Below are 72,089 nucleotides of genomic sequence, written 5' to 3' on the forward strand. Positions count from 1 at the left end.
CGAACATGCTGAGGGTGCAATCCATCCCATCATCCAGATCATTAATGAAGATGTTGAACAAAACTGGCACCAGGACTGACCCCTGGGGCACTGTGCTTGATACTGGCTGCCAACTAGATATCGAGCCATTGATCACTACTCATTGAGCCTGACGATCTAGTCAGTTTTCTATCCACCTTATAGTCATTCATCTCATCCATACTTTTTTAACTTGCTGGCAAGAATACTGTGGGAGACTGTTTCAAAAGCTTCGCTAAAGTCAAGATATATCATGTCCACCGCTTTGCCCATATCCACAGAGCCAGTTATCTCATCATAGAAGGCAATCAGGTTGATTGCCCTTGACTTGCCCTTGGTGAACCCATGTTGACTGTTCCTGATCACCTTCCTTTCCTCCAAGTGCTTCAAAATGGACTCCTTGAGGATCTGCTCCATGATTTTTCCAGTGAGGCTAGCTGAGCTGGTCTGGAATTCCCTGGATTCTCGTTCTTCCTTTTTTAAAAGATGGGCACTATATTTGCCTTTTACCAATCGTCCGGGACCTCCCTCGATCGTCACAAATTTTCAAATATAATGGCTCTGCAATCACATCAGCCAACTCCCTTGGACCCCTTGGATGCATTACTTCTGGCTCCATGGACTTGTCCATGTCCAGCTTTTCTAAATAGTCCTTAACCTGTTCTTTCACCACTGAGGGCTGCTCACCTGCTCCCTGTACCGTGCTAGCCAGTGCAGCAGTCTGGGAGTTGACCTTGTCTGTGAAGACCGAGGCAAAAAAAAACATTGAGTACTTCAGCTTTCTCCACACCATAGAATCATAGAATATCAGGGTTGGAAGGGACCTCAGGAGGTCATCTCGTCCAACCCCCTGCTCAAAGCGGGACCAATCCCCAACTAAATCATCCCAGCCAGGGCTTTGTCAAGCCTGACCTTAAAAATAGCTAAGGAAGGAGATTCCACCACCTCCCTAGGTAACGCATTCCAGTGTTTCACCACCTTCCTAATGAAAAAGTTTTTCCTAATATCCAACCTAAACCTCCCCCACTGCAACTTGAGACCATCACTCCTTCTTCTGTCATCAGATACCACTGAGAACAGTCTAGATCCATCCTCTTTGGAACCCCCTTTCAGGTAGTTGAAAGCAGCTATCAGATCCCCCCCATTCTTCTCTTCCGCAGACTAAACAATCCCAGTTCCCTCAGCCTCTCCTCATACGTCAAGTGTTCCAGTCCCCTAATCATTTTTGTTGCCCTCCGCTGGACTCTTTCCAATTTTTCCACATCCTTCTTGTAGTGTGGGGCCCAAAACTGGACACAGTACTCCAGATGAGGCCTCACCAATGTCGAATAGAGAGGAATGATCATGTCCCTCAATCTGCTGGCAATGCCCCTACTTACACAGCCCAAAATGCCATTGGCCTTCTGTTGACTCATATCCAGCTTCTCGTCCACTGTAACCCCTAGGTCCTTTTCTGCAGAACTGCTGCCAAGCCATTCGGCCCCTAGTCTGTAGCGGTGCATGGGATTCTTCCGTCCTAAGTGCAGCACTCTGCACTTGTCCTTGTTGAACCTCATCAGATTTCTTTTGGCCCAATCCTCTAATTTGTCTAGGTCCTTCTGTATCGTATCCCTACCCTCCAGCATATCTACCTCTCCTCCCAGTTTAGTGTCATCTGCAAACTTGCTGAGGGTGCAATCCACACCATCCTCCAGATTATTAATGAAGATGTTGAACAAAATCAGCCCCAGGACTGACCCCTGGGGCACTCCGCTTGATACCGGCTGCCAACTAGACATGGAGCCATTGATCACTACCCGTTGAGCCCGACAATCTAGCCAACTTTCTATCCACCTTATAGTCCATTTATCCAGCCAATACTTCTTTAACTTGCTGGCAAGAATACGGTGGGAGGCAAGAATACTGTCACTAGGTTGCCTCCCCTGTTCAGTAAGGGTCCCACACTTTCCCTGACCTTCTTGTTGCTAACATACCTGTAGAAACCCTTCTTGTTACCCTGCACTTGCCTTGCTAGCTGCAACTCTAATTGTGCTTTGTCCTTCCTGATTATATCCCTGCATGCATGAGCAATATTTGTATACTCCTCCCTAGCCATCTGTCCAAGTTTCCACTTCTTGTCAGCTTCCTTTTTATGTTTAAGCTCACCAAAGATTTCTCTGTTAAGCCAAGCTGGTCGCCTGCCATATTTGCTATTCTTTCTGCACATCAGGATGGTTTGTTTCTGTGTCCGCAATAAGGCTTCTTTAAAATACAGCCAGCTCTCCTGGACTCCTTTCCCCCCCATATTAGCTTTCTAGGGGATCCTGCCAATCAGTTCCCTGAAGGAGTCACAGTCTACTTTTCTGAAGTCCAGGGTCTGTATTCTGCTGCTTATCTTTCTTCCTTTTGTCAGGATCCTGAACTTGACCATCTCATGGTCACTTTGTTAATAAACTTATTTTTAGCTTTACTGTGAACCATCTGTGCTTTTATGTTGAATTAAAATGTGAATCCTCAGCTAAAATACAGGCTGGGGTGTGCTCTGTCTCTTTGGAGGCAGCAAACTTAATTTCTGTGAGTGTCCTGTGAAGGGGAACTGGACACTGCAGAGACATGTGTTTGCAGAATTCAGGTTCATTGAGTGTTACCAGCAAGGCAAGACTGGCAGAGTCTCGAGGAGTTTGCTGGTGAAGCAGACAGACTGAGGTGGCAGGGAGCTGACACACAATCTAATCTCCAGCAAAGCTCACTCTTGCTGAGGCAGTGGGGTAACACAGTGGTTTACAATTCTGGGAGTCCTGAACAGAATGTCACAGAGATGCCATCTGATGTGCAATGACAGTGCACTTCTCAATGCCGGTATCACAACAGCTGCTTGTTGTATTCTGCAGAACACTAGTGGAAGCAAAGGTGGAATATTTAACAGAGTATAGAATACAGAGTAAGGATGCTGCAAGTGGCCAAATGCTGCCAGCACCAGTAGTGCTCACCTATTTACAGTTATTTTGCAAAAGCGGGGGAGTGTCAATGTGGGAGATCCCTGAATGCAGAAGACTGTAATTTTTTTCCATTGGTTGTTGATGCTTATGATTTACATTACTTGCAGATGACAGGTTTGATATTAAGTAGAATCTATGTATGTCTCATATGAAGTAATAATCTGATTATTTGGGGAGAAAGTTTATGAGATAGTGAAGTAGTCAATGACACAGAAGAATTAAATATGACAGAGTTTGGAAGGTTAATAGTATTTTGCCTAATGACATCTTGACAGAGATGAATGGTGCACACCAACTTTATTTAATACACAATGTGCAGGCCAGCTGCAATATATAATCATCTCTGGAGTGACTGAAGCAAGGCACTACAAAAAAAATCACACAGAGACCAAAACATGGCTCATTACCAGGCTATGCAGTGAACTGTGATTGGGTTACTGTTCTCTTCCTCGTTAGGGCATGGGGGGAATGCAGTGGGCTTGACCAGGAAAGAAGAGGCAATAGTGCAGCAGTCCAGTACATATTGTTAGTATCCTGTGCCAGAGCACCATAGGGAGGAGTTGCTATGTGGGGGATTTGAGGGGAAAGGGGCCACTGTTTTTTGTTATAGCAGTGCAGACAAGGAGGAGCAGGGGATTTTGCCCTCATGTGATGCTGCAAATGCCCATCTAACAATAACAGTGCCATTCATGGAAACCTGGCACTTTGTTCCCCCACCTCTAAGTACACAGAGAAAATCAGTAAAAATAATAGTAACATGACCTAAGTAAAAAGCTCCATATCTCCCCAATTCTTCTCCTCCTCAACTCATTCCTCACCATATCTGTGAGAAGAGATCTGGGGACATTTGTCATTATCTCAGATGCATCCTAGTTCTGTATCAGGCACTCAGTGGTAATGCCCTCTGCCTCCTGCTCTCTCTGCTATATGGTACAGATTGCCACCATCAAGACCGGATGCCCGTGAACTGAAAACTGGCTCTCATTAGACATTATAAAAAGATCAGGCCTTCCTCCCTGCACTGAAGTGGCCTAGGCCTTAGGTACAGCACCTTGACACCTCGTATCTTCTCTCAGCACCACTTTCTGGTAATTAGGATGCCTAACTGGGTCAACCGTTCAGACCCCTGGTCATAAACCAAGATGTTCTGCATGCAGTTCAAATTATATTGTATCTCCTTGTCACCACACATCTGGAGAAGCATGCTGAAGTGGGCCTCAGGCTAGCTTATTGCATGATCTACTGGAGAGTTCCTCTGTGGTGTGATTCAAAAGAGACTTTGGAAGCTAGTAATGAAATGCAGAGATTGCACAGGAAGAGTGGATACCAGTGGGAGATTTAAGACTTCTGTAGCCCAATTTTTACAGATGAGGAATTTCCAGATAACTTTACCCTAGGACATTAAGATTAAAAAACAAAAAACAAGCAATCAATCGAAAACTCCACAAAGAAACAACTGACGAGGAAAATTTTCAATAACACCTAAGTGCCAGTGAAAGTCAAGGGCCTTCGGCACTTCTGAAAAAACTTACCCCATAAGCAGCATGTGTGTCAGGTGAATCACAAAATCAATCAATGTCAACCAGTAAAGAGAGGTGCAGAGAGAGAGAGAGAGAGTGACAGACTAACTCACTCCCTGAAAAGTTAAGAATGAGCAAGGGCTTCACCATTCTCAGAAATACATGCAGAACTCTTCTCTCTGACTCAGTTTTCCCTCAGTAAGTTCTCCACACACAGAAATTATAAAAATCAAGTTATTTCTCTTAGAGGCTGGCACAGAAGTTAGAGATTGTTATTCTTGCTCGTATTTTTAAGCAGTCAGGAGTGGCTCTGATATTATGGTGATGAGAGCCAAATAAGTACCTAAACAGATAGAATATGTAATTAGATGGTTCTCTTTCACAGAATGCATTCTCTGCTTCTCTCTCTGGTGATGGTTATTTTTCTTCTTCCTTCCTTTCTACTTAAACACTTGCAACTTTCACATAGACTTTGAGTCTTGGCACCTTACCACAGACAGGTGCCAACACTCAAATTCTGTGTAAAGCAACACGTTAGTGTTTAAGTAGGAAGGAAAGAAGAAGAAAAATAAAATTTAACAGCAGAGTTGGAGAGAAGAGACACGTGCACAGTAAGTTAAATTAGCAACTTGTTGTATGTTAAAATTCTATTATATAGCTATACTATATATTTCTAATTCTGGTGCTCATTACAGATTTGCAAAAGGGGGAACATACCTTGTTACTGAAGAAAGAGCACCCTGCCAGAGACAAAAGCAACTCCAAATTCTTTCTTGGTCTTATATTAGTCACTCTCAGATATTTAATTACATTCAAATAGAAATGATTTATTATATTAAAAATAATACTTTGTAGCAGAGTAGGATGTATGGGCTGCAGCTTTCAAAATCCCTATAGTGAATTAATGGAAACTGAATTACAGTAACTCACAAAAACAGAGAATGCTAAAATAAGACTGGTGACGCACCTTATAGAGGTATGCTAGATCTTTCTGCCTCTGTTATTTATTTACTTGTCTTCGGTATTAAAGGAGCCAACAGCAACTGGCAGTTTAATTGGAATGGTAAAGAAATAATTTAATTGAGCGCCTGACTTTAGTAATCCCCAGAAGTTTATCATACCCTGAAAGTAGGAATAGCAAGTGAATCACTATTTAAATATGTACTGTGTTTTGACAAACAATTCTTGAGGTCATGTTACGTACTAAAACAGCGGGCAAAAGAGAGCAGCGTATTATCATGCCATCATGGCGTTCTTATCTTAGCCAAAGAGGGACCGATTTTAAACTGGTGTAAAGCGCCATAGCCCCTTTGCTGTCAATGGAGCTACAGCAATTTGCATCCACTGAGGATCTAGCCCAGTGTATTTTGTTTTCAGAGAGACATAGCTCAGAGCAGCTTAAATTACTTACAGCATGGAAACTACAGTTCAATAAAATAGGAAGCCAACTATATAGCAGTTTATATAAGAACAATGCCTTCTTCCTTCCGATAAAGTGACATTGTGGTATGGAGATATATTTCTTGTAAAAAAAAAAGTGTTGGCAACCTATTTCATGTAATTAACACTGTAATTCATAGTGCAGTATCGAACTAAGCACTTAATAAAATTCCTATTGTATATAGTGCACCTAGATGTGTTCTAGGTGTTTTTAAATGATAGGTCACTTACCTCAATACAATGGGATCATAAAAGGACAACATACAGAAGAAAAGATTACACTTTTTTTAAAGGGAACTCAGGGATCATTTATGAAGCTGTGTAAAAAACTTGGTCTCAAGAAGGAATTTGAAGACATTTTTGTGGTGTTCAGAATCAGAGTACATTCCTGGTGCAAGGGACAACATGGAAAAAAAGCTTTAGGTGAAGAAGATAACAAAGGAGACAAACATTAAGGTTATGTCTACAGTAGGATGAAAGATGTATTATAAAGACATCTTAGCTTACGTGTTAAAATCCTAGTGGAGAAAACATATTAACTAACAGCAGTTTAAAATATACCTTTTTTCCCTAGCATAGACATAGCATTAGGAACAGATACTGCAACAGTAGGAAAACTAATGAAAACAAGGTTTCTGTGGCCACAGATGTTTTTTCTATTGTATTATCTACACTGATGCCTTCTGTACAATAGTGTTCCTGCTGTTGTTACCCCTGGGGGAGTGGAACAATTGGGAGAAACAGTGGGAAACTTTCTGTAGGCTTGATATTCTGCATTCACATAGGTAGGTTACTCTTTTTCTATAACTCTTGTGCATACATTCTTCCTAATAGAACTTTGACTATGTAGTTACAAAGACTTGGCTTTTGTAGAGAGATCAGATCTGCTTACTTTGCAAACTACACTTAAGCTGTAGTGTCTTAATATGTCTGAGGTCATGAGGCAGAGACCACTAGGAGAAATCACACAACAGAAGACATTAGCAAAGGTGGAACAATCGGTCCAAAATTTGGCCTCGGGATCCATTCTGTATGCACCCCTAGAACTGACAATGGTTTTTCCACAGTACACTTGTCTGACAAGATAATACAATTGTCACAATCTTTCTGTCGCCAAAACGAGGCAGGGGGATTGTTTACAATTAAGTTATGTTGCAATGTATGTTTTATGTTCTGCCCTCAAGGAGAGGCTACTGATCTGACCTTAAAAATCCTGGGTGTATATACTGATTGAAGTGTCGCAGCTACTCCATGGCTCTAATATTTGGATCCACTGCTGGAGAGTCCTGCTGAAGTCAACAGGATTCTGCACATGCACAGGGGTCTCTGCTAGCAGATCTAAATACAGAATCTGGGTCTATCCCCTTTCTCTCCACTCCTAAATAAATAAATTTAAAAAATAAAGAGAAAATTAGTGTGGTCCAACTTTGTCTTTATTTTAATATTTACTTGCAGTAACCTACAAACATGGGAGTCCCTACAGCCTGGTTGCACAGAGGAATAAATATCATTAGAGGCCTGAATCTGTGCCAGAAGTAGTTTCAACAGAGGCCAGGGACTGAGCAGAAACACAGAGTTCCAGTTTCATCTGACATTCATGTTTTCATAGTGGTAGGTCTACTAGTGTCTCCAGTACTTTGTTTCATTTTCAAATGCATTTTAGTAGTTGAATAAAGTACAAAAGCTACTCTGAAACCTACAAAAGTGATGCGGATATTGGGCAGATGTGAGAGGTACTTTGCCTCCAACCTATTTTTTTCAGTATGCACCTTGAGGTGGTGCCTCTATTTCATAATATCTACACATTGTTGTATTCCTTAGATATGGGTGGGGTTGGCATAAACAAAAGTTTGTGCCTTCAAGTAATATTCATCAAGAGATGCATATCACCAGACTCTGCTGGAGGAAATGTGCCATTAATGGCACATTCAAATAACTTAAGGAACAACAGTTTCTGGATCATATTTTCCAGACCTCATTATGTCAAGGTCTAGGAAATTATCTCCATTTTGAATTAATCAAAGGGCTCTGATCTCCTCTCTATATAAGTATGCAGCTCCCATTAACATTCACAGGAACTGAGTGCATAGACTGAAGGAAGAATAATTTTTATGGTCTATCCTTTTCACTGAGTTGAATAACAATTTTTTTTCAATGTCTGGCTCTAGCTCCTATATCATTTGCTGGAGGCAGGGGCTGCTGGCGCTCCCCTGATTCCCTAGGGACAGCATAAGGGAACAGACAGGTAAAGTCCCAACTGCTCTACTAAGATGTTGCTTGCAGAGAAAAAAATAAATATTTGTCTTTCCACTGTCTGTGTAAGGAGCCAGCTTTGAGGAGCATCGATAGAGCCTTACTGCTTCTGGGAAGACTTAAATACACAAGGTATGTGGAAATGAGAGGGCATAAGGTTAAGCTGAGTGGAGACAGGAAACGAGTGTAGCTGATCACATGTACTTCAGAAGAGCTATAATAGGAGGAAACTGGGGAGAATGAGCCTTCATCTCAGCAGCTCATGGCTACCTGTAAAAGTTGCCTTCTTCCCTCTCTGGAATAGGTCTCTTCAAGCCCTGCTCACCTTCCATCTTGTTCCATGGGAACAACACACAAGTTAAAGTATTAACCGTTCCTTCTAAGCCTGTTTGAATTACATGGAAAGTCAATGTTTCACCTGTATTCTTTCCATTCAGAAGATTCCAGATATGGTACACCTGGTAATTCTAAATCATGTGGCCTCATCTAGAATAGCATGTGCAGTATTGATTACCGAGTCACCCTATGTCAAAAAGGATATTGCAGAAGGGTTCAGAGATGGGTGACAACAATGAAAAACTTACATATGAAAAAAGATTGAAAAAATTGGGGTTGTTTATCTTTAGAAAGGAGACAAATAAGAGAATGTGATGAAAGTATATAAAATAATGAATGGTCTAGAGAAGGTAGATCAGGCATGTCTATTCTACCTGTTTTAAGACAAGAACAATGGGACATTAAGTGAAACTAAAAAGTGGAAAATTTAAAATACATTTTCACACAATGCATAATTAGACAGTGGAACACATTGGCACTGGATGTCATTGAGGCCAATTTAGTAAGATTCAGAAAGGGATTGGACATTTATATGCATAACAAGAATATCCAGTTATAATTAATGCTAACATAAATTCTGTAACAGATATTAAACCTCATGCTTCAAAATTTAAACTCATCGCTATCCAGGATTATGAGAAGACCTAGTGTGAAGGCTGGTTATTCCACATCTGCCTAACGCGAGGTTACTTTCACCTTCTCTGAAGATTGCACTTCCTCTGATACTGTCCTCTCTTAGAATTAGAATACTCGATCTGATGTAGTATGGCAACTCCTACATTTTTCCAGTAGTAAACTAGATTCATTTTCTCCTATCAATTAGACAACCAAGAAATCAGTCCTAAATCAAATAATCAAATGCTTAAAATGCTATCTTACCATAAAACATCATTCATTGGGGATATCATAAATACTTTTTTACGGTGTAGTGCACTGAAATTGCTGTTAAACAATTATTTTGTCAGTTGAGAAGTTTCTTTGAATGACCAGTGGTTAATAATGGCTATGAAAAAACATCCCATTAAGCAAAATATTTGCTTTGATATGCAACATGAATAATTTGGTATGTATGCGCTGTAAGTATTTTTGCTAAGCACTCCGTAGCTCTGTTTTGGATCATAGTGCTTATTTGTAATTGATTCATCTCATCTTCTAGGCCTTGGTGTCTAGAGCAAAGAAAGCTTTTAAACATTCTTTAAATTAACTTGATAAGACTGTTAATAGTTGAAAGAGACATCTTCTGCTGTTTAGGCATCTTTCCCTTGATGAAAACAGGTAATTTACAATATTTCTTCTTCAAAATTCAGCTTTCTGGGCTTTTTGTTGTTGTTGTTAAGGAAGGATTAATCCTTTTGATCATTTGATGTAAAACCATATATGGGCATTATTTTCATGTATTATGTGTATTTGATGTACTTCAAGAGCCATTTAATAGACTGTAGCCAAACTCTGTTAGCAGATAAGCTCCTCTCTCTGCTTTCATCAGTTAAACAAGGTGGGTCTGATAAGTATTTGGCTAATGGACACGAAACGGGGTTACGGATGGGGAATCGGACAGCTTATGGAGTGGGTGATGATTTTGATTCCTTAGAAGGTACTCTTCCCACTGAATCAGTATTAAGTTATGTACTAGCATATTGGTGATGGGCACTGTGCTGCGGGAGATGCATTATTCTGCTGAGACTTAAAACTAAGCTCCTGAGTACTTGAATTAATATTATAAGAGTCTGTTGCCTGGCCAAATTCTAATTTGATAAACTACAAGGAAAATATAAGGGGCAGAATATAATTTCATTTGGAGAAAGTATTCACTCCCTCTCTCAAACTATTGTATAATGTTGCTGTGTATCATTAAGCTGGTGCAAGTTCCACCCCAAAAGTGGCATCATTTTAGTGATGGTGAAGATACTTCCCAATTCAAGGTACTATTTAGGTGACAAATCTGAGGAACTGTCCCAGACTGAGGAGCACTCAAGGACGATAAAGCCATTGTGGAGAAAGTAAACAAATTCTTTGCATTGCTCTTCAGGGTTGAGGATGTGAGGGAGATTCCCAAACCTGAGCCATTCTTTTTCGGAGACAAATCTGAGGAACTGTCTCAGATTGAAGTGTCATTAGAGGAGGTTTTGGAACATATTGATAAACTAAATGGTAGCAAGTCACCAGGACCAGATGGTATTCACCCAAGAGTTCTGAAGGAACTCATATGTAAAAATGCAGAACTACTAACTGTAGTCTGTAACCTATCATTTAAATCAGCTTCTGTACCAAACGACTGGAAGATAGCTGACACCATTTTTTAAAAAGGGCTCCAGAGGGGATCCCGGCAATTACAGTCCAGAAAGCCTGACTTCAGTACCAGGCAAACTGGTTGAAACTATAGTAAAGACACATAGATGAACATAATTTGTTGGGGAAGAGTCAACATGTTTTTTGTAAAGGAAAATCATGCCTCACCAATTAACTGGAATTCTTTGAGGTGGTCAATAAGCATGTGGACAAGAGGGATTCAGTGGATATATTATGTACTTAGATTTTCAGAAAGCCTTTGACAAGGTCCCTCACCAAAGGCTCTTAAGCAAAGTAAGTTATCATGGGATAAGAGAGAAGGTTCTCTCATGGATTGGTAACTGGTTAAAAGATAGGGAAAAAAGGGTAGAAATAAATGGTCAGTTTTCAGAATGGAGAGAGGTAAATTGTGGTGTTCCCCAGAGGTCTGTACTGGGACCCGTCCTATTCAACATATTAATAAATAATCCGGAAAAAAGGGTTAAACAGTGCGGTGACAAAATTTGCAGATGATACAAAACTACTCAAAATAGTTAAGTCCCAAGCAGACTGCAAAGAGCTACAAAATGATCGCACAACACTGAGTGACTGGGCAACAAAATGGCAGAAGAAATTTAATGTTGATAAATGCAAAATAACGCACATTGGAAAACATAATCCCGACTATACATATGAAATGATGGGGGTCTAAATTAGCTGTTACCACTCAAGAAAGAGCTCTTGGAGCCATTGTGAATAGTTCTCTGAAAACATCCACTCAACGTGCAGCAACAGTCAACAAAGCAAGCAGAATGTTGGGAATCATTAAGAAAGGGATAGATAAGAAGACTGAAAATATCTTATTGCCTCTATATAAAGCCATGGTATGCCCACATCTTGAATACTGCAGGTAGATGTGGTTGCCTCATCTCAAAAAAGATATATTGGAATTGGAAAAGGTTCAGAAAAGGGCAACAAAAATTATTAGGAGTATGGAACAGCTGCCATATGAGGAGAGATTAATGAGACTGGGACTTTTCAGCTTGGAAAAAAGACGACTAAGGGGGACATGATAGAGGTCTATAAAATCATGACTGGTGTGAAGAAAGTAAATAAGGAAGTGTTATTTACTATTTGTCATAACACAAGAACTAGAAGGTACCAAATGAAATTAATAAGCAGCAGGTTTAAAACAAACAAAAGGAAGTATTTTTTCCACACAACGCACAGTCAACCTGTGGAACTCTTTGCCAGAGGATGTTGTGAAGGCCAAGACTGTAACAGGGTTCAAAAAAGAACTAAATAAGTTCATGGAGGTTAGGTCCATCAATGACAATTAGCCAGGATGGGCAGGGATGGTGTCCCTAGCTGCTGTTTGCCAGAAGCTGGGCCTGGGTGACAGGGGATGGAGCACTTGATGATTACCTGTTCTGTTCATTCCTTCTGGGGCACCTGGCATTGACCACTGTCAGAAAACAGGATACTGAGCTAGATGGACCTTTGGTCTGACCCAGTATGGCTGTTCTTATTTGAATGTAATCTTTATATATTGATATGTATCATATTTATTTATCTTGATATAATTATTTTTGTATGTATTTTGGCAAAAAGACCTTCATATTGTTCTTTAGCTCTACCTAGTCCCCAGGGAGAGAGGTATGGTTCAGTACAGTACAAGGGTTCAGTCCTGCAAGTGATGAGTGGGATTACTGGTGTATGGCAGTGCAGATTACAGGACAGGCTTTTAATATTGTATAATATCTGGGGAAGCAGGCAGAGATAAAGGACGATATCCTTTGTGGCAAAGATGTAATACCTCTAAATTGTAACTTTCACGAAGAAATATGGGTTATTTAGCTGTGTTTAAATAAAAAGGTCTTATATTTGTAAACAGTCCTCCCATATCTGAATAATTAACATAAAAACTAAATACGGCACTTAAATACTGTGACATGTTGCACAAGAGAATTTTAATTTAGTCAGAAGAAGTCCAATCTTGCATTGCTTGTGCATCCCAAATTCTCTGCAACATCCAGGAGAGTTTCTGATGTCCAAGCAAAGGAGCAGCTAGCCCTCTGCAGGCAAGATTGGCAGGCTTCTTAACATATGTTTAATTTTAGATAACCTTTTTCAGTAAGTGCAGAAAGAAAATGTGGCTGGATGAAGGTGCGATCTAGCCTAGCAGACCCTGCATTTCAACTATCAAAGCCTGAGAGAGGATTTAATTCATCTAGTTCAGCTCCTTTTGGGACTTATTTTAAATATCTCCCATGTTTGCAGTTAGGCCTGTGAGAGTTAGATGCTAGTGAGAGGTTTTAGAGCTGCAAAACACATGTCCAGATGTCCAACATCCTCCCTCATAAAAGTCTGAGTGCTTTTCATAGTTGGATTCCACCCATCCCCAGGGACAGGCCCCAAGCATGAAATCTGAATCTGGCTTTTGACCCCTCTCCCCTTCCACTTCCTACAACACCTGGGATTCAAGAGATCCTCTCTCTTTTCAACAGGTATGGAGACAAAAGGAAAGGAGTTTTCCATAAGATGCTAACCCTGAAAGAGGCCAATCCCTGCCAATTCACTTTCTGGAGGCAAGAAACTTATACCTAGCAGAGTCATCTGAAACTGGGAAAGATTAGAGAGATAATATATTTTATTGGACGAATAAAAGATATTGCCTCACCCATGTTGTCTTTTAGTATCCTGGGACCTACCTGGCTACAACTACACTGCATACAATCCAAGGAGGAAGTCAGTTTCTTTGCAGGTCCAGAAAAGAGCTCCCTGCTGCCGCTTTTGCTAGACAGCAAGGGGAAAAACAGCTTTTGGCTCCTATTGCGTTGAGTCATTGCTCGCTCGCTCGCTCTCTCTCTCTCTCTCTCTCTGCACCAGTTTCTGGCACAGATCTGCACTCTGACAACCTTCCTGCCCTTCCACTGCAAACCCTCCCCGTGCCCGTTAGCAGCCTAACGTGCCGGCTGCACTCCCAAGCTATTTTCCGCAGCTCGGGGACAGCCTCTCCCCATCTGCAGGGCGAGCCCTGCTGCACCGCACCGCACCCGCTCGCCTCCCGTGACCTAGGGCGTGGCATGCCCTAGCAGGCTCGCACTGTCTCTTCTCCCTGCCAGCTGTGGGGGGGGGGGGGGGGGAAGCGGGTTGGCTGCCCCTTCGTCTCATTGGCTGTCTGGGGCCAGCTCTCCCTTCGGATTGGCTGCCTGCCCCTGGGAGGTAGGAGTCTTGGAGAGAGCGGGCAACCCCATGCCTTTTTTGGCTGCGGGGCTCGCGCTGGAATTGCTGTTTGCGCAGCAGGCTCCTGTGCGCGGGGAGGGCGGCGGCTGCCTGCGGCGCACCCGTGACCCGCTCCTGCCTTCTTGGAAAGAAAGTTTTGAGAGAGAGAGAAGGTGGGTGCGTGGGAGGGAAACCTGCGGGGAAAGTTTGCACCTTAGTCCCCGGAGCGGCAGCAGCGGATCATGCAGCGGGGGAGACTCACCCTCCTAGTGTCTCTGGCTTTTCTCCTGCTCCACGTGAGAGGTAAGAAGGTGGAGCAGACGCTGGGGCGAGAGGGTGGGTGGCTGCCTGCCGTGCAACTGGCCCTTCTTTCCCTTTGCCCCGCCGGGGATCCGTGGCGGGGGGGTTTTCCTGTGGGGCTCTGTTCCCCCACCCAGCGCTCCCTTTTGTTACGCCGCCAGCATAGGCGGAAGAAAGGAGGGGCTGTATTGGGAGCGGGCAGGAGGCTGGTGGGGCGCCCAGGCGGGAGATCTGCGTGGCTCTGAGGGCGGGGCAGTGCCCGGGGCTCCCCTGAGGCCATACAGCGGGGCGCGCCCCGGGACCCCTCGCGCTGGCCCCGGCTGGGCGAGAGCGGGCGAAGAGCGGGAGGCGGGCGCGCCAAGCGGCGGGAGGTGTCGCTGGGGTCGGGAGCTCCGGGCACGGGGGCGCGCCCTGGGTCCACAAATGGCTGGTCCCCCACCGCAGCGCTGCCTCCCTAGGTGGGGTGGGCCTGGTGGTCTGCCTCGGCTCCCCCAGCGACAGCCACCGAGAAGTCCTCGGATAGAGGCAGCCGGATGGGGGGGGGGGGGGGAAAGCCTTCCTTTTTTGCGAGCAGGAGGGGCGTGCCACGTTTTAGTTGGCGGCGACTCTTTTTGCGGTTGAATTTAATCCCTGGGGAAACTGATCTGCAGTGATTGTGAGGAAATCGCCTTAACTGTGGACACTGAACATGGCGCTATTGGAAATGAGGCAGAGGGCGGTGGGGTTTACCACAGGGCTGAGACAGGGAAATAAACCAGGTATATTATGTGGGACCGGTTGTCCTGCTTACTGTCTGGTTTGGGAGAGCTGAAAGGATCTGGGAGTTGTCTCTTTATGTATTGCTAGCCTGGGGAGGAGAAATGTTACATACATGCTGGGAATTCTTAGCTGCCTTCCTGCCCCACCCTAACAGCTGGTGTGTCCAGCTGCTATCTTTCAGAGGAGGTGGGATGCCTGAAGTGCACATCATTCCTCCACTAGATCTGCACAGAGTGGTCCTCCCCACATTTGCCAGTTGAGCCATAGATACATAAGGGGTAATGTGGTCACTTACAGAGGAGGTGATGATATCCTTTAAAATAAACACCACAATTGCTAAGCTTCATGATCTTACTTGTACCGTATGAAATTGTTTACTTTTTTCACCTCTCACTTTATATATTGTATGTACCAAATCAGTTGCTCTATTTTGCTGTGTTTTTATTAGTTTGTTTGTAGGAGGAGGGGGATTTTCTTGAATGCCACTGAGAGTTTTCACAAAAAGAAAAGGAGTACTTGTGGCACCTTAGAGACTAACCAATTTATTTGAGCATAAGCTTTCGTGAGCTACAGCTCACTTCATCGGATGCATAAAAGTGGAAAATGCAGTGAGGATATTTTTTATCCACACAGACCATGAAAAAATGGGTGTTTTTCTCTCCCCCCACCCCACTCTCCTACTGGTAATAGCTTATCTAAAGTGATTACTCTCCTTACAATGTGTATGATGGAAATGGCCCACCTTGATTATCATACACATTGTAAGGAGAGTAATCACTTTAGATAAGCTATTACCAGTAGGAGAGTGGGGTGGGGGGAGAGAAAAACACCCATTTTTTCATGGTCTGTGTGGATAAAAAATATCCTCACTGCATTTTCCACTTTTATGCATCCGATGAAGTGAGCTGTAGCTCACGAAAGCTTATGCTCAAATAAATTGGTTAGTCTCTAAGGTGCCACAAGTACTCCTTTTCTTTTTGCGAATACAGACTAACATGGCTGTTACTCTGAAAACTGAGAGTTTTGGCACTGTCAGAGTTCTAAAACAGCTTCCATTTTAGGAAAGAAAGAGGAGGTACTTTAAGTCAGAGCAACAGTTAAGTCAATGCTAACTTTCTAGTGGGTATCAGCACAATTACTATGCTATGGGAAATGCCAAGGTAAACAAACAAACTTTGCTGACAATTTCCCTTTGGTTTTAGTATTCTTATTAGCAGACTTTAAGCCTTGAAACTTTTGCCCAATTTTTTGCACAGAATATTTAAAAACAATAGGTTGAATGCTAGGATTCTGATGCATTATTTGGAGAAATGCAGCGACAGGCTAAAACTACTTTATCCAATAAGAAGTTATGTAAACTCTATTGGCTAAGATCTAATGTGATATAAGGATATATGATACAAATAGTAACTTACTTTGCACAATTTGTTATTTAATTACTTCTTGCAAGGATGGTATTTTTGCCACACTCCAAAGAAGGCTAGGTTTCAGAGTAGCAGCTGTGTTAGCCTGTATTCGCAAAAAGAAAAGGAGTACTTGTGGCACCTTAGACTAACAAATTTATTAGAGCATAAGCTTTCGTGAGCTACAGCTCACTTCATCGGATGCATACAGTGGAAAATACAGTGGGGAGATTGTTTCATGTTCTCTGTGTATATAAAATCTGTGTTACCATACAGACTGTAACAAGAGTGACCAGGAAAGGTGAGCTATTACCAGCAGGTGGGGGACCTTTTTGTAGTGATAATCAAGGTGGGCCATTTCCAGCACTTTACAAGAACAGTAGGAGGGGAAATAAACAAGGAGAAATAGTTTTACTTTGTGTAATGACACATCCACTCCAGTCTTTATTCAAGCCTAAGTTAATTGTATCCAGTTTGCAAATTAATTCCAATTCAGCAGTCTCTCCTTGGAGTCTGTTTTTGAAGTTCTTTTGTTGAAGAATTGCCACTTTTAGGCTAGTTGATGCTATGTAGTCATATTTTTTGTGTCAAATATTTAGCAAAACTGTTAGTGTAAAATCACTTGTTGCTGCAGAGCTCCAGAGGACATGCCATAAGGAAAGGAGGATGTTAAGTGTTTGACAAATCTTTGCAAGAAGGTAAATTGTTCTGACACGATCAGTAACCTTAACTTAGCTTGTTGTGCCTGGGGTTACAGTTCATAATGTGAATGCATTATCCCAACCAAATGCGTAAAAGACAAATAGGATCTTTTTTTTTTTTTAAACAATACTTGATGCATTCATGCATGGTATGAAGAAAGCTTCAGTTTTAACCAGCATGAAGCTACTTTAAATAAAGCAATTTACATCAATTATCTAAATCACTTGATTTTAAAATATCAGTCTAAATCAGGTGGAGGCTTTGCAAAACTAATTTGAAAACTTGTGCTCTTACAACATTAAGCTAAAAATATATCCTAAATTTTTAAATGGGTCTTCAAAATCCCAATGTCTGTAGGGTATCTTATTTGAATTTTCACTACTTTGCAGTAGCAGTTCTGTAAATGTCAGACTCTGATCCTGCAAACACTTAAGCAGTTGCGTAACTATACTCACATGAATAGTCCTATTAACTTCAGTGGGGACTACTCCTGTTGCTAAAGTTAAGCATGAGGGTTTGCAGCATCAGGGGCTAGCACTGTATTTTTTTAATTAAACGTCTCTCTAAATGGCATAATCTTTCTCATTCCAAAACAAAATTGCTTCAGTGTTAACTAACGATGTTATAAACACAAGCTAAATTTCTTTTAAAATAAGAGCCTAAAGTTAAGTTTGCATTTAGACACATGCAGGTGAGATTTTCATGGTGTGGAACTTCATAGCAGAGAAAAATCTCTATGTAGCTGCTGAAATTTTACTAACAATTAGAAAATTTAAAAAATAAATACAAAACAACCACCTTATCATGTTAAGACTATAGAATAGAAAGAATGTGAAGAACTAGAAATTTATAAATAAAAATTGTGATTTTTAACCGCCCTGGCCTCATTTCTACACTTCTTTAGTTGGTTTAAATTCAGACTTTGAAAAAAAAGGTCAAAATACAGTTAAATTATGCATTTTAATGTTGATAACAGGTGGATCAAATTCCCCCAGGCATCATTCTAAAAATGTAAATTCCATTGTATCCTATTGCTATTCCCCAATTTCTGGTGGGGGTATCATTTTATTGAGCCACACATACTCTACTATGAAGCTGAAAATGTGCAGCAGACTATTCTTTACCTCTGTCACTGAAAAGAGTTCAGATCTGTGACTCAGACTCTGAAGACTTTTACTTTTTACACTGATAACTTATATAAAAGGACAACTGTGCATGCTAAATCAAAATGACTTCATTGCAGCAGTTCTTTGAAGTCATGACAGTGTAGCTTAGCAACTATTGAACACTCCTCAGCTTTACACTGCACAGCCAGAAACAATTTCTATATATTAATGTTTGCTGTTACTACTTTGGCATGTCACGTGGGGTGGCAGCTATACTTAAAATGTTTGTCCTTGTCTGACACTGGTTAGTGTGATCCACATACTGGGGAAGGCCCTATTTGAGTGGAGGATACAGTTTAGTAAGAAGCTACTGTAATTGACATGTCCTTTATTCCTTTAGTATTGCAAGAAGATGAAAGAGCACCCAGAAATCTACTAGCCAGAGACCAATAGGACAAGAGTGTGTAAAGGGTATGAGGGGAGGGAGGAGGAAGGCAAGTCACCAGGGAGTTCCAGGGGTCAGGGTTCATCTTCAGCTGGTAGAAAAGGGGAGGGTACATGGGTTTGTACCTGGTTGCATTTCCTTTTTCCTTAGAATGTGGGAGGGGGGAACAACACTTCATCCTCCATATGAATCTTTGACTAGTGTTTGATAAATTTGAAATCCCAGGGCTACTTGTTGGGAAAGGAGTAAGTAGTAGCAGCAGCATTGAAGTCTTCTGTCTGCAGACTCAGACAGCACCACAACAGTTAACATTTGGAAGGTTCTTTGCAATCGTAAGGAGACTGCTAATGAAAGCAGAAATTATGTAGAAGCTGGTGACTGTGTGTGTGATACCTATACGCACACGTTTGCTAGAGTTTCTTACTTGCCATGGAAATACATTTTTCAAGGTTGGGTATTGCATTAGTGCAGTGTACGGGAACGAGTTAAACAGCTTCTATTAAACAAGTTGCTATTTCTCTACACACAACACTGAAAACACAGCCCATAAAAAAGGATTTCTAAGGTTTCATACAAAGCTTGTCACCAAGTCATGAAGCAGATTCCCTGTAATAGTCTCTTACTTGGTAGTTTAATTGCTTCTGGCTTAAGTAGTTTATTCAGTAGTTTGACAAATGAACAGTATGTCATGCCAATAAAATTTGTTTGCATTTGAGATGTGAGCTAAATAAAGAACTCCACCAAATATTTTGGGACAAGACAGCTTAAAGTGCATCAAATGAAATAAAAATCCAACTTTTTATTATGAGAGAAAGGAAACACAAATGCAACTTTAAGCCACAGTCTCAACAGAAAACATGAAGGATTTAGAAGTGTGACAAATCATATGTACATTAGCACTCCTCAAATATCCAGTCTTAATTCCCTTCCCCAAGTAGGTTTCTATCATCAATGTACAAAATGTCAAATGGACACTTTTTATAAAGAAACGTCTTTAACTGTACTTATTAAAAGGCAAGTCATTAGTAACTAAACTGGTAATTCACTCTACATGTTACTGGTCTCTATTCTTCTCACATTTTGAGTGACTTAATAGTCTGTCTTCTTGGATCTCTGCCAGCAGTTTTATAGATATTCCCCACCCGACCTCAAATGTATACTTATTGTGTACAGTAGAACCTCAGTTACGAACACCAGAGTTATGAACTGATCAGTCAACTACATACCTCATTTTGAACTGGAAGTACGCAATCAGGCAGCAGCAGAGACTAAATTTAAAAAAAAGAAAAAGGCAAATTCAATACAGTACTGTTAAATGTAAACTACTAAAAAAAAAAAATAAAGGGAAACCAGCATTTTTCTTCTGCATAGTAAAGTTTCAAAGCTGAATTAAGTCAATGTTCAGTTGTAAACTTTTGAAAGAATCACTATAACATTTTGTTCAGAGCTACAAACATTTCAGAGTTACAAACATCTCGGGAATGGAGGTTGTTGGTAACCCTGAGGTTCTACTGTATAACTTTCAGCTTTGTGCAGGATGGAGGGTGAGAATACTTCATCCGCAAGATCTGTTCACAAGAAATCTTTTAATCCCAGGTCTTTTCTTTTGAGTAACAGAATTTTGGTCTAGGTAAAAATAAGTTTGGGGGGGTGGTTGTTTTTTTTGCTTTTGTCCCTTCACACATGATATCCATTGCCTTTTTTGTTGTCTGCCAAATCTTAGTTGTTTGAGTCTGAATAAAAGGTTCCAAGTTGGTATTTTTATTAAACAAAAGCAGTTTGTAAACTCCGGAGCTTATGTTGTCTGGATCTGATCTGTTGACATTTTAGTTATGTTCTCTTCTCACTCACACTGGTCCTTTTTTATTTTAATTTTAAACTAGACCACAGACATTCATTTCACATTTTTCTTTATTTAATTTTTGCTCAAAACTAGTGAATTGTTTCACAAATAGAAATTAAACTGTGGGGATACAAAAGTTATTAAATACAAAATTCTCTACCTAATGCTGGGTCTGCAGTTTTAAAACAGAGTATATCTAATAGGCTTGGTGTTAATGATACAGTTGTCAGTAGAGTTTAATCTTAAAGATGCTCACTCCAAAGAATTACTCTTTCAATCTCAATGTCAAGAATTATAACATTCATAAACCAGTCGGAGAACACTTCAATCTCTCTGGTCACTCGATTTCAGACCTAAAGGTCACAATATTAGAACAAAAAGACTTCAAAAACAGATTCCAAGGAGAGACTGCTGAATGGGAATTAATTTGCAAACTGGATACAATTAACTTTCTCTTGAATAGAGACTGGGAGTGGATGTGTCCTTACACAAAGTAAAACTATTTCCCCCCCCTCCCCCCGCGCCCCAACTGCTCCTCACTGTTAACTGCTGGAAATGGCCCACCTTGATTATCGCTACAAAAGGTTCTCTCTCTTCTCCCCCCCCCCCCCTTTGCTGGTAATAGCTCATCTTGAGTGATCACTCTCCTTACTGTGTGTTTGATAACACCCAGTTTTTCATGTTGTGTGTGTATATAAATCTCCTCAAATTTTCCACGGTATGCATCCGATGAAGTGAGCTGTAGCTCACGAAAGCTTATGCTCAAATAAATTGGTTAGTCTCTAAGGTGCCACTAGTACTCCTTTTCTTCTTTCAATCTGTGGTGCCTCGTGCATAAAACAAGTAGAAGGAATGGAAGTGCCAGATAACCCTTATTTTGTCTTCCTAATCCCTGCCCCACATTTGGGGCAACCTACATTTGGGGGCAGGAGGGATAGCATGCTTAAGAGGTGAGTAGCAGAGTAGGGCTTTGGTAAAGGGTTCTGGGAATCTTGTGCAAAAGGCTCTTGGAAGCTGGTGGAGCAGAGTCTTTCTTCAGATCCCCCTTCTCAGTTTTCTTGGTTTCGTTTTTTCCTTTATCAGATACTTGTTTTTCTTTTGTTCATTCCTCTTTTCCATTACACTCCTTCAGTATTATATATCCTTTCCTCCTAACACCACTCATCTGCATTCTCCCTCTTTCACCAACCCCCACAGCTATGCACTCTCACTGCCCAACTCAACACTGTCACCCACATCTCCAAATCCTGTGCAACAATCCTGCATCCCAGTCACTCTTCCAGCATCCTCTCTGGTAACTCCCTCACATACATAGCAATCACCGGTTGAAGCAAACCACTCCATGATTCCCTCCCCACAGCAATTCTGCACCATGGTTTCCCTTCCCACATATACAGCAGCCCACTATCCCTCTCCCCTGCAGCAGCCTTCTCCCCACTGCAACCATCCTTCATTCCATCTATCTCCCTGCCTTTCCCACAAGGCACCTGGGAATCCCCACTGCATCCTACAACCACTTTCTGCAGCAAATCCCTGGCTTCCTCTTGCTACCATCTCCGTCTTCCACTTCCCTTCCACTCATGTGGCTGTGACCAGGCACGTAAGGGACTGCACCAAGCCCTTTTGAATGTCCCATGTCTGCAGCCAACAGTGGTGAAATTTGTGGTGGGAGTTGAGGCTTGAAATCTCATCATGTTGCCTTGATCAACATGTATTCCATATTTTACAGGGGGGCTAGGGCATTTTCAGGGCCACAATGAATCCCCCGGTGGCCGCAGGCTGTTTTGCACTGTATAGTGTAACTGCTACACTTGCAACCAAATCATGCAAATTGATCTTTGAACGTAGAAGTTGAGTGACTCCATACAGGTGTAAGCATCATTGGGTTTCTGGGTACATGTAAGCATCTGTCCACACTGAACCTATTGGAGTCAGAGGAAGAGACTGTGGGATGGATTATGTGACGGGTTTGGTCACAGAGATCCCCTTGGGATTGTTACCTGATGTGCTGGAATTACCTCTGAGCCCGTTTGTCCTGCCAGCTTGGGACTCCAGAACCCTGCCTTGTTGAACCAGACACGCTAGCATGCTGCAACACAAACGCGTGTCTGGTCCACGCCCCTAAAGCTGCAGACTTTAACCAAAAACTGCTCACCAGGTCACCTATCTCCAGCAGCCAGACACCCAGTTCCCAATGGGATCCAAACCCTTAAATCTGTTTTACTCTGTTTAAAGCTTATACAGGGTAAACTCGTAAATTGTCCACCCTCTATAACACTTGTAGAGAGAGATGCACAGCTGTTTCCTCCCCCAGGTATTAATCACTTATTCTGGGTTTACTAATTAACAAAAGTGATTCTATTAGTATAAAAGGAAAGATTTAAGTGGTTTCAAGTAATAGACAGACAGAACAAAGTAAGTCACCAAGCAAAATAAAGCAAAAAACATGCAAGTCTAAGCCTAATAAGTTAAGAAAATGTTTACAAGTAAAATCTCACCCTCAGATGTTTCAATAAGCCTCTTCCACAGACTAGACTCCTTCCTAGTGTGGGCCCAATCCTTTCCCCGGTACAGTCCTTGCTGGTTCCAGCTCAGGTGGTAACTAGGGGATTTCTCATGACTGGCAGCCCCCTTTTATAGGTTTGGCCCAAGGCGGGAATCTTTTGTCTCTCTGGGTCCCCACCCCTCCTTCAGAATGGAAAAGTACCAGATTTAAGATGGATTTCAGCATAATGTGACATGGTCACATGTCCTGTGAGATCCCCAGCCTCCATTCTTCCTGGGCTGGCTTACAGGAACATGGGAAGGCTTGCATGTAAACAGCCATTTACAACCAATTGTGCTAGTAAATGGGAGCCATCAAGATTCTAAACCACCATCAGCTGCCCACACTTCACATAATTACAATAGGACCCCAGAGTTATACTTTATATTTCTAAAAAAAGGAGGACTTGTGGCACCTTAGACTAACAAATTTATTTGAGCATAAGCTTTCGTGAGCTACAGCTCACTTCATTTGTTAGTCTCTAAGGTGCCACAAGTCCTCCTTTTCTTTTGCAGATACAGACTAACACGGCTGCTACTCTGAAACCCTGTCTATATTTCTAGCTTCACATACAAGAATGATACATACATTCAGATAGGAGGAATATATTCAGTAGGTTTATAACCTTTGTTACGATACCTTACAAGAGACCTTTTGCATAAACCATATTCCAGTTACATCATATTTACACTCCTAAGCATATTTCCATAAAACATATGGAGTGCAACATCAGATTGTCAACTTATTAATTGTGGTATAATGGAGTGGGAATGAGTTAGGATTGTATTAGTGACATGCTGTATATTTTAGTAGTTCATTGTAACTTTTGATTGTTTTAGTGGAATAGTATTCAGAGTGTGGGATGGGTGCTCCTGGAGAAATCAGAAGTGGCTTTCAGCGATAAGGATGGAAGATTTAAACACATAATTGCTATAATTTCTGGGCAAGAGCCAGCACTCAAGGTGCAGTTCCCTAGTAACTGTTAAAATGCTGCAGTCACTTTATTTGGGGTGGGATGTGTGTTTACTAATCCACTAACCTGCCACCTAAGACCTTCACCTTCATAGCTACACAGATAAAACCTTTATGAATATTGAAATTAAACTATCAGGATCTGAGAGCTGTCCTTTGTCATAAACCATGATTTACATTAAGTCATGACTTATGACTTTTTACCACCTGGTCTTTAAAACATATGATATTCTGTTCCCTCTCTCTAGCAAACATGGGAAAGACACTGAAGCGTACAGGAGTATAAAATATTCTTTAGTGGAATGATAGACCATGCCAGTAGTTAGCTCTCTAGTGAAGAAAAACTGTCATAAACCACTCAGTGTGAGTTTTATTTTCCTATCTGAAACAGGTTTTGATAGTCTCATTCTGTTAACTGCCTGCTTGGGCCAAACCTTCTTTTAATGAACCTGAATTTCTAGTTGATTTTGAAACTGTTTATCTGTTAATTTCCTTTAATTGTCACAATTTGCCAAGCTGTAGAATTCTTACGAGTAGCTTTAACATTTTAGTCTTTTACCACAGTTATGTGAGAACTGCTGAGGCCTGATATGCATAGGGCCAGGTATGCATGAAGTACTTGTGAGAACACTGAAACTTGCCACTAAACTTCTCTGACCTGGTTTGAGACACATGCTCTGTTTCCATGAAAATCTCATGGGAATAATGTTGTCTGCTTGTGATCCCCACATGAGGAATACAGTACATTAACATTCCTTGAGGAATGTGCAATGGTCCTGGAAGCTCTGTAGTTCCAGATATTTGTGTAATTTTCCTAAACAGAAATGGAAAAGAGTATTGCTATAACTGACAACGTTCTTGTTGCCTTTAAACCTGGAAATCGTCAATGAGTAGCATAATAAAGGAGGCTACGGATAATTTAGCTTTGGAAAGCAGAATGAACAATGAATTGACATTGACAGTTTCTTCTTTGGTGGTGGAATGTGTGGAGGAATGAGAACTTTCAGGTAAGTGTTTCACCGGTTAAGGAAAGCTGATTGTAGCAAGTCCTGTTCACTGTTGATCACAAGTCTTTGTTAGGTTTGTGAAAGTTTAAAATACCAGCCCTTGGACAAGTTAAACTTGGAAGCTGTGTGCTGTAGATGATATAAATACTATGAAGGTTTGTTTGTATGTCTTTTGGTCATGGAAAATGAACGAGGCTTATTATAAACTTTCAGGTTTCAGAGTAACAGCCGTGTTAGTCTGTATTCGCAAAAAGAAAAGGAGTACTTGTGGCACCTTAGAGACTAACCAATTTATTAGAGCATAAGCTTATGCTCTAATAAATTGGTTAGTCTCTAAGGTGCCACAAGTACTCCTTTTCTTTTTATAAACTTTCAATAGCTGGATTTTCAAATGCCAGGGGTGGAATTTTCAAAGGATACTAAGGGAATTAGATGCCCAATTCCCATTTAATTTCATTGGAATTTGGGTGCTGAATACCCTGAGGTTTTTGAATGTGTTTATAAATGATACAAAACCAATATAAAAGGATTTCCAAAGAGCTCTAGATTTGAAAGTCTGTTGCTTTGAGGAAAAGACTTCCAAATTCTGTGACTTGGATGCATTATAAAATTACTTGGTTTTGAGGACTTATCATTGTTGCTAGTATTTTCCTTCTTATTGGTAACATGTGGTAACTTCTTGGATGTCCTAAATTGTATTAGCACAAAGTAAGTCTTACAATTTTTTCACTGAGAAAATGTTTACCGAAAAAAATCTTTCCACGATATTTAACTCTTCCCTGCATAAATTGGGGATCATTCCCTGTACATCAGCTGTAGCCAGTACCTGAATGTGAACCACTTTCCAAATGTAAAGCTAACTTTTTCTTGGGGGAGGAGAGGTGAATGACAACATTCAGCTTTTTAAAGGAAAGCTGAATGTTACATTTGTTGTGGAGGTGAAAGTATTTGTTTTTGTTCTATAATAGTAAGATGACTTAACCTTCGATTAAATTTAGGCCTTTTCTACACTGCAGAGTTTTGTCGCTAAAAGGCAGCTTTTGGGGACAAAATGTGGAGGTGTACACACTGCAATAACGCTTTTGGCGACCAAACTCTTCAGTTTCAACAACACAATAAAACCACCTCGACAAGAGTCCTAAAGCTTTCTGCGGCAAAATTAAAGTGACAGTCTCAGTGTAGATACTGCTGTTTGTTATATCTGTTCGCTATATCACTGTTTTCAACTCTGCGGGCATGTGCCCCTCCCCTTTCAAAGCTTTGTTGTCCAGGGCAGAGTTGCACACTCAGCTGTCAGAGCAAACAGCAAATCACGAACGTGTAATGCTGCTCTGTCCCACACTCGGAACGCAGGCAGGCAGGCGGGGGGGAGGGGAAGGGAGGTGTGAGTGAGAGACTGACTGCTGTGAAGAGCCATGGCGGGAGGTGGGGGCTGATGCCAGGGGTGTCTCCCTCCCACTGCCTCAGGACTGACTGCTTCCGCTGCTGTCTGAATTTAGGAGACAGCATGCTGACACACTCACTCCCCAATACATACCGTCTCTCCTCCCTCACCCCACCCCCATACACACCAGACATGCCAAACCCATGAAAAAAAAAACAGAAATTGTACTTGTTATTGGCTTGTGAGTTGCTTTTTGGTTAGTTTTTGGCTTGTAGCTTGTTGCTGCTTCTATTTTTTTTTTTTTTTTTTTTGGTCGGCTCCCAGCAAGGGGGGGCAAGCAGGGGATGGGGTGGGGGGGGGAGAGAGAACTCTCAAGTGTGGTAAGCTCACCTCTGGGGGGAATAACTTTCCCAGAAACAAACATGGCAAACATTTAGCCCTATGCTATCTGACTGTGTGCTCCGAGACCATACTGAGGCTCCTAGGGGAAAATAGTCACCTCATTTCTGAACCTATGTCCTTACTGACCCTAACCTGTGGAACTAAATTCTGGTATAGAATTAGTTCTGGCATGTGGATAGTGATTTGAAGGTTGGACACTGGATCTTGGGCCTTAATCTACCCAACCCAACTGAATGGCTTCAGATTTGTTGTTGCTATGCAGCTGGACTGGTTTTGGTTTCTGGATAACAGCTGTCATTAGCCTTACTAAACGCTGAGCTCCTTGTGCCAGATTCTGTAACCTCCTGTTTACCCTACTCTTGTGTACTCTAGTCAGATGTTCATCTGGTGATTCAAAGTACGCTACCCCTAACTCTTTCTTCCTAAACTAAATGATCCTGTCAAGCCATCCACATTATCAGCACCAGAGTTTGTTTTGTTTGTGATGCAAGCTCTCAGTGAATAGGTTTCTCTTGTTACAAAATGTGCCACAATTCCTAATTTCTCTATCCAGTCTTGAATGGATATTAACGCAGATCAACATAATTTGTGCTACATCCCCTGAGTTCCAGCATGCTCCACAGACACATGTGGAAACATAAAATTCAAACTAAGGTATGTGTGGGAGAAAGGTGGCCTCTTGAATGGATGTTCACTTCTGTCAAAGGATCCTGTGTACATTTTCACTTCTGTTCAGTGGAAGGAATGGTCTGTTCTGAACTTCAGCTTCAGGAACTGAAAAGTGATAATGGACAACTGCTTATTTGCTCCTTGTTTAGGTACCCCATCACTTTAAAAATGTCATTGCTACCTTGGAAGGGGTGTCTAGAAACCATTCTTTTTGCATAAAGGCCTGTTGGGAGACTTTTGTATGTGAACAAATAACCTTGGTAAGTCAAATACATCTTGAGCAATAGGAAAGAAATGTAGGTTTCTCTTTTTATTGGTCCTAGAGGAAGCTTAACTGTCATGGTTACCAATGTTTTCTGACTGTGAACATGCTAAATCCAGCAGGACTGAATATGCAGCAAATAGGTGCTTTTTTTGTATTTAGAAAATCTTCACTTCATAGTCTATCTGTATCCTTGTCTCCTACTTAGAATTTAAGCTCTTTGAAGTAGGGTCAGTCTTCTTTTTGTATATTACCTAGCACAGTAGGTTCCTGGTCCATGACTGGAGCTCCTAGCTACTACCACAGTGCAAATAATTAATAGAAAATAAACTTAAAGATTTTCATATATGAGCAAAGCTTTGATAGGTGAAGTCTTGTAAGAGGGTTGCAGACTGAAAACTACGGTACAGGATTTCAATTCTGAAGATTTCATGGTATGCTGCTGCAGAGCTAATTATAAGCTGCTGCTTGGCAATGTCTGTAAACATCTTGTCACAGTTTTTGCCTGATCAGGACTGGTGCCCACAACTCTACCTAGAATGAGATGACTAATGCAGCTGCAAGTTCTATTTCTCCCGCAGTGAGTCATCATCACATTCAAGTTTCTCTGCTTAAAACTTTAAAAAAAGCAGTTTTTGCAGAGTTATAAGGGGAACATAGATTAAGAGAAATAGAAAAGTTTTCACTTTCTCCTGCACTGCTTGTTAGTAAATTGGTTTTTCTTTTTTGGTTCTAGCTGTTTGTGACATTAACTATTTTTTGGGGAAAAAAAGACTGTCAGAATGTGGGCTATGCAGTAGATGTTTTTAGTCTTGGATCACTGTACGTTGACAGGAGGCAAATAACGGAATTGGAAACAAATGCCAGTGAGCTCAAAACAGCAGTTCCTTTTTTGAAGGTTTAAACTTCAAAAAAATAAAATTGTGCAAAATACGTTAAAGTGTTACTTTTACTAATTGCTTATGTGCAGACCTATCTACCATAGTCCCTCATGGCTGGGTAGCAGATATTCCCATCCTTCATTGTGCCAGCAATGCCCCTCTGCCATTTACATTGGTCAAACTGGACAGTCTCTACGTAAAAGAATAAATGGACACAAATCAGATGTCAAGAATTATAACATTCATAAACTAGTCGGAGAACTCTTCAATCTCTCTGGTCACGCAATCACAGACATGAAGGTCGCTATCTTAAAACAAAAAAACTTCAAATCCAGACTCCAGCGAGAAACTGCTGAATTGGAATTCATTTGCAAATTGGATACTATCAATTTAGGCTTAAATAGAGACTGGGAGTGGCTATTTCCCCTTGTTTTTTCCTACCCCCCCCCTCCAGATGTTCTGGTTTAACTTGGATTTAAACTTGGAGAGTGGTCAGTTTGGATGAGCTATTACCAGCAGGAGAGTGAGTTTGTGTGTGTGGTTTTGGGAGGGGGGTGAGAGAACCTGGATTTGTGCTGGAAATGGCCCACCTTGATTATCATGCACACTGTAGGGAGAGTGGTCACTTTGGATGAGCTATTACCAGCAGGATAGTGAGTTTGTGTGTGTGGTTTTGGGAGGGGGGTGAGAGAACCTGGATTTGTGCAGGAAATGGCCCAACTTGATGATCATGCACATTGTGTAAAGAGTTCCCACTTTGGATGGGCTATCACCAGCAGGAGAGTGAATTTGTGTGTAGGGGGGTGGAGGGTGAGAAAACCTGGATTTGTGCTGGAAATGGCCCAACCTGATGATCACTTTAGATAAGCTATTACCAGCAGGACAGTGGGGTGGGAGGAGGTATTGTTTCATATTCTCTGTGTGTATATAAAGTCTGCTGCAGTTTCCACGGTATGCATCCGATGAAGTGAGCTGTAGCTCACAAAAGCTCATGCTCAAATAAATTGATTAGTCTCTAAGGTGCCACAAGTACTCCTTTTCTTTTTGCATCCTTCTTATAGGTCCACTGAAGGAGGGGGGAAAAATGGAATTATTGGTGGGGTATAGCACTTAGCTAGTTAGTTCATTTTATCATTGTGGTGTTTGGCATTATGGTCAATTCATATGCTATTTCATAGATTTAAATTGTAGGATAATAGAAGTGTAAGACTGACAATTATTTAGGAGTGATGAGTGTGTGTTAGGTATATAAGTAAAGCATGGCTGGAATACAAGGCCTATAGTGGGGTGGCCAACCTGAGCCTCAGAAGGAGCCAGAATTTACCAATGTACAATGCCGAAGAGCCACAGTAATATGTCAGCAGCACCTCCTCCTCCCTCCCATGCCTCCTGCCTGGCTGATCAGCTGTTTTGCATGTGCAGGAGGCTCTGAGGAGTAGGGGGGAGGAAGGAGGGTACAGCACGTTTGGGGGAAGGGGCGGGGGCAGAGCAGCGGGTTGAGCAGTGAGTACTCCCTGGCACACTGGAAAGTTGGTGTCTGTAGCTCCAGCTTCACAGTCGGCACATATGCAAGGAGCCGCACATTAACCCCTGAAGAGCCAAATGTGGCTCTGGAGCTAGAAGTTGGCCACCCCTGTCATATAGGCTGAGACCTGTAAAATTTTAGCTTAGTAATAGTCGGCCAGGCTTAAGAATGCTTGGCATGAATAGGTGATCTAGGAATAACCTTATGCCAGAAAGGTCACAGGATCACTATAAAAGATGTGCCCGATGTTACAGAAAACTAGATTGCAATAAACTGCAGGGTATTGTTCGAGATCATGGGACACCTGGTTGTAAGATCATGGAATGTCCTGTCGTGACTGCAGCATACATGTTGTGCATAGATGCTGCTAATAACTGAAAGTAAGAAACAGCCTATGAAAAATGGGGCACTCCAATATTCATGGGGTGTGGAAGTACAGATAAGGGAAACCCTCCTATATCTGCATTAGGTGTGATCAGAACAACAATATAAAAGAGGTCCCTGGTTATGTAAAAGTGGGAAGACCGTCCCCCCAGGAAACCCCAGCAGGAACCATCCCTCCATCAATAATCATCTGCTGAGAGGTCCATCAAGACCCTAGGATATCTTTGAGGATGTGTGTATGACTGCAGCCTTAGTCATTGCATGGGTTTTTGTAGGATTTATATATGTATGGGTAATTGTAACTTTATACAGATAAGACTTTGTACTTGTGATTGTGTTTGTGGTCACTATCCTTGGACTTTGTGTGGTCCTGGAGTCTCCAAATTTGAGAAAAACACCAGCGGTGATTTTCACGCAGTTGAGCTTGAAACTGTAGCAACAGCAGCAGAACCCATGGTAGCTTAATACAAAATTACAAAAATATCCAATTAATACAAAATTGGATATTAGGAAAAACTTTTTCACTAAGAGGGTGGTGAAACACTGGAATGCGTTACCTAGGGAGGTGGTAGAATCTCCTTCCTTAGAGGTTTTTAAGGTCAGGCTTGACAAAGCCCTGGCTGGGATGATTTAACTGGGAATTGGTCCTGCTTTGAGCAGGGCGTTGGACTAGATGACCTTCTGGGGTCCCTTCCAACCCTGATATTCTATGATTCTACTAAATTCAACTTAAATTAAAAAAAGGCTACAGGAGAATAGGAGTGGTATTAAATATGACTATAGGGAATTGTGCAACCTGCTTGGGACAAGCTGTTTTACCCCCTGTGGAGATGCATGATAATAAATCCTCAGTCTCAGCCTGTACTCTTGCTCATGACCAAGGCCGGAGCTCCTCTAAAACTGTTGCCTCATGCCAGCTTCTGCAGTGGAATGTAGTTACCACTACTGGCTCTAGCTGCCATTTCTTTCCCACCCTGTTCAGTGAAGGAGCTTCCATGAGTCACAGCAACAGAGTTCCATTTGAATGTCTGTTTGGTCCTCTTCAGTGGCTTCAATTAATCAGCCCTTCAAAGCTTTGTTTGCTCAGAAATAGCTTTTGCCTAGTGCTTCAGGTGTCATATTTTTATGTTCATTTTCCCAGCTACCGCCAGCAATTGACATAGCCTATGTCAGCCAGGGCGTCAAGGGTGGCAGCTTCTGCTCTGTTAGAGAGGCTAGGGTCTTGTTTGTTTTTTTTGTTTTGTTTTTGAGAACACTTGCAACTCATGGATTTGTATATTGTGGGTATGGAGAGGAGGCAGCGCAGCAGTTTCAAAAACTGCTCTAATGCTGCACTATGCCTCTCTCCTAGACAGGCATGACTGATGCTGCCTTGATCCCTTGCAGTTTCCAATACTAGTTGCTTCAGAGGAAATTGCATGAAATGCTATCCATGGACAATTATAAAATAACCCTTTATTCCTCCATTTGTCCTGGGAAAGAAGTTTGCCATCTTCTCCTTAGTATCTGGACCTCATCCCAGTCATTCATACCTCTCAGCTCAGAACTGGATTATTGCAGTGCATTCCATGGGCCAGAACTTCAAAAGAGTTCTGCATTCACCACTGGGGCCGGATTTTCATTTTGAAAGAAGTTTGACATCTGGGGATGCTGAACTCTTGAAAATCTGGCCTTAAACAGGACTGTACCAGAAGGCCTCTCAGTAACTTCAGTCAGTACAAGACAAGGCTTCCTGCTTTAAGTGGTTACCCAGAGCATACCATACATGCCCAGCAGTCAAAAAGAAGCTTCAGTCTTATTTGTGGGTGATGTTTACAAGTTACAACAATAAAACCTTAGAACTACAGTACTTTTTTGGATCTTGGCTGTCTTAGACTGCTTCTCCCCCTTCTTGGGCAAACCACCGCAGAGGCAATCAGCTGAGATACTCACCCTTGTGCTAAATGTCAGTTGATCGTGGAGGCAGAGTGCTATCAGTGAATAGTCCTTTTCTCTGCAATTGGTATCTCCCCTCCAAATACACCCTTTACTCCACCAAAGCCTAGATCTAATGCAACTGTTCCCCCTGTGATGCTTTTAATGCCTCACATCAAGTGTTTCAAGTTTTTGCTTGTCTGGGTTAGGTCCCATTTTCTGGCTATTTTGACTTTCTGCATGCCCATTGGAAACAGGCCAGTTTATCTGCAGATCTTATACAGAAGAGATTCTCTTTGCAAGATGGATAAGCTTCAGGCCTTTGTGATCCACTTTTATGCTGAATTCCTAAGATGGTATGGATGCATCTTGCATTCCTTTCAAAGGTGGTGTCAGTTCCAGCTGAATCATTCTGGCAATATGTCTCATGTGCATGCCCACTCCTATGAAGTAGTTTTTCCATGAGCTGGGTGTTTAAAAGATCCCACAGCATTTTTCAGGAGTGGAGTAAAGAAAGGTGGCTTGTGGGAAGATTCTCTCCTCTTTCTGCCCTTCACCCCTGTGGAGACTTGGAGTACCTGCCTTGGCTGTGCGATGGCTCTCTTCAGAGAGCAACTACAATTAAGAGCTTTTTTTTCTTGCATCCCTTCAGATTGCCTACTTTTGTCTTTTTCAGATGCCTTCTGTTCTAAGGCTACGTCTGCACTAGGAGCTAGGGGTGTGATTTCCAGCTTGCATAGACATGCTCGTGCCAGCTCTCATCAAGCTAGCATGCTAAAAATAATAGCATAGCTGCGATAGCACAGGCAGCAGGGAGTAGTGGCACAGGCTAGCCTGTGCCAAGTACGTACTCCCAGGGTCTAGGGCAGCTAGCCTATGCCGCTCCTTGCTGCTATCTGTGGTACCATGGCTACATTACCACAGTAGAACCCCAGAGTTACAAACGCCAGAGTTACAAATTTACCAGTCAACCACACATGTCATTTGGAACTGGAAGTATGCAATTAGGCAGCAGTGAAGACCCAAAAAAAAAAATGCAAATACTGTACCATACTGTGTTAAACATAAACTACTAAAAAGGCGGGGGGGGGGGGGGGGAGATGCATTTTTCTTCTGCAAAGCTGTATTAAGTCAATGTTCAGTTGTAAACTTTTGAAAGAACCACCATCACATTTTGTTGAGTTATGAGCATTTCAGAGTTACAAACAACCACTATTCCCAATGCCCATCCCATTTCAGTAATCTGAGGCCCAGAATGATGGGGAGGAATCAGTGAGGCCAACCTGCATGATTGGTTAGTTTCAGCTAAGACTGTCCTGCATCCATGAAGCAAGTTTGAGTGAAATTTTGGCCGCAGAATGTGAATTTCTTCGGAAGCAAAGAACTATCTCAACTTCTCCCCTCTGGATGGCAGAACTTGTTTGTTGTCTTGGTTGCTTTCAGATAACTTGGCTCCCTGCATCTTGCTATTGGGTTTTCCCATATTTGTGTTTTATGTTGAGGACAATTCAGCTGAGAATCACTATGAAGGGAAATCAGGCTCTTTCCTTTCAGTCCTTACCCCTTCCCAGGAAAAAACCTAATATATTGTGAAAGATGAGCCAAACATAAAACCAGTTCTATTTTCAGAATGACCTCAAGAATTAATGATTCCTCTATTTGGTTGTGCTGGAGTAGCACAATGGTCATTGAGGACCAGTGAATTTCCATTCTTCTGTATCTCAGACTGGCATTTTCTAAGTTGCATAAACCACAGCACTGGTATCAAATACTAAGGTTTATTAAAACCCCTGTTTTCTTAGTTAAATTTTTTTATTCAGTTTTGATACAGAAATAGCACAAATTCAGTCTCCTTTCCTGGCCTTGTTTAAAGGAAGTATGTAGTGAGTAAAGTGCAGAGCTTTCCTTTAAGGACCCCTTGGATGGTTAAACCTGAGAAGACTCAGGTCAGAAAGAAATGTTTTGTGTGCATCTACATTAAGAGTATTAAACACTTTGCTGAACCAAGCTAGCTGTCTGGTTCTGGCGGCCTGATAATTAGTCAGTGTAAAAGCCCAGTGGACTCCTAGGGTCATGAGAAGTATTCCTTTTGCAGTTCAACTTCTTGAGTTGCTGCAGTGGGTTTTGGTTGCTCTTCTTCTTTTTCCTCTACCTTTTGCTTGGTGCAGTGAAGGTATAGATAACTGATATCTGGGCTTAGAGAGCTCTGGGTGCTTCCCACAGCTCTTGTGTTGTACTTGGGGAAGATTTCTGTCAGCATTCAGTCTGTCTGATCAGTTTCACTAACCACTGAAATTTGCCACCACAGCATTCATGATGTGAAATCAGTTTGTATCACAAAAATGTGAATCAACGTGAAGCAAGTGGCCGGAAGCTGTTGAACAGCAGTAGTAGATATAGTGTTTATCATGATGTGATGTAGAAATGTTCTGTTCCGTCTCCCTCAAAATGATATTTATTCCAGCAGGAGGAGGTGTCCGTGGTATTAATACTTGAATTAAAGTGCCAATCAGGAGTTTAAATACAATTTTTAAAGAGAGACCATGCATTGAAAACTTACCACCTTTGGACTGGATATCTTGTGTATGGGAGGAAGAAAGATAGCAGATTACAGTGGAACTGAACCAAAAGATAATTATTTCAGATTATGAAGAAATTTATATTGTAAATTCTTTACATGATCATGCATGTTTCAGCCCCCCTTCATGCCCTAAAACCCCTAGGTAGAGAATCTTTCTCTGCACAGCTGGACCAGTTGTGTTCATTCCTATTGAGCAGAGCAATGCTCCTGCTAAGCTTGTGGCTTTCTGGAGGTCCGCTGAAAAAGCGCTGAAGATCCCGGTTCAACATCAGTGAATCCTTTGGGAATGAAACAGGGTTCACTCACCATTCTGGCACCTCCTGCTGGTTGTCTTAGGAATTTAGCTCTGTACGGTAGTGTATCCTCTTTGGGTGGTGCCTTGCCACCATCACTCCTGCTCTAGGACCCACATCTCTCCAAGGACCACGGCGTTCTCTTCAGCAATACTGCCCTCCAGCCCTGCCACACACTGTGCTTCCCCTTCCAAGGGATCTGCAGTTCACTGTTCAGCCACTTCCCTTAGTGGCTACTGCAGCGAGTTTTCTGGCCACTTCCTCATGGCCCCAGCATCCTCTTTGCCTTGCCTCAGGGCCTCAGCCTTCAAACCCCAGTAGCCAGCCAAGAGCTGTCTCCCACTCCCCCAGTGTCTGTCTGCAGCACTGCTCTGTCCAGGCTGTGGGCAGTTCTCTCAGCCCTCCAGAGACACAGTCCTTCCTCCCTGGGCTCCCAGCAGAGAACTGCCCTCCTCTGCTCTGTAGCTCCCTTTTTAAATGGGCCTGCTTGGCCCTGGTGGGCTGCTCCCTTCAGCTCTTCTCTGGCTGCCTCCGGCACAGCTTCTGTAGGCTGCCTTTAAACCTTTTTCTGCCAGTGATGGGGTGTCTGCCCCTCACAAGGAAGAATGCATTTACTCCATGGAAGACTGTCTGCAGATACGACCCTTATAATCCATATCCCTTCTCTTCTAAAGGAGTGTTTTGCGGGGAAGCTGCTTTTGCTTCCTGCCCACGATACTGAGAAAGTCCCTCTATTCTAGCTGCGTGTGGGACAACATTGACCAGGATCTGAATGGCATATTTCAGAGTGAGAAAGGTGTCTCCTCATTCTGCTGCTAATTTCTGGCTTTTTTTTTTTTTTTTGTGTTGCTAGGTGAAGACGACTTTAACTTAGAAGATGCATTGGACATTGGTAAGTAATATGTTCTTGCAAAAATCCCTTCTTGTGAGATTTTTCTTCATATAGTGTTTAGCATTAATGTTAAAACATAACAAACACTTAGGGCCATATTCTGACATCCATAGAGAATGTGTGTAACACCTTTCTCCATGAGTAGTTGTATTAACTTCTTTGGCACAATTTAAGGTATAAGGTGCTAGTTAGTCTAAGAGTGTACCAAAACCTGGACCACATAGAAGTGGAGCAACCTGTTTAGGGGAAAGTCATACAACTGTAGAAGACTTGAAAAATTATTAGTCTAATACTTTCACTTATTTTAAAAGGAAGTCTATTTAAACTTGTTCTCTAAGTATCATCACAAACATTTCAATTTGTATTAACTTCTATGTCCTTGACATAACAGGACCTACAAAGAAGCCTGATTCAGCTACCAAAAAGCCGGAGTTGGGTGAGTAGTGATTGGCACATAAAGCACCTTACGGTAAATGCTTTATTATGATTTTAGATGTGTAGTTACTGACAAAGAGTCATGGTTACACATTGCTGTATATCTGGGATAAATTATCCCAATGTGTCTATATATATATATTTTTTTTTTTAAAGTACACATCTCAGGCCTCTTTGGGGACAAGTGGAGGATCAAATAATAGAACCAAGCTGTCTTTAATAATACAGTAACTCCTCACTTAACATCGTCCCGGTTAACGTTGTTTTGTTATGTCGCTGATCTATTAGAAAACATGCTCGTTTAAAGTTGCATAGTGCTCCCTCATAATGTTGTTTGGCAGCTGCCTGCTTTGTCCACTGCTTGCACGAAGAGCAGCCCGTTGGAGCTAGCTGGTGGGGGCTTGGAACCAGGGTGGACCGGCAGCCCCCCAATCAGTTCCCCACTCCCCTAAGTTCCCTGTGCAGCAGCCACTTCACAGGCTATCGATTGCCGGGCAGTTCAGCTGTCCCTCCCTCCCACTGCCATGTGCTGCTCCTGCCCTCTGTCTTGGAACTGCTTCCTGGAGCCTCCTGCTTGCCGTGCAGGGGAAGAGGGGTGTTGATGTCAGGGTGTACCCATCCTACTGCTCCTGTACCTCATCTCCACAGAGCGGGGACAACGACCCACCACAGGGCTCAGGACAGAGGGAGCTTGCTGGCAGCAGCTGCTGTCTCGACTTGCTGATCTACTTTAAAATGCAGTGCTCTTAGAGTGGGGTCAGCATACTTAAAGGGGCAATGCACATCTCACGTACGTGTGTGTGTGTGTATATGTCTGTCTCTCTCTCTCTCTCACACTCACATGCACCCCCCAGCACTTTGGAAAGTGGAGGGAGTGATGCGCTCCAGTGGGATAGCATGGGTTCATTATCACGTTCAGTTTCCACAGGCAATGTTTGCAGCCACTGCCGTGCGTCTGTTGTGTCTCCTCCCTCTATTCGTGCTGCCTTGTAGAGTGTGAGGCTACATTAACAACGTGTTAACCCTTGAGGCTCAGCTGAATGCTAGTTCATCATTTAGCAGTAAGGCATTCCCTGGGAAATATCCCACCCTCTGACTTCACCGCCTCAACCAAGCTTCACAATCATCATTGCTCTGGACAATATTAAAATGTTTGTTTAAAATGTGTGTATGTGTGTGTATGTATATATATATATATGTGTGTATGTGTATATATATATATAATATTAAAAAAATATGGGGGGGGGAATTTCCCTGGAACCCAACCCCCCATTTTTACATTAATTCTTATGGGGAAATTGGATTTGCTTAACATCGTTCTGCTTAAAGTAGCAGTTTTCAGGAACATAACTACACATTAAGCAAGGAGTTACTGTAATAATGACTCTTTTAGGCTTTAGTCAGTGTCATGGCAAAACTGAGAGATTGGCTGGCAAATCTTTTGGTGATGTCATATCTACCTCAGTCTCCAGGAAACACATTTTTCTCTGACATCTGCTGAACCACCACATTGAAATTGTATTTTACTATATCTAAGGGTTAAATAGTGGCTTAACTAGCATGGTGGAATAAGAGCATAAGGACACCCTAACACCCTTCTGCTGGCTACATGCATTACAGATAGTAGGGAAAGCAGGCTACATAGAGCTGCTACTTCTCTCCCTCATGCAGGTGAGTGAGAGGGGCAGAATATAGGCTTCCCCCTCTCAACGTGCTTGTTGGCATAGCTGTGCAGGGGATATATGCTGCAACAAATACAGTGCAGTTACTGCCTCCCTGGAGTCGAGGGAGAAACCAGGAGGGACACTGAGACTGAGTCACAATCTCCCTCTTTTGCTTCTTTGGGGGCAGTGCAATGACATATTGTTGTCTCTTGCTCAGATGTTAGTCATGATCTAGTCCATAATTAGGAAAATAATAATTAGTCTTCAGAATATGCATTTAGAATTTAGATTTGTCAGTGAATTTAAAAAAAACTCCATTAAAAGCAGTTGCTTAAAAACAAATGCACATGCAGCCTCATTGGGGTTTTGTACTAGCTAGCAAAATGGGACGAGCAGGATGATCACAGCCCTAAGACTTGCTCACAACCCATGAATTAGACTATAACAGGGATTGACAACCTTCGGCACGCAGCCCATCAGGGTAAGCCCTGTGGCAGGCCAGGCTGGTTTGTTTACCTGCTACGTCCACAGGTTTGGCCGATCGCAGCTCCCAGTGGCCACAGTTCGCTGCTCCACGCCAATGGGAGCTGCGGGAAGCGGCACAGGCTGAGGGGTGTGCTGGCTGCTGCTTCCCACAGCCCCCATTGGCCTGGAACGGTGAACCACGGCCAGTGGGAGTCACGATCGGCCGAACCTGCGGATGCGGCAGGTAAACAAATCGGTCCGGCTCACTAGGGGGCTTACCCTGGCGGGCTGCGTGCCAAAGGTTGCTGATCCCTGAACTATAACAACGCATAATAAATACCTAGCCCTTTATATCACTTGTCGTCAGTAGACCTCAAAAGTGCCTTGCAAAGGACAGCCGTGTCATTATCCCCATTCTACAGATGGAAGGTGAGAGCTTGCTCCTTTGTAAAGCACTTTGAGGTCTACTCATGAAAAATGCTATATAATAGAATAATAATACTTATTATTGAGTTGTTAAAGCCTAGTACATGCGTTGCAGGCAAACCTTGTGGCTGTGACCACACTGCTCATCCCATTTTGCTAAATGGAAGGGGGATCCTCAGAGGTAAGTAGGGAATCTTAGTAAGTAGAACCATGGAATATTAACCTTTGTATACTAAAGCCTTCATAATTAGAGTGTGCTGCAGTGGGCTCTGGGGGCTGCCTGGGCAGAGCTCATTGCAAGATCAGGTCTAAAAGATATCCAAGGAACAACATAATGGCTTTTTAATATAGGAGTGGTGATGGCATTATATTGAGGTGAGTTAGAGCTTGTAGGACTGCTGGAAGAAGTGAATAGCAAGAGGGATTCGATTAAAGGGAGGTCAGTGCCATGCACAGAAATTGATATCGTAGAATTTGGTATTGATGATCCATGAGTTTCTGCTGTTGAGTTAGAGGCCTCGTTTGAGTGCATTAATGGCTTTGGGTTTTTTGTTTTTTTCCAAATGGCTTTTGATTAGTTGGCTTTAGGGATGTGTCATCACCTTATTTTCAGTAGATAGCACTAATTGACTAATATACCATTCCTAGAAGTGGTTGTAATTTGAATATATTACCTTTCTAATCACTCCCTAGAAGGGTGGGGGAGAGGTGCTCTTTATGCCAGGAAGTGGGAGTCTGTTGTCAGAAAGGAAGGCTTTCCCTTTCCTCTGGGATAATCTCTTTGCAAAGCCTTTAATGTATTTTCAGCTAAGTCACTTTAGCAAACTGCAGTATCTTTGCCATGCTCTCACTAGTGAAGTGGAACATAGTTTGGCAGGTAGTGGCTGTTAACTCTTTAAATTGCTGAACAACACCTGAAAAAGCCAGTATCCCACTAGCATTGCTGTGCTTCAGCATTACTGGCAACTGTTTGGAAGGGGGAAGCTAGTCTGTGGGAACTAACAATGGGCACAATTCCAGAACTATAACAATGTTTGTTCCTTCAGTTTATTTAGTCATAGAAGTGCCATGGTGTTATAGGAGGCCATTAATGCCTCTGTTAGAAGGATGTTGGTCAATTAAATGCAAATTTTGCAATCTGTAAAGTTATTGGCTGGTTAGGATTCAGGCTCTTTATGTGAAAAGTTTCTCAGGTTATACGTCATGGATACACTTGTGAAGTTAAATCTTTAATTATGACTACATCAAAATGCTCAACCTTACTGTTCAAATTTCATGACTTTTAGTGCATTGGAGTGGCAAAGTAAATCTCCATATTTATTTCCTTTTTTCTTTTACTGTTTCTTTGTAAATGGGGGGGAAAAGTGTCTTCATTTTTATAGAATTGCCAGTCAGAACAGATGAACTAGTGGCCTTTATTAGTTAACTCATGTTTGTAGAATCAACTGTGTGTATATGTTGTATGCAAAGTACATGCTTCCATATGCATTTATAGCTCTGTGTGTGTGTGTATGTATGTATATATAAATTAAAATGAGGAGATGAGGCTGTCTTGGTCTTGCTAATTTTAAATGTTCATAACTAGAATGAACTCAAAATGAACTGATTTTCTTCTTCACATGGATTGATATATTTTTTTTTTGAGACTTTGAGATCTACAAAGCTGCCAGTCTGAAATAAATTCAGTTCCATAGTCTTAAAGTTGATGCATACTTGATGCTAGCTACTTAGTTTTAAAAATGCCATGTTAGTGCTCAGGCCTGTTCCCCATTCTATTCAATGGGAGTTTTCCTCTTGCCTTCAGTGGGAGCAGGAGCAGACACAAAACTGCAGACACAAAAATCGAAATGAGGTATGATAGTTGGGAATGTAAGGGTTCTCAAGGGATTTCTTATTTACGATCTTGAACACAGTGGATGAAATCAGCTGCCATAATATTAGTAAGCATAAGTCATGGAGGGTTTTTTTGTGGGGGAGAGGGGAGGAAGATAGAGAAACATGGGAAAGGTAGGGATAATTTTATAAGATTAGGTAGGTTATTCAGCTTGTTTCTTCACTTTTACTCATCTGCAATTTTAACTCTCCCCCCCCCCCCAACAATATTTGTCAACAGATGGCCACCCAAACGCTCAGCCCGGAAGCAAGGACAATACTGGTGGTAAGGATTTTGTAAATGTTTTAAATAGCATTTGTCAGCCATCATACTCGGACCATTCTATTGACTTTTCTTTTTAAATGAACCATTCATATTTAAATGATTTGGTACATCAAGGCATTTACTTCTGACTATGCAAATAATGAACTCGATGAACTTAGACACGATGAAAGAGCAGTTGAGAACGAAGAGAAAATGCTTGATTTTGCAAACAAATCATGCAACAGCCTTAAAGTGACAGTAATAGAACAGGAGAGTCAGTTTCCTTTGCTCTCATTTTTAAAAAAGAGAAAAGGTGAGCATGGGTCAATATTTGCATTTGAGTGCCTAGAGCAAGGCACCTAAATAAGTGCTGATTTATCGTCTCCCCACCTTGACAAGCTGCGTTCCTACAGATCTCATTCAAGTCAATGGGAACTGCAATGTTCCAGTGCTATTCTGACCAAACTTGCTAACTGGTTAAAAGGTTGTTTTTAGTATCTCACATGCACATTTTGAAACTATTTTGTGTTAACCTGTAGCATATAGAATATGCTCTATGTCAGAATTTCAAAATCATAAATAAACTCCTAATGTTTTTTTGTGATTTCCAATCTAGCTGAATTTTTAACATACCTTTTGTGAGTGAGAGAGACACTAGTGGAGGAGAGTAGTTGGGGCATTGCACTAAATTTGTTCTTGAAAGTCTACCTTAAACCTTGGACTTTCTCATATATGAAGTAAAACATAGTTTTCAGCACGTCACGGATAAATGTATGACACACGTGTTCCCAATAGTTGGCTCAAGTTTCCTATCAGCTTATAGAAGCTAAAAAGGGGTTAAGAGATCAAGGATGAACATGTCCTAGTAGTTTAAAGGAAGAGTCAAGATCAGGTATAAACACCTTTAGAAAGGAAGGATAACCATTTTATTTACTCTTACAGGGAACTTTAAGGATGAGGACTTACTTGATGGTAAACTTCCACCAGAAAAAAGGGGTAAGATAATGTCCAACACTTCACAGTGAAACCCACTGCTATCTAGTTTTTGCCTTAGACTTGTGTGTCACAAACGGGTTAAAATGAGTTAGGAATGCTAGATTTTTGTCCTGGTCTGTTTGAGGCATGGAAATTGTTATCTTCCAATTTAACCATTATGTACTTTGTTCATTCAGAAAAATTGATGATCCAAGGAGGTGGAATTGATTCAGGAACTCTAAACAATAGGTTTAAAACTACAATGATGTGAAAGTGGTACTTGTTTCAGCATTCACAGTGGGGAAAATTTCCAAATGTACCTCAGCACCATGTCTAGTGACTTAGGAGCTTATGTCCTATTGACTTTCAATGAGATTTAGGTTACTAAAAACCTAAGTCCCTTCTGAAAATAGACTTAAGTGCTTTTGGAAAAAAATTCCCCAGCCATTGTTGAGAAGCTCTAGTGCCTTGCTTTGGGACAGACTTGAAATTTGGCATAGGTATAGCACTGGTGCCAGGAATGTGCATCTTGCTTTTCCCATGGGGGAAAAACCCACTGGTATTTGGCCAAGATATTAGCCTTTGAAAAATCTGTTTGCACACGCTCAGTAGAGACTTTAGTTTGCAGTTAAATTTTCTTGAGAATCTCATCTGCAGAGAACATGCAGCAGCCAAGGTCTTCAGTGGGTGAGCAGGACTTTCCCTGTGATTACTGCTCCCAACTGCTGCATGCTGCTGTGGTTCTCAGTTCTGATACCTGGCACATGGAGACTCTCTCCTATCCTCTCTGTGCTGGCACCAAGCAGCAAGGATGAGGAAGCCACCTGACTTGAATAGAGGGGACAAGAGCTGGAGTCGGGGTGGGGGAAAAATAGGTTGGGACAACAAGCTATGGAGACTAGGAACTTAAGGGTAGGAGGAGAAGTCAGGTGTGGAGAAGGGACAGGTTAGAGAGGGTGGGGCAGAAGGGTCTGTGCCCACTAGAGCACGCACCTGCAGCACCTGAGATTCCTCAGTGTCAGTATTCTCTGCTTACAGAAGATATCTGTGAAACGCACTGGCAAAGAGTGTCTCCTCACCATCTGGTGATTTGTCCAGAGAGAGGATGACAACTTACTACTGCTACCAGTTACTCCATTAGCTCAAATGGTAGAGGTCTGTGTGGTGGATTTAAAGGTTCCAGCCTCTGTGGTGTCACCTGATGGAATTCACATGTCAGCTTGCTTTTCAAATGCTTTGGAAATTATACACACAACCATGTTAAAAGAATATTAAGGTTGCAAAGTCAACCATTCAGAAGTTCAGAAATACCAGAACTAAGGTTGCCTGTGCACTGTGGTAGACTTCAATTGCACGGTCACATAGGATATCTGCATCATTCAGTGCAGAGGACGGGTGGCGCTCTGGGAATGAATCAGAGTTCCTAATGAATAGGGCTGTTACTTGTCGCACCCCTGCCTCACTTGTTACAGAAGTTGGAAGGGGTGTAGTGAATGAGGCAGGGGACTGCAAGAATGGAAAGGAAAGTCTCATCTCCGATGGTTAAGGCAGTTGAATGCTGCAAAGGAGAACTGGATTCTCTTGCTGCCTCTGCCACAGAGTTAAACCAAACTTTTCACAAGTGGCCGCTAATTGTATTCATTTTCTAGGTTCCCAGCTTGAGACCCTGGGGCCTGATTTGAAGAGGTGCTGAGCACTTACCGCTGCAACTGAAGTCAGTGGGAGCTGTGGAGCTTTGAGCACAGAAAGTGCTATATAATGCTAAATACTCTGGCACTCAAAATTAGTTTTAATCTCTGAGCCTCAGTTTCCCATCAGTACAGGAGAGATGCTAATGCTGCCTTACCACACAGAGCTGTTGTGAAATTAAGTTAATGTTTGTGAAACACTTAAATAATTTGGTGATAAGCACCACAGAAAACCCCATGAGGAAATCTAATAACTTTGTGTTTAAAGAAGAGTTTGAATGGTGTGCAGTAAATTAGTCCTGGGGGCTCTACATTGAACCATGAGAATAATATTAAAATATTGAATTAGCTACTCATTCCCTGGGAACCATTCATCCTATGCATTTGATGCAGGGTCCTGTAGAATAAAATGGTCTGTGATTACGCAATTAACGAGAGTATCACAATACATACACCCAAGGAGGTTGAATTAAGTTTGCACAGGCAACCCTAGGTCTGGCATTTCCTACTTTTGAGTGCTTGACTTTGCAACCTGAATAGTCTTTTAACATATCTTGTGTAATTTCTTTATTAGTTGAAGTCTGTTTCTATTGTATTGACTTTGTTAATGTAGCATCCGGAGATAGTGGGTCATTTTGCATGATGCATTGACATAGAGCGCGGATTCTCATTGTGATAAGGCTGTTCTCTAAAAAGATTCTTCTAGCAATGAAATTATTTGTTATCTTACAGGTGAAGGTGATACCAATCCCAAGAGTGGAGGAGAGGCGGAGGGTAAGTGCATGGATTTTCGTATATCTGTTGTATCTGTACATCATCTTTAAAAAGTTAAACATCTAACATTAAGCATTCCTTTTATTGCCTGCAGGTTTAGAATTTTAATAGTGCTGAATAAGCACTGGCGGTGCTTTTCAGCTTCAAAATATTATACAAAATCTCTAGTATTTTTACTTCCAACAGCTTTGTTCCTACCACTTTTTTTTTTTTTTAAATACTTCACTTCTGATGGGTCAAATACTGAGTTCTTAGCCCTGGTCTACACTAGGACTTTAGGTCGAATTTAGCAGCGTTAAATCGATGTAAACCTGCACCCATCCACACGATGAAGCCCTTTATTTCGACTTAAAGGGCTCTTAAAATCGATTTCCTTACTCCACCCCTGACAAGTGGATTAGCGCTTAAATCGGCCTTGCCGGGTCGAATTTGGGGTACTTTGGACACAATTTGACGGTATTGGCCTCCGGAAGCTATCCCAGAGTGCTCCATTGTGACTGCTCTGGACAGCACTCTCAACTCAGATGCACGATTGTCTGCCATTGCCCTGACACAGGGAGGGACGACTGATGACATGGCTTACAGGGTTGGGTTACAGGGAGTTAAAATCAACAAAGGGGGTGGCTTTACATCAAGGAGTATTTTCAGGCAGGATTTCACGGAGGGTTCCAATAAGAAATGGTGCACCTAAGTAATTGTTCTTATTGGAACAAGCAGGTTGGTCTGGCCTCTGATTGATACATGGCTAGATTTACCTCGCTGCACCTTCTCTGTGAGTGACTGCAGTGTGACCTAAAGGAATGAGCCCCCTAGATGTGGGGGAGGTGGGTTGCAAATGAGTACAAAACAAATCTGGTCTACTTCTTGTTTTGGTACATTCCATCTATCTTTTACATCTTTGGCTGGTAGCAGACGGTGCAGAAGGACTGCGTGCTATCCACATCTCATGGCTGCTTGGCAGAAGATGGTACAAGAGGACTGCTAGCAATCCGTATCGCCTGCCTGCTCACGATAAGGTGGTTCTATAGGACTGACTGCAGGACTAAAGAGAATGATGTGGTCAAGTCACTCCAAATTTGGTCCCTGCGCCCATGTCTGCCCAGGCGCTCCTGATCGACCTCACAGAGGCAACCAGGAGCACCTCAGACATGACTATGACGGCTACCAGTCCTACTGTACTGTCTGCTGCCATAAGGCAATGGGTTGCTGTTGCTGTGTAGCAATGCAGTACCACGTCTGCCAGCACCCAGGAGACATACGGTGATGGTGAGCTGAGCGGGCTCCATCCTTGTCATGGTATGGCGTCTGCACGGGTAACCCAGGAAAAAAGGCGCAAAATGATTGTCTGCCCTTTCTTTCACGGAGGGAGGGAGGGAAGGGGGGGCTGACGACATGTACCTAGAACCACCCGCGACAATGTTTTAGCCCTATCAGGCATTGGGATCTCAACCCAGAATTCCAATGGGCAGCAGAGACTGTGGGATAGCTACCCACAGTGCAACACTCCGGAAGTCGACGCTTGCCTCGGTACTGTGGAAGCACTCCGCCGAGTTAATGCACTTAGAGCATTTTCTGGGGGGGGACACACACTCGAATATATAAAACCGATTTCTAAAAAACTGACTTCTATAAATTCGACCTAATTTCGTAGTGTAGACATACCGTTAGAGTAGAAAATGTGAACCTTGCACACAGCATTTCACAAGGTTTAGATCCAGACTTCAGAGTGGTCGCTCGTTTTTGCATGAGTGTACTTCATACCATGTCTAGCGCCATAATGGAATGCACTCATGCTGCTTAACATGAACTACTGAAAAATTAACTCTTCTAAATCTATGCTTGACTCTTCAAAATCCGTGAAAAGAAGGCAGAATCAATGTCTAAGATTACTTCAAATGTTAGTGCTGTTTTGGAAACATTCAGAGTTTGTATATCTTTTGAGAAAGAAGCCAAGTCTGTCCTCATTTATATCTAGAAAAAAAACGTCTTGTTTATAGCTTCTCAAGGAGTGATACCTGGAATTATAAGTGCTGTGGTTGTAGCCGTTGTTGGAGCAGTATCTAGCTTCATTGCTTACCAGAAGAAGAAACTCTGTTTCAAAGCAAGCGGTAAGATTTTAACTAGTTTTTCTCCTTTGTGATCTGTTGTAGCTCTTATCTAGAAAGATAGGGAATTTAGTAATCAATATAAAACATATCAGCCAATCTTAATGGCCCAATGCATTAGCAGTCATCATGAAGGAATAATATATTTTAAGTGAGTCTTAAAACTAAGAAGTTTGAAATGTTTTGGCCAAAAAAAAAAGATTTTTTTTTTTTAAAGTAGGAGGTGTCCGTCTTTCTCCCCCTCCCCCCGGCCCCCCAAGATCCCATAGCTCAGAAAAAGCTGGACTGAGGAATCTCAAAATGTTTCCAAAAATTCTCTACTCGCCAGAGTGAGCATGAGAGAGTTTAAGCAACACTTTTGAGAGGAAAAATAGAAAATTAGAGGAAATGGGGAGCAGAATGTTTACAGTGGAAACTGCCTTTCAACTTTAACAAAAGAGTCATTATCTTGGCTCTGTAATGTCACTAGTAACCCACACTTTGGGAATTATGAAGACTAAGTACACAGCTGTTTCCCACACACTAGGCTTCTAATAACAGCACAGGAGAGTTTATTCCTTTTTGAGATGTTCATCTTCCCACCATTGGTTTCTATCCCTCTCTCCTCCCCCACTGTCTTCCTAAACCAAGGATATGAAGGCCAGGATATGACATGAAAAGTCACACAACACAAAACTTCCCCCAAATATCTTGCAAGGGCAATAACATGGTTACTGGGTGCAACTTAATGCTTCATTTGGTCTTGGTGGCACTCTTCTTTCTTTTAGTTGTCTAGGCTCTTGTAGGAGCTCTGAATTATGCACCCTAAGCTTTCAGTGGCCACCCTCTGGAGAAGCCTCTCCGGAGGATGATCACTTGGCCACCTAGTCAGTGTAAGGAGGCTATACCCATCCATCAGTGGTTTCGCAGGCCTTACCTTTTTAAGTTGCTTTGCTACAGAGCATCTCCAGCCTCTCTCACATTTGCTTTTGTCTCTGCCATTTCCGGTCTTAGGGAAATGCAGGTAACACAAATGCCTGATATCTTACAATGTTTGTTTGTGTTTGTATCTCAGGAGATCAAGAGAATGTTAATATGGAAAATCAGCAAGGAGCACATGCAGAGCCACCTGGTAAGAAAAGGATCTGGAGGGGGAACAGAATTTTTGGCAGGAATCTGTGTGGACTTGAGTCACAGAAATTAATCTCATAAAGAGACTTATCACTTGCACTATACATTCTTGTAGTCAAGTGTTTATAACTGCAAGAGAAATGAATTCTGGACTGAAACAAGTTTCAAATTGAGTTTCATTTATATTAGATGGTAAAAACATAACTAAAGCAAATTAATAACCCTTTGCATTTTTTCTTTATGGTGGTTGGATGAAATACCTGAAATATTAAAATGTGTAAGGAAGTAGTGGGAATGTAAATGGGTATTGTAATCAGAATTGTGAACTGAAAGAACACAAAGCTGCTACTTTAAATCAATTATTTGAAAAATGATATGGAATGGTGGGTGGCTGGCATGTTTTTTAGTGGAATGTGTTGGGAGTCTGACTGTAGCCGTAGCTGTGCTGTCTGACACGAGACCAATAAAGCTGTGCCGGAGTTGGCATTAATAAAAGGGTAACGGTATTTGAACAAAGATGCAATTACATAAAAGCAAGCTGGAGGCAGGGAAAGTTAAACTGACTAGCATACTGTTGTGCACCACAAAGAATCTTTTATAAAAGAGAAGCATAAAACAGCAAACTTAGTTTTTTGGTTTTTTTTTTTTGTCTGATCATGTCTGCTAAGAGTTTTTTCAGCGAGCTCCAACTCTGTAGTGCAATGCAGACATGGCTGTTTAAAATGATTGGCTAGGGAAATTGATGAGGTATTGCCAGAGTAGGAAACCTGGCTCCAGGAAGCCCTAGATAAATTTGGATTAGGGAATTGTTGAAGTGGTATAGCCAGAAAACAAACTTGGCTTCTGTCAGTTTCACCCCTTCTGACTGGCTAATGAAGGGATGAGCGGGAGTACTCAGCAAGGCATTGAAGTTTTGGGGAGGATTCTGCATGTACCATATATTTAAAAAGAAAATGAAGTTGAGCCTCTCACAAGAGTGTAGGTTATGAGTAACTATACATGTCCTCCTATGTGCTTAGTTTAAAACCAGAACTAGGCCTTTTCTGCTTTTTAAAACTGGGCAAAGTTACCTGCCTTATTACTCCAATACAGTCAGTTTGTCCCCACAGACTTGTTAGCTGGTTCAAGATGTCTTGCATAAACTTTTCTGTAATACCTTATCAATTCTTTTATAAAACGGGTACCTTTCTCTCCAACTGTTTTCTGAAGGTGAGAGTGCAGCTAGTTCTGGATATCCACCTCAAACTAGAGTTATTCTGACAAATAGTTTAAATACAGATATTAATTCTAGTCCTTTTAAAATTAATCTGGTTATATTAGCTCAAAAGAGAAGCAGATTTAAAATATCTAGATATTCATTAGATTTTAGTTTAACACTGTATCCTATCCCTTTGGCCGTAGTGAAATATACCTTTATAAGATCCTGGATTAGGTTACCATTGTAATCTAGATAAATATAATACTGTAAGACCCCTGCAAAATTCAGGTTCATGTATGAAGTTAAACAGAGTAGGTTAAAAGTTTAAACTTTGTTCAGGATTCCTGGACTTGGTTATGATATGCCACAATTGTTATAAAATTAGTGATTTTTTTTTAGAGGTTTAATAAAACCGCACAAAACCAAAATCTTTGTATACATTGATATCTGACCATTTTCTCCTAGATGCTTGTGCAAGCATATTACATTCCAGTCTGAGTTTACTATAACTGCATATTGCATAAATAAAGCTAAACTTCCCATGACCCAAAATCACCCTTGTAGACACAATTTGTGCCTGCAAAAGTACCCCTTTTGTTTTGCATCCACAGTGAATTGCAGGGAAAGTTCGTAGAAGTTGTATTTCTGAATACTTGACTGCAGATGTAAATTAGGTAGCCATGTACGTCACTAAAATTTATGTCTTCAAGTTACTCCTGGGTGCAAAAACATGCAACCACCACTTTTTTTGCAAGCAGAATTCTGCTTACAGAGAGATCAGGCCTCAGCCCACCCCACTATATCAAATGCCCATTTATTTACTAAGATTAGAGTGTTCACACTTTTAAAAGAATCGCTGTTCTACAAGTTGGATTCTCATATATTGATAGAGAATTGTACTAAGCTTGATTTGGTTATTTTGTTTTTATATTTGTTTGTTTCTTTCTTTTTTTTCCCCCAGTTCAGCAAACTCTTCTGCAGAAATAATCCAGGGAAACTCAAGCTGAAGAAAAGAACAGCAAAACTGGATAGAAAACCTGCATATCTGCCTGAAAAAACACAATGTAAACAGCAGGGGCTTGAGTTTCAAAATTGCATGGAAAAAAAAATATCCTCAGAAAGGATGGGAGGGATGTTTTCAAATAGCTGAGCGTTTTTCTGTGGTTAGCCCTGTGCAGCACAGTGTTGCCCACTGACAGTTGGCCTTAAAATAGTGACGTTCTGAAACAACTTGTGCCTTTTAATTCTCAACTCTGCTCTTGTGGCAAGAACCATCGCTGGTGTGTATCTGAACTGACTACTATTATGGCTAGCCCCCTTTTCTTACCCCTTCAAAAAAAATCTGTTGATCTGTTAAGGTACCATGACTCTGAAACAGCTCTAACATTGTAGCGTCGTATGGGAACGGCTACACCACCCACCTCAGGGAGCCTCCCACCCTGGCTTGACAGACTTGGGCTAGCGAGACTCACGCTAGTGCTCTTAAAAATAGCAGTGGAGGCAGAGCTCTGAAGTTGCAGCTCGGGCTAGTGCTCTGGCTCTGGAGCTTAGAGAGGTGGGTGGGCTCCAAAGCTGGAGCTCCCACCAAAGCTGTGACGCCCACACAGCTATTTTTAGTGCAGGCAGCGCCAAGTCCCAGGAGCCCAACTCTGTTGACCAGGATTGGGAGGCTCGCTACCGTGTGCTGCGTATCCTTACCCTAAATTGGGTAATTGTGCCAGTGAAGACACCCTTACAGTTCACTTGAAAGTGAAGTTTAAAAAAAAAAAATTCTAGTAAATTTTACATTTTGTGGGCACCTGAACGCAAATTTACATAGGTTAAAAAAGTAGCCATGTCATCTGAAATATTTGACCAAATGAGTGTGTGTGTGTGTGTGTATTTGACAATGGTGTTTTCTGTGCAGCTGCCTGGATCAACTAGCAGGAAGGAGGTACTTGTATCTGTCCTCTAAGGAAAAAAAAAAAATTTTTTTTTTGTTTCATTTTTCTTCATTATGTCTGTCTGGTACAGATCCAGAAAGCCCCAATGTGCTTTAGTGCATCCCTCAGAGTCTCAAAGTTGCTTTTCATACCGATTAACTAAAATTGAATTGATCAAAAAAGGAAAGGCCTGACTTACAAATCAGAACCCTACATTGGCTACTCTTCATTTGGCTGGGAGTGTTTTTCTGGTATTTGTGAGTATTCAAACAGCTGCCAGGAATTAATTTGTATGCAAGTTGGGACTGACAGACATTTCCATAACTGCTCACCTGAAAGCTTGAACAGGTCATTATTTACAGTTTTGCTTTTGAAAGGTTTGTCATCCAGTCGGAAAGTAGAAACAACACAACTAACTTATGTGGTAACTCTGCAATGTGGATAATCAAGAGCACTCTACACAGGGTGACCAGATAGCAACTGTGGAAAAAACGGGACGGGGATGGGGGGTAATAGGCGCCTATATAAGAAAAAGTCCCCAAAAATGGGACTGTCCCTTTAAAAGCGGGACATCTGGTCACCCTACTCTAAACTGAGTTCCTAAAAATTACTCTCCATGCGATTCAGCAGAAAACAGCCTCAGTCCTGCAGCTGATAGCACACAGGGGCTGCTGGACTTGTATGGAGCCCCAGTAAAGTCAGTGGTGCTCCATACAAGCACAGCAGTCTGCTTACATGCTGTCATTGAAGGACTGGGGCTTAGATTTGTAACTAGTATTGGTTACAATGAATAGTTTGACCAGCTGTACCGAGGAGATTTTGTTTGTAATAGAAGTTCAGTTTTTGTGCAATTTTACAAAACACTGTGAGACAATTTTACTTAGAAGTGCATCTGGTAAGTGCATAGGTGAGAATCTGGAGAATTACAGTAATTCATACAGTAAACAAATTAGCCTTTTTACAGAAGGTTATAATTTGGACTAGCACAGACTTTTTTTCCTGCCAAAACCTGCAAATCTCTGTGCATGCAAATATTAATGCATCTAATGAGAACTCATTTTAAAGAACATGTACATGTTATTTTAGGAAGTTGATGACAGAGCTTTAAATGTTTGGGTTTTTTTTGTTTGTTTTTTAAATTATGAAACTCATTGGTAAACCAGTTTTCCCCATTACTCTATTTTTTCCTGGATGAAAATGTTAAAACATGCAAGTGTGTTATTGATGGAAAAGTTACTATATTGTAGGTGAGATTCTTTGACTGTAAATCGTTAAACTAATAAAATGCCTTACTTACCTTCACCAACAAATGTATTTCATATGTATCATTGTCAAGTACATTGAAAGATGCCAATAGCTGTTTTGGGGTTCTTTAAACAAGCTTTCAATTAAGATTGTGGATCCTTCTTTCAATTTCTCAAACCTCTTAAGAATTAGTCATTAAAACCTCAGACTATTAACATTGTGCCTTTTTTTAATAAACATTTGTAAAGTTACTTTGGTTAAGTATCTTAAAATGTACTCCAGTTTATTTCTTTGAGCAGAAAACAATGTTAACTCTACTTCTGTGTTTGGATGGTCTAGAAAAAAAAGTTGGAGGCAAGAGGGGAGTAGTCTACAAACTTGTTAGTTTTACCTTTTCTCCTAAAGAGTTTAGATTTATTTTGAAAACATCTAAACATAAAATTACACACATGTATTGTTGTAAGTAAACCGTGGGGAAAAGTACTTGCCTGTTTTATTGTCTATTGTGCAATAGATTGGAGAACAGACTGCAGGATTTGATTGTGGCAGATTCATATGCACTCAAATTTCTGTAGGTTTGTTTATATTACAGAGCAATTATTAAAACATCCACCATGGAATGACATTGTTTCTGTGCTTCCAGTTAGGCAAACAAAGACAAGTGGACTATATCCGTCTTGCCAGGTTGAAGACATTCTCCAACTTAATGCCATTGCAGCTCCTCCTAGCAGTAATTACTGCAATGATACCTCTACCGCTTTTCATCCCAGCCTCTGAGTGAGGAGCTCATTGAAACACATGAGTGATAACAACATGGGAGGGGTTCCAAGTAATAGTGTTATAACAGTAGTAAACTTACTGAGTACCTCAGCTTTGGAGGATGCAAACTGATATGTGAAATTTGAGCACAGAGGAGACTAATTCCACCACAATTTCAGTTACAGACTTTCCGTTCAAATAGTGCTATATGATGCGACTGTCTTAAAGCAGATTTTAAATTTTGCACTGTGCTCCATCCCTCACACTGCTCTGTGCTTGTTCGGTTTGTGGCTTTACAGACTGGAAGTATGGGACAGGGAAGAAATGTGGCACATTGAGACATTCCCGTAGTATCACAAATATGCAGTGTCACTATTGACAGCCAGAGAGGAAAGGCAAAAAAATAAATCCTTGAAAGCTTGAAAACTCCCTGATGCCATTCTATAATGTGTGAGCAAGGAGCTGATTTCATGATAGAGGTCCCTGTCAGCCACAAGGGTGACTGTGGGAACAAATTTTCCTACATGGCCCCTGTCAAGGTTCCTCCCCCACTCTGAACTCTAGGGTACAGATGTGGGGACCTGCATGAAAACCTCCTAAGCTTACTTTTACCAGCTTAGGTTAAAACTTCCCAAGGTACAAATTAATTTTATCCTTTGTCCTTGGAATAACCACTGCCACCACCAAACTCTAACTGCGTTTACTGGGAAACGCAGTTTGGACACATCTTTCCCCCCAAAATCCTCCCAACCCTTGCACCCCACTTCCTAGGAAAGGTTTGGTAAAAATTCTCACCAATTTGCATAGGTGACCACAGACCCAAACCCTTGGATCTGAGAGAAATGAAAAAGCATTCAGTTTTCTTACAAGAAGACTTTTAATAGAAATAGAAGTAAAGGAATCACCCCTGTAAAATCAGGATGGTAGATACCTTACAGGGTAATTAGATTCAAAACATAGAGAATCCCTCTAGGCAAAACCTGAAGTTACAAAAAAGACACATAGACAGAAATAGTCATTCTATTCAGCACACTTCTTTTCTCAGCCATTTAAAGAAATCATAATCTAATGCATACCTAGCTAGATTACTTACTAAAAGTTCTAAGACTCCATTCCTGGTCTATCCCCAGCAAAAGCAGCATATAGACAGACCCAGACCCTTTGTTTCTCTCCCTCCTCCCAGCTTTTGAAAGTATTTTGTCTCCTCATTGGTCATTTTGGTCAGGTGCCAGCGAGGTTACCTTTAGCTTCTTAACCCTTTACAGGTGAGAGGATTTTTCCTCTAGTCAGGAGGGATTTTAAAGGGGTTTACCCTTCCCTTTACATTTATCACAGCCCCCCATAAAGCTGTTAGGCCAAAATTTTCAAACTTGAGGGGCTGAAGGAAGGCACCTAAATATAGTCACCTGGTTTTGCAAATTTTAGCCATAGTGCTTAAGTTTCCCACTATCAAACTAATTCTGCAGGCAAAGCTTTTAACATTAGCATTAAACACCACTTGCCTGTCCTTCAGAATGTTTTGCACTTGACCATTTGCTTCCCTGCATAATGGCTTGTCTCATTCCCTACTTAAATCCCTACCTAATTTCTGTATTGGGTTTTAATCAGTCTGGTACCTGAGGATGGAGTACCAGTCTTCAGCTCCCTCAAGCGTCTCCTCTCCTAGCCAAAGCAATTGCCAGTTCAACCTTGCAAGAGATCTTCAGTACAGCAACGAAAGAAGTTTAATTATCATTAAACTATCCAGAGATGAAAAACATTTTGGGATACAAGAAACTATATGATCTAGCTCTCTCTCTCTCCCCCAAGTCTTCACCCTCTTACTGTTTCACTCGGGCTTACCTTCTGGGTGCAACATTCTATGTTATGTTAATATGCCCAATCCTTCTCTTACATGAAGATATTATCCCTAAATCCCTCTTGCTTTACTAGCATGAGTTTGTGATCAGTTATCACCAACCTATTGTAATATCAAACAGGAAAGTCCAGTTGGCCCATCTAGTCAAAGAAACACTTCAGGATAATAATTTGACAAGGTTTTCACACTCTGGCATTGATTATTTTATCCCATTAGCATCCATGAGAGCTGAACAGCATGACAATTTGAAGGGCACAGAAACTTTTGGAAAACTGTATCTTTGACCCGTAACTTTTTTTTTTACCCCATAACTCCCACTATTGGCTATTTTAAAAACATGCCTAGTTTAAATGTTTCTGAACATTAACTTTTAATGTAAAACTTTGATATAACATGGGTCAGTACAACCACTTTGAACTGAATTATCTATGAATTACATTTTATTTTTTAAAGTCCGTTTTCAACCCTGCTGTCAAATCCCTTAGGCAACTGCCTGGGTGCTAACTGAACTCTGTATGCCATGGGAAAGACATCAAGATGGAAAAAAAGGAGAACAACAATAGGAAGGAGGTAAGTGTAACCCTTCTGCCCATCAGAGTTGGCAGCAACAGGGGCCGGGTTCAATATCTAGGGGATCCATTCCAATCACACAATGCAAACCGGCTCGAGCCCCCACCCAGTGACCTGGGACAAATATATACCACCCCCACTGGGCGCCTCCAAGAGGCAATACTTCTCCTCTCGCAAGCACCTAGTCTGCGTGTAGCAAAAAGCCTTTTAATAACAGAGAGAAACAATGTGGCATTATGTTGGGGAAACACCACCAACAGGATTCATAACACAACCCATGAGCAAAAACCCCACCCCAAGCAAATTGGGGCATGCCCCTTTCCCTTTGGTTCTTGAGTCCAGCAACCCCAAATCACCCAAAGTCCCAAAAGTCCAATGACCCAAAAGTGTCTGTCCCTGGTCAGGGCAGCCCCAGAGTTCAAAAGTTTATCTGCAGCGCTTTACCTCCCAACCTGGGTGGAGATGGGGGCAGGGGTAAAAGGCACCTTACATGATCTGAAGCTGACCGCTCCATAGGCCTTCGCTCCGCTCCGCTCCACCAGCCGCCCCACAAATTGCTTCGCTCCGCGGCCCACCAGCAGCTCCCACCATCCCATGAACTGCTCCACTCCACATCATATCCCACCAGCAGATCCCGCCGTCCCACGAACTGCTCCACCAGCCTGTCCACAAGGCACTCCAGCCATCCCACAAACTGCTCCACAATATATCTTCAGGCTCCCCCACTACTTAACACAACACTCAGTGATTTCAGCTCTTTGGTGAATTCAGCTTGTAGTAGGGGAGCCTCAGTGCTGGTGCACCGTTAGCCCAAAGTGAGCTCAGCAGCCTGTAACTAGACTTCTAATGAAATCAAAATTACCTCTGATATTCCACAGTGGAGAGAGGAGGAAGTGCAATTAGCATGTAAGGCCCTCACCAAGGGGCCCATGCCACCAAGTATTAATACTTGTCCCCAACCTCTCTCAATTCAGAGTTTTGGAACCCATGACCCTTGCCTAGCGAGTGCTACTTAGTTGATGGTGAGTCCCTCCATCATAACAAAAGGCCACGTACAGTTCCAAGCATAGTTCCCATAATCAGGGTAATAATTTATTCTTCCTGCCCCAATAACAGAGACACTGGGAATCCCACAGCAGTCAAAGTGACCATTTGGGCAGCTATGGCCTCATTCAAGGCGGGGAGGGTGTGCCTATGCAAATGAGATCGGCCCCTTAAGTTCTTTTCCACAACTTGCCACACCTCACCACCAGATGTCAGGGTGGAGCTCATCCTGATACTGCTTACATAAGTAACAGTGTATAAAATTTAGAGGGAAGGAAAAACAGCTGTGGAGGAAGGAAAAAATAATGCTGGTGACAATATTACAGAAGAAAGTTGATGAAAGGACAAATGGGAATAGGAGGAAAAGAGAATTTGAGTTTGAAAATGCATGTCCAGTTCAACCTTTAGCATTTGAAAAAATACTTTAAGATCTACTGATGGAAAATGCTTATAAGAGCTGTGTATTGTTGCACTATTGTAAAAAAGGCTAATAGGGCCAAGCAACGTTACTTATTAACTTTTCCTTCTTTAAGGAGTTGTACTTATTTCTTTTATGCATTGCAGGCAATGTAGAAAGAAAAACTTCAGTTTGGGAGACATGCTGGAGGACTCATGTAGCCCATAGTGAAATATCATTATACTTTGTTTCTTGTTTGTTTGTTTTCTTAGACAATTATTTTTTTTTTTAACACAAAAGGTATTGCACCACGATGATGTAGCTCTGTTACACATCTTTATGATGGAGGAAGATTAGTGGCAGAAATGGAAATTGGTAGGTTGCATGGGGACCAATTATCGTGACCTGATTACATTCAATAAGGGCAAATAGAGCACAGTCCAACCAGTAATTTATATACTTGGTGCTTCAAAAGAGCTAACTTCCCAAAGCTGAGGGATTCAGTTGATTTAAAGAATAGGAATATAATTAATGCCAGTGCACACAGTTTTATGGAACATAGGTCTTGTCATGCAAACTTGACTTCATTCTTCAAGACTACAAGTTTGGTTGATAAAGGTAATTGTGTAGATGTAATATACTTCAACCTTTGTACACAAAGACATTCTGATTTTTAAAAAATAAGAAATTATACATATCAATAGAGCACATCTTAAATGGATTAAGAACTGTTTGACTAATTTTTTAGATTAGTTAATGGGGAAACAACACCGAATGAGGATATTTATAGGGGGATTCCACCAGGGGTGGTACTAGGCCTGATGCTAATAAAAATTTTTATCAATGAACTGGAAGTAAATATAAAATTTGTGGAGGACACAAAGACTGGCAGAGTGGTAAATAATGATGAGAGGGCAGTCATACTGAACCATAAATTGGGCCCATTCAAACAAATTGTGTTTTTAATACAGCCAAATACTTATACATCTAGAAACAAGCAAGGCAGGCCAGGCTTACAGAATGGGGGCACTGTATACCAGAAAGCAGGATGTTGGAAAAACTGGAGAGGATGCAGAAAAGAGCAACAAAAATGACTCGAGGGCTGCAGAAAATGGTTTACAGTGAGATTTAAATAGCTCAATCTGTTTGCCAAGAAGAATATTGAGAGGTGATATGATTAAGGTGTATAAGTATCTTCATGGGGAAAGAACCTAGTGGAGAAAGTCCCTAACAAGAACCAGTGGCTGGAAGTTGAAGCCAAACAAACCTCAAAGCAGAAGTAAGGCACAAGTTTTTAATGGGGAAGGTGGAACAAACTACCAAAGTAAGTAATGGATATTCCATTTATTGTCTTCAAATCAAGACTGGATGCTTTACCCAAAGACAGGCTCAGCCTCAGGGTAACTGGGTGAGAGTTAATGGCCTGCAATATACAGAAGATCAGATTAGATGATCTAATGCCCTCTTTTGGCCTTAAACTCTCTGAAACTATATACAGTCCAGGTATGATAGCTCCTATTATAGTCTGTGTGTGTGTGTACATACATGCATACACCAGGGGGCCAAATTCAGAGATCATTGCAAAATGCTCTCACGCCTTCCAATCCCTTCAACTTGTAAATTAGTACAAAGGCAGGTTAACAGATCCAACGTATACCACTGAATCATCTCTGAAGAGGATTAATCAACCAACCAAGTGGCCACATGAGAGAGAGCAAGAAAAACAGGAGGATGTATCAAGGTATTAGTGAAAATACTTCAGTTTTTGCTCTCCCCAGAATTCTGATAGGGGTCCATTGAGCAATGCAGATAGAGCAATAAAACAGGTATCTGGCTCTAGTGGGGTAAGGCCTAACTTGTCCTCAGGAGGTGAAGATATGACTGTGACAAGGGTGTAACTGCCACTACTCTCCCCACTTCAAGCTTCTCAGATCTAACATGCTTATTTACAAAATACCTGATATGATATGGAGAACACAAAGAGATTTAAATGAAATGTGGGAACCATTTTTAAATTATATCAAGAAAAGAGTGTACATACAAAAAGTGTGGTGGGCCACCGTGTATACCAAACGTACATGCACATCAGTTATTCATAGAATCGAAGGACTGGAAGGGACCCTGATAGGTCATCTAGTCCAGTCCCCTGTACTCATGGCAAGACTGAGTATTATCTTTAGACCATCCCTGACAGGTGTTTGTCTAACTTGCTCTTAAAAATCTCCAATGATGGAGATTCCACTACCTCCCAAGTAATTTTATTCTAGTGTTTAACTACCGTGACAGGAAATTTTTTCTAATGTCCAACCTAAACCTGCCTTGGTGCAATTTAAGCCCATTGCTTCTTGTCCGTCCTATCCTCAGAGGTTAAAGAAAACAAATTTTCTCCTGCTTTCTTGTAACAACTTTTTATGTACTTGAAAACTGTTATCATGTCTCCTTGCAGTCTCTTCTTCTCCAGACTAAACAAACCCAATTTTTTCAATCTTCTCTCAGAGGCCATGTTTTCTATACCTTTAATAATTTATTGTTGCTCTCCTCTGGACTTTTTCCAATCTGTTCACATCTTAATGAGTTAGAAAATAAGGTTTACAGGGAATCTACTTTTATTCTTGCATTTATTCATCGTCTACTCTTGGGCTAAGGTTTGAAAAAGAAAAATGGTTAAATCTTTTTATTTAATTTTTTTAAAAGAAAATGCTTAGATTTTTGTGGTGCTTTATATGTTCAAAGCACTGTACAGCTGTTACTCCCCCTGGTGGGTAGGCACACACTTTTATCACCTATTTACAGAGGAGTAACTGAAGCCAAAAAGACACAGGCCCAGATCCTCAAAGTAATTTAGGTGCCTAACTCCTATTGATTTCAATGGGACTCAGGTGCCTAAAAACTTGTGAGGATCTTGGGGATTTACCCACGGGTGCCCACTGCATTAGTAGCAGAAGTGGAATTAGTACTTGGGACATCCTGACTCCCAACACCGCTCATTGCTTCAGCCTACATTTTGTAAAATGCTTTGCCATACCAAATGACGCATTTGTTAGTGATTTGTGTTCAGCAGAGATGTGGATCTAAAATAGTTTTCTCACATAAGAAATCTTGCCCCAACATGAAGAGAGAGAAGATATGGTACATACAGAAAAGCCACCCACCAAGAAAATAGCTATTGTAAAGTAAAGCCATTAAACCTCAATGAGCGTGCCTAAGATTCCCTATTATTCAACTGCACTAGATTCTCTGTTACCTTCAGGATATCAACAGTTTCATCATTGAAATCAGGCTTAGCGCACACATGCATATGTTAGTTTGAAGAGAGGCCTTCAAAGGTCTTATGATGACTCCCTATTGAGTCATATAGCCTACTCCTTTTGTTGAAATTAGAAATGATTTCCTCAGCCACTTAAACTTAAATGCCAATAACTTTCTCAGCTTCAATGTTTGGGACTGACAAGAATGAATATATTTAGCTGTCTTAGCCAAAACAGTGATGACAACAATTTTCATGTCTTCCATCATAGCAAAAACAGTTTCAATATCAATTTACATTATTTAAACTCAACTTGCTACTTACTATTTGTTACTTGTTCAGTTTCCAAAGCTTTCATTCTTCTTCCCATTCTCAGATCACAGCAATGTACTAAATGTCTTACTATTTACAGATTCCTCTTTTCATTATAATGGGATCTTCATTTACTATTTCAGTTTAACCCTCTCCTGAGTAGAACGTGATCACAGGAACTGTTGTACATAGGCGCCAACTTTCTGGATGCTCTGGGGCTGGAGCACCCACAGGAAAAAATTGGTGGGTGCTCTGCACCCACCAGCAGCCAAGCTCCCCGCCCCACATCTGCTCCGCCTCCTCCCCTGAGCGCAGCATCCCCGCTTCTCCCTCTAGCTCCCAGGGCTTGCTGCCGCAAAACGGCTGTTTCACAGCAGCAAGCGCTGGGAGTGAGGGGGAGGAGTGGGAACGTGGTGTGCTCAGGGAAGAGGCGGGACCGGGGCGGGGATTTGGGGAAGTCCAATAGGGGCAGGGAGGTGATGGAGTTGGGGCGGGGACTTTGGGGAAGGGGTGGAGTCGGGGCGTGGCTGGGGGCACCGGGAGGAGGGGGTCGAGCACCCACTGGCGCTGGGAAAAGTTGGTGCCTATGCTGTTGTAGCCTAATTTTTCAAAGATGCAGGCTTCCTCCGTGCATGTACCCGAGCCACCCCTGGCCCCCTTGATTTCAGTGGGTTGTTGAGTGCTCAAGCAGTTCTGAAATTGAGCCATTTGTGCCCCCACAATAACACCACAGGACACATGAGGACAGGAAGTAAAGATCGAATTGAAACTGGAGCAGGAAGCATTAATGCTCTCTACTTTTGCAAATCATTCCAGGGGATTTTTGATGACTGCTAATGCTGTCCTGCCGCTCATTTTTTTTAAGACCCCTATGCTCCTGTGAGTAACTGAAGTGGCATAATAATAAAAAAGACTTTGACAGACTCATTGAAACTCACTCTAGGGTCCTTCCAGACATAGCTGCAATTCTGGGTGTCCCTTTGAGTATATTAACTATTAAAATCACCAAACTTGGCTGCAAATATTAATAGAACAAATATACAATAATATTGGAAAGGTGTTTGAACAAGAACAAAGGCTAAATGGATCATGTGTCTCCATGAATCTGAAAGTTGAATGTGAATTGAATGGAAATCCCTGTCCAGTGAATTTCTGCTCTTCTAAATGTAATCTCATCCCTCTCTTTCCCTCTTTTTTTTTTTAAAGTTAGAGCAGAGAGGTCTAAAATAATAGAAATTTGTGGTATTGGAGTGCAAGTTCTGACTGATCTGTAGCCCTTTCCATGATCATACATTTTTGGTGACAGTTGTGAAGATTCAGGATTAAATCTTTGGAGTGAAAACCTGGCCCTATTGGAGTCAATGGCAAAAATACTGTTGACTTCAAAGGGGTCAGGATTTCACCTGTGAACTTGTTAGTAATCCCTGTGGTCCTACCTGTTTTCCCCTCTTCCACAGACCTCAATCTTAACAAATCGTTAAGCAAGGTTTGCGTGCACCAAACTGCCTCCTCTTTCAGTATTTCCAGAAGCCTCTGGGTTATGATGTTGCTTCTTTTCTCTCATTTTCCATTTTTCTCTTTCTCCTCCAGCAGTCTCCTGCAGCATTGCCACAGTCCCCTCTGCCTCTGGTTCCTCCAACTGAGGTTTCCAGCACAGTGACTCTGTCCTCCAAATCGGCAACTTATTTCTCCTCAGCCAGAGCTTTGATATATAGATCAGTCCTTAATGCCTAGATTCCAGTCATTCCCAGCCTCGAGACTGTTTTTGGTTTTGGTTTTTAATTCTGACTTAATTTGCAGTTATTTATGGGAGCCATTCCTTCACTAGCAGACATCTTCTCATGCTGCAACCTCCCATCCTCTGCACAAAAATAGCTCTTTAAATGTTGGGATTTACTTGCAAGACTCCACTACTTGCACCTTGCACTCTGCCTAGTCTAGGGATGGAAAATGGGGGGAGTGAAGCAAGTTCAGGGGTTGATAGAGACACCCTCCTGTTATCCCATTCAGGCCTCAGGCAGTCCTCTTATGTCAAGCTCCAAACTGGTCTCTGTGCTCTTGCTTTCCTGTTACTTTTGTTTGCTTACTCACCAGCAGAGTGAATCAGATTTTTTTCAGAATAAATGTTTGTCCTTTTTTTGACTAGCTGCACTCAGTAATTCACAAAATTCATTCATTTGCAATGGCTCTGCCAGGCAGCAGCGTGAATGAACAAGGTTCCACCGCTCTTTTGAAGTGAATTAAAACCTCTGAACCAGAGAGGGTTGCTTATCTTGCAACTGCTCAAGCTCCCAGCAGATGACTCAAAGGCAAGTTGTGACAGCTATTACATTTAGTTTGTGCAATTTGGGTGCTTTGTTTTGCATTTTTTTCTCCTCTATTGAGTGACGGGTTAGAAATCTGACAAGATGTCACTCGTTACTGCTTAGCATCCAAAAAGTGAACATGGAAATCGCAATTATGCCTATGAACAGAATGGTATCGTTTGCTGGGTATGCTGTATGGGAAGTTTCTCTTCTGCGGCGAGTTAGTCCAGCTGCAGCAGCACCCCACCCGACTCTGCAGGTGTCTCATGAAGGGAAGGTTTAAAAACGGTGTCTTGGCTCTGGGGAAGGAGGTGGGTTGGGAGAATGTTGGTTTCTTATGTTCCTATCTCCTCATTGGTCGGTTGCCTTCCCTTCTCATTAGCTGCGGGCCTGAAGTTTCTTGGCGGGGAGGATGTATCATGTAGGTATATGACCTATATGTATAATGAATAATATTATTCATCAGCTCTGCTATTTGGGATTGGAGGCTTTGGAAGTGGGTGAGTTGTTAATGACTTCTCTCTCCACTGAGCCATCCATTTTTGAGTGTAATAGTGCAAAAAGACTTGTCTGATCTGGCCAATTTAAAAAATCTCCAGAGGAAAAAGCTGTTAGTGTTTGGAGAAGCAGCAGGTGAACTGTAAATAAGACCATGATGAGGCTGAGAACGACCCTTTTTTTGGGCCTGGGTTTTCTTCTGGTCCATGTTAGAGGTAAGTTATTTTATACCTGGGACTTAGTTTGAGACAGTGTTAGAAAAGCAATAAAACTTGTGTAATGTTAGCACTGCTTGGTTATTTAGTAACAATACAAAGCGTTGCTGTTTCTCTTTTATTGTACTTGTTCAAAGTATTTGACAGATGGACCCAGAGTGTTCAGATAGGCACCTCTTGTAGTTTTTATATATAACTTTTTGGACACACACTTACAATTGCCAGAAGGGGAAAAAAAGGAGGAGCTGAGAGAGAAGGATGCATGAGTTAAAGTTACAGTTGACAACCTAAACTGGAGATCTTTCTTTTCTTCCCTCAAATTATTTAAAACTTGGGGCTTTGAATTAGAATGTTTTTAAACAGTAGGTTTAAGATGAAAACTTACAGGGAAATGTGTAATTTATAAAGAGAACATTTGCCAGATAAATACATTTGGACACATGGACATTTTTAATAGCATATTTGCTCATTGATATTTTGAGGCTTATTTTTATATTGTAAAAGCAGATGCTGTGTTTGCAAGATGGCTGCGCTTTAATGTTGCTGCTTTATTGACCTCGAGCTCTCTATTCCTAAATGTGTAGGATTCACATTACATATTCATTCCTAACATTAATACACAACTGAAAACGTTTTGCCCATCATGGGGAGGAGGAGTCCGATGGTTATTTCTTCAATATTTGCTACATTCAGAAATAAGTTATAACAGAGCTAACAGCAATATAAAGCAACCCGCATCTGCCAGTGTGCAGCACCTTTGCAAACTTTGATTCTTGTTATGTTTTGATTAACAATAAGTGTTAATAGGTGTGTTTGAAGGGAGAAATCACTGGTTAACCAGCAGTTACGAAAAAAATAGCAAATCTTTCCAAGCCTAGTTCTAATCCCTAGAAAACTTTGCAATGATAGATGGTGACACAGCCTTATCTTTAGTGACTGGAATGATACTCTATTAAAGTGAAGGGATGTATCGGGGGGAGAACTTATCACAGCTGGGGAAGAGGAAATATCAGGGAGTAGTATTACAAAGCTAGGAATATGAACAGCGATGAGCCACAGTCTCTCTAAGATTGGCATGCAGACTTTCTTGTTCTCAAGTATTATCTTATGCTGGGAGTCGGCCGTTTATGTAATACGGGCATGTGCAAGCTAATTTCCACATGCATGAACGCCCTCTGTATTGCATGGTGTATTTTCACTTATGGGGCAGGCACACAGAGCATTGAACTGGTGTGTATAGAGTGTTTTATAAATAAAAACTGGAAGGCATGAAGTTCTGTGGCTGGCTCCCTGCTCTAGGCCCAACTATCCCATTCTACTTAGCAGATCTGTTTCTGAGGAAGAGAAAGAGTCTGGAGAGAAACACCACACTTCCACTAGACATACAATTTAGGAGCTCGAGATCTAACCTTAGTCTCATTTGCACAGTATAGAAACACCAACTTGCTTCACCTGTGCACCAAATTAGTAGCTGTACTTTGCTGTGCTTTTGGTAGCTTGTACCTAATGGTCAGGGTGCTTTCCTTTAAAGGGCACCTTAGAAAACTAAGGCTGGCTATTTTAAGTCTAGGGCAGCATCCACTGAATTTTATTATCAGCATATTTATCTTGCTGTGGTGAAAGTTCCAAGGGGCCACTCCTCAGATCCTGCCAAGCTGTGTTTGGTGAAGGACCTGCAAAGGATGGCCAATGTGCTTTTATGCCCTTAACCCTGAACCTGTGGGTGGCTGCAGGACAGCTCACCCTTGGTACAGCCTCAGGGCTGGTCTGAATTGCACCTGGCTGCTTGGACTCCCAAAGATTGCTGGAGCACAGCTGCCTGATGGCCATGCTCCCTGCCGCATTCCCACACAAGCTGTACAGCAGGCCCGAACAACATGCGACCTCCGTGGTCTCACTGTGTGGCCCGTGGAGGGTGAGTAGGCAAGTGGCAGGGTGGAGCAAGCCAACGGCTGGCTGGCTGGCTGGCCGGCGGGCAGGCGGGGTGGTGAAGAGGCTAGTGGCTGGGGGCAGGTGAGCTGGTGGCAGGGGAGGGAGGCTGAGGAGGCGAGCAGGCAGCGGGGGGTGAGGAAGGGAGCCTGGGGGGGATGGAGGGATGACGAGCCGAGTGGGTAGTAGCAGCAGGAGGGAGGGGGAAGAGCGGAGCCTCAGTACACTTGCTGCTCCGGGGAGGAGGAAGAGAAGAGGAGGGAGCATGGCCTTGGGGAAGGGGCTGGAATCAGGGCATATCTCCTCCAGCCCCCGCTGTAAGTGCCCCCACGACCCCAGCCCTCTGCCTACCTGACCCCTGCACCGACCCCTGCACCCCCTTACACCTCCCCAGCCCCCCGCATCTCCCCTCACACCCCCCCGTGCCCTGACTCCTGCACCCCCTCACACCGAGCGGGGTGGCCCTGGGGAAGGAGGGTTTGTTTCTGCGGGACGGTCAGCGCTGGGGAGGGGTGCGGGGGTGCGTGCGGTTGTTTCGGCCCTCAGCTGTTTTCTTTGCAGTAATATGGCCCTCGCTGCTTTACGAGTTGTGCAGGCCTGCTGTACAGTATGTCATATGGGGATTCCCATGTGTCGTGGGAATCCCTCTTTGGCTGGTTAGCCCAGCTTCATGGGCCTTTTCCACCACCCGCAGTGAGGCACAAGGCAGCCCGATCAGACCTGAGGATCAGGACCCAATATGGTTAAGAACCCAACACACTGGCTGACAATTTACTGATTTTTGTTGTTTGGTTGGTTTTCTTTATAATTTTTAAAAGACACAGTTGATTTTTAAGAGTGCTTTACTCTCCACAGCCAACATTAATGCCGTTCTAAGAAATCACATAGAAAGAAACATCATGCAAAGACAATAGATGGTCAATGAAACATACATTAAGGGAACAGCAGAACTGAAACCTGGGTAAATGAGCCTGATCTAAAAGTGAGCCAAGCTTGTTACCTGGTAAATGAGAGATTTGGAAGACTAAAGTGTGCTCACCCCTCCAGTAAAGGAGGGGGAGCACGTTGAGCCTTGTGATTGGGTGAACCCAAGGGGATGGAAGGCTGACTAAACCAATTGGAGGGGGGCTGAGAGGAGGACAGCTTTGCCTCAGGGAATGGGGAGGATCTCCTGACTGTCTCCCTGCCTGGGGGAGTTGTCTATTTTGCCTTGAAAGGCATAGGTGCCAACTTCTGCTGGCACCGGTGGGTGCTTGACCTGCCTCTGCCCCCGGCCCAGCCACGACTTCAACCTTGCTCCACCCCTGCCCCTCTTGGACTCCTTCCCCAAATCCCTGCCCCTCTTCCAAGGCCAAGACCATAATAGGGTTCAAAAAAGAACTAGATAAATTCATGGAGGATCGGTCCATCAATGTCTGTTAGCCAGGATGGGCAGGCATGGTGTCCCTAGCCTCTGTTTGCCAGAAGCTGGGAAGGAGCGACAGGGGATGGATCACTTGATGATTACCTGTTCTGTTCATTCCCTCTGGGGCACCTGGCACTGGCCACAGTTGGAAGACAAAAAGAAAAGGAGTACTTGTGGCACCTTAGAGACTAACCAATTTATTTGAGCATAAGCTTTCGTGAGCTACAGCTCACTCCGATGAAGTGAGCTGTAGCTCACGAAAGCTTATGCTCAAATAAATTGGTTAGTCTCTAAGGTACCACAAGTCCTCCTTTTCTTTTTGCGAATACAGACTAACACGGCTGTTACTCTGAAACCTTTAGTTGGAAGACAGGATACTGGGCTAGATGGACACTTGGTCTGACCCAGTAGGGCCATTCTTATGTTCTGAAGGAGGTCCCCTACATGGTGGGGACTTTTTCCAGTGTGAGTAATGCCTACTGCTACCTCAGCAAGGTTAGCAGCCTGGGCAAATGGTGCCCTCACCACCTTACCACACTCAAGCAGCTTCAGGCATGCAACACCTCAGCAAGGTAGTTGGTTCCTCCACATTACAGAGCCCACTTATCTGGAATAAACTGAATTTAGGAATCCAGGGAAATCCACCCTGGGAGTAGTGTTACTTGCAGATTCTATGGTGTTACTGATGTACCTAGTCCAAATCCATCTTCCCCTTCCTTTTATATGCTTCCTCTATATTTCCACTTTTAAATAAAGTGTACCTTCATCCATTATGGAGGAGTATACATGTGAGCTATCAGGCTAGTTATAGGGATAAGTACTGGGTCAGTGACTGTAAAAACCACATATGGAGGTAGGGTAGGGTTCCTGGCTATGGTAAGCAGTCAGGTGGAGACACCACCAGTTAGCAGCTAGGAACCTAGATGGTTGAAACCATAGGCACTGACTCCTTGTGTGCTCCAGGGCTGGAGCACCCACAGAAAAAAACAAACGTGGGTGCTGAGCACCCACTGGCAGTCCCCCATCAGTGCCTCCCCCAGCAACTCCTGCTCACCTGCGGCCCCTTCGATCAGTGCCTCCCCCCTCCATTCCAGTCCCTCCCACCCACCATGGATCAGCTGTTCCAGCTGGGGGGAGGGGGTGGAACAGGGCAGGAAGAGGCGGGGGCATGAAGAGGCAGTGTGGAGCCTTGGGGGAATGGGTGGAGTAGGTGTGAGGCCGGTGGGTGCAAGAGCACCCCCAGGCACATTAGAAAGTCAGCACCTATGGTTGAAACCCACTGCGGCCAGAGCAGAAGGACACTGGGTGAGGGCTCCTGTTAATGATTAACTGCCTGCAGGGATGACCCATAAAACCTCATTACATTAAGAAAACATTAAATTCATTCCACGGCATGAATATGCTATTCGGGGTTGGGGAGCATTTATTGTTTGTTTCTCCATCTTGGCTAATTTCAAGGTCAGGAAAGTTTTGTAGTCTCAAAGTCAACAGGATCTTCAGGCATCCGATGGTAATTGCATGAGCAAGTTGATAGTACAATATGACAGACCGCTTTGTAATCTGAGAAAATGTTACATGGTTCCACAAATAAGTAGTTTCACTGGAGTAAAATAACAATAACAAAAAGCAAATTACACTTGTGTTTTATCAAACCCATCGCTGAGGCTCCAATTCTGGGATGGGAGGTCCTCTGTGCTATGCAGAAAACAAGTAGTCATCAGTGGGGATCTACGTAGGTATGAAGGGCCCTTGTGTACTATCTAAATTTCAGTCTACAGGATTGTCTACTGAGCCGCACCAGGAAAAGCTAATACCCATCCATCCTGATGGAAACAAAACTATAACTATTTTCAAGAAAATAATAAAAATTAAAAGCAGTTAACAGACAACTCTTGCCTCTCCATGCCATCTTGTCTCAAGATGGTCAGAGCAGGAGATAATTGAGATACCTTTTGTATGCACAATATTGGACTGAATTCCTTGTCCAACAATTCTTCTAACAGTTTTGGTAAAGTGAGAAGAGGATTGCCTCTCTCTGCTCTCTCGCTTAAGTCTATTACTTGGAAACTGGCAGACCAAGACTTATTTTTCAGGGGCTCCAGCCTGTGACATGATTCCGCACTAGTTTATGACATCTGATCCAAAGCTGAATGCGGTCAGTAGAAGCCTTTCTATTGACATCATTCAGGTTTGGATCAGGTTCTGTAATAGGTAATACTTTGCTATTATTTAATTCCAGGTTAATTTGATCATCTTTGTTAACAATGACATATTAATTCCTAATATCTTTTCTTGGGAAGTCTCAAGTTGACTGAATCTTGGGCGGGGCAGGGTGGGGGACACACTAACTTCTGATCCATATGTGATATCTTTCTCTCCAGGGGCAAAAAAACAAAACAAAACATACCAATGAACCTGTGTTATACCAATAAAATAAAACCCAACAGGATCTTTTAAAAGGGGATGAGGTAAAATGCCATGTTTATTGTGAATACAAAAAGAGGCACAGTAAATAAGTAATCATAAACATTCTATCCCATGTACTCACACAAAATACCAAAAGAGGCAAAGCAAGTAAACAGTCATATTTACTACATCCCATTCACTCCCACACACATACACATACCAGTTCTGCAAAGTAGTTATAGTTACCAGCCTAGAGGTTGCTCATGCTAAGTTACTGGCCAGACATGAGGGTGGAGCCGAGTCTTTGTCAGATGCGCATCCGATGCTCCTGGTTGCAGAACCAGGCTCAAAGTCCTTAGTCTTTAGGGTCTGTTTTTATAGGAGTTTATTCCTATGCTAGTCTACGGAGATTGATTCAGCAACAGCATGATGAAGCCATCAGCAGATGGCACATCCCTGATGGCTCCGTGCTGCCAGATGTTATCTTGTTCTTTGGTTCTCCCATCCTTGAGGCTGTTGGGTGGATTCCACTCTGCCCTCCGGGGGTCATCCAGTTATCTCCACTTAGCGCTTTCTTCGGCCAACTGATACTGAAGCTTATGCTCAAATAAATTGGTTAGTCTCTAAGGTGCCACAAGTACTCGTTTTCTTTTTGATACTGAAGTGGTAACTCTTAGGCTAGCAGTCCTAACCATTCATCTTCTATTTACACACAACATCCATTCACATGCATTCTCTAGCTTTATTTCAACATATATCTCTTCTGACTTTAACAACTTTTAGGGTGTAATGAAACTGGTTAACCCCCTTACCATATAACATACATAACAAGCAAGATAAGGAACGCCAGAAGGGTGGGAGTCTCTGTGTGCTCTTCCGAGGAACAGTTGTTTTTGCAAAGTCTTATCTCTTCTGAGAACAGACTTTCTGTCCCAGGATGTGCTGAGCAGTTTGGCCTTGCAAACCGCTCACAGAGAAAGGAAAAAGGAAAGGCCTTCTAATTAACATTACTTTGGAATCTTTAAACTATATAAAATTAAAAATCATACAGAAATCCTCTGGTATAATAACACCTGCCTGGGTTCGGAGCTATGAAACTCCAGAGAGAAAAATATCCTCAGAGTAACACATTGCCACCAGCTCCTCTGATGTTTGACAGCTGAGTCAATTTATGCAGTCTCTGCTGTCTTGACTTCTCAAACCATGTATGTGTCAGTGGAGGTATAATGCCAAAGAAGGAAAACAGTAAAATGCTTGCAAACAATAAAATAGTCAAAGTGAAGGCTAGGGGGTAGGCACTAGTGACTATGTGCACTCTAAGGGCAGTATTTCTTTATGCGTCACCCTCATGACAGCAGGAAGGGGTGAGGCAGGGCCTGAGTTAATGACTGTTACCATTGTTGTTGAACTTAACATCGTCAGAGCCCAGTGTACTCCAGCTCCACCACCTCAGAGAGCTGCCCTACCTAGACAGCCAGGGATTCCCCCCGGAGGGGAAACCCCAAGGTGTGTGAAGCTGGCAAAGCCGATTCTAAACCTTCTCAGGGTGCCCTTATGTCTGGGTTGGGAAGAAAGAAGTTTAGAATCAGGTCTCTGTCCCATTTGTGCCATGCTAGGTAAAATGTAGAGAAAGATGTGCACAATTTGTTTTAACGTTAATCGGGACTCAATGCATCATGCTGAAAGCATACATCCAGGGTAAGTGAAGAGTTTGTGGTTGAATTTCTTTCAGTATTTTTGCTACCTCCACTTCCTTTTTGGTTGGTGGGTGTTGCCCCAGGCCCAAACAGTTAGCTAGTATTCAAGGTCTTGCCAGACTGTTTCTGTTAGGAGGAGAAATGGATGATAGAGTCAAGTATTTCATTGGTAAATAATCTTGTTTATTTACAAAAAATGTACACAAAGTCCTCTTTCTCTGAACACAATAGGAACAAACAGGAGGCAGTTTCCTTGTTCAGAAATCCAAGCCTGCTTCCCAGCCAGTCCTGTGCTTCAAGGAGCTCTGTCTCTGTGTCTTCTCCAGGCCATGCTATAGTGCTTCTCAGGCTTTCTGCTGGATTTCTGGTCCTGTCCACATTGGACGCGCACACACAGTTCCACCAATCAGTGCCTTAGCCTGTGTATTTGCAGTCAGTCCCAGGGAAACCCCTCTTATTTTCCCTGAGTTAGTTCTTGTTCATGTCATCCCATGCGGTGCTGGACTGATGGCTTGAATTGTTTCAGCTGTCTTACTCTATAAAAGTGTTTTAATTGCTTCATCCATTTAGCACGAATGAAAGATGGCTAGCACACCCGTGAGATTCAGCCAGGTGTGTAACTGCCCATTGATCAAAGACACACTTGCTGGCGGCCACTAGTACCCTCCAGCACAACAGTAGCATTGTTTTATACAGCCCATTTTCTCAGGCCTGGTCTACACCTTATGTTGACCTAGCTATACTGGTCAGGGATATGAAATATTCACACCCCTGCGAGACCTAGTTAAGCCAGCCTAAAGCCTAGTATAGATGCTGCTAGGTTGACTGAAGAATGCTTCCATCAACTTAACTACTGCCTCTCGAGGGGGTGGCTTTACATTACTACTACAATGGGGAAAAAAATCCTTCATTGCTATAGTAAGTGTCTACACTACAGCAGTGCGGCTGCAGCTGTCGTGTTGGTAGTGTAGATGTAGCTTCAGTAGCATGAAATA

General features: G+C 42.2%; 1 protein-coding gene across 3 annotated transcripts; it reads left to right on the forward strand.

Moving 5' to 3' along the window:
• The first annotated feature begins 14,061 nt into the window (after positions 1-14,061).
• On the forward strand, positions 14,062-50,281 carry LOC140914962 (CD99 antigen). 3 transcript variants are annotated; one of them, XM_073354118.2, is made up of 9 exons: positions 14,068-14,341; positions 36,269-36,307; positions 36,699-36,743; positions 41,411-41,455; positions 42,377-42,430; positions 44,830-44,871; positions 46,869-46,979; positions 48,031-48,087; positions 50,246-50,281. In XM_073354118.2, exons 1-9 carry the CDS (start codon positions 14,281-14,283, stop codon positions 50,269-50,271), a joined length of 480 nt encoding a protein of 159 aa, XP_073210219.2. In that variant the 5' UTR covers positions 14,068-14,280; the 3' UTR covers positions 50,272-50,281. The 3 variants fall into 3 exon arrangements, with proteins under 3 accessions (XP_073210237.2, XP_073210228.2, XP_073210219.2); XM_073354136.2 differs by lacking the exon at positions 46,869-46,979 and having other exon boundaries at positions 14,062-14,341; XM_073354127.2 differs by lacking the exon at positions 41,411-41,455 and having other exon boundaries at positions 14,063-14,341.
• Positions 50,282-72,089: the final 21,808 nt, after the last annotated feature.

Source organism: Lepidochelys kempii, chromosome 1 (assembly GCF_965140285.1).
Source record: "Lepidochelys kempii isolate rLepKem1 chromosome 1, rLepKem1.hap1, whole genome shotgun sequence".
Classification (NCBI taxonomy): Eukaryota; Metazoa; Chordata; order Testudines; family Cheloniidae; genus Lepidochelys; species Lepidochelys kempii.

Excerpts from the sequence above, each read along its gene's own strand:
- LOC140914962 (XM_073354118.2), top strand. The coding sequence starts at position 14,281 with ATGCAGCGGGGGAGACTCACCCTCCTAGTGTCTCTGGCTTTTCTCCTG. Across the intron at positions 42,431-44,829 it reads ACTTCCACCAGAAAAAAGGG|GTGAAGGTGATACCAATCCC; the intron begins GTAAGATAATGT and ends GTTATCTTACAG. Across the intron at positions 44,872-46,868 it reads GAGTGGAGGAGAGGCGGAGG|CTTCTCAAGGAGTGATACCT; the intron begins GTAAGTGCATGG and ends TCTTGTTTATAG.